We start from the raw sequence: 72,089 nt of genomic DNA on the forward strand, positions 1-72,089 counted from the left end.
GGGAGGATGCGATGGGGGGGCGGTAAAGGGGGGGGGCGATGGAGGGGGGTGGGCGACAGAGGGTCCGGGGAGGTGGAGGGGGTTGGGGCGATGGAGGGGGGGCTGGTGATGGAGGGGAGGGGTGGCGGCGGAGGATCGGGGAGGTGGAGGGGGGTCGGGGCGATGGAGGTGGGCTGGTAATGGAGGGGAGGGGTGGCGGCAGAGGATCGGGGAGGTGGAGGGGGGGATGGGGCAGTGGAGGGGAGGGGTGGTGATGGAGGGGAGGGGTGGGGGCGGAGGATCGGGGAGGTGGAGGGAGGGTGGGGTAGTAGAGGGGAGGGGTGGTGATGGAGGGGAGGGGTGGCGGCGGAGGATCGGGGAGGTGGAGGGGGGGTGGGGCAGTGGAGGGGAGGGGTGGTGATGGAGGGGAGGGGTGGCGGTGGAGGATCGGGGAGGTGGGGGGGGTGGGGCAGTGGAGGGGAGGGGTGGTGATGGAGGGGAGGGGTGGCGGTGGAGGATCGGGGAGGTGGGGGGGGTGGGGCAGTGGAGGGGAGGGGTGGTGATGGAGGGGAGGGGTGGTGGCGGAGGATCGGGGAGGTGGGGGGGGACAGCGGTGAACGTCCGGTAGAGGGAGGGGCAACAGAGGGTTGGCGGAAGGGGGTGCGGTGGATGGTTGGTGGAGGGTCTGGGCGGCGGGGTGGGGGGGGGGGGCGGAGTGGCTGGGAATGGTGGGTCCGGGAACGGCAGCATCATCGGGAAAAACCTACGTTGAATGCCTGCAAAAAGGTAAGGTAATTTTTTATTTTTTTATTCTTTTTCAGCGATTTAGTAGGTCAGGATTTTCTGAATGTTTTGTGAAATTTTATTTTTTGTTTTTTGTAATTTTTTTTGAGGTTTTCCCCCCTCCCTATGCCCAACTCACAGCGGTAATTGTGTTTTTTTTTAAATTCCGGATTTTGGAACATTTTCCGGATTCCGTCGACCCCTCCACGGATCAGCTCGATGTTCAGATTTCGGAACATTCCGAATTTTGGAACTCTGGATTTCGGACGCACAACCTGTAGTCATAACCTCTCAGTCCTGGTATCATCCTCATAAATCTTTTTTGCACCTTCACCATAGAATTATAGACTCAGAAGTCTACCACACACAGGAGGCCATTTGGTCCATCGTGTCCAGCCTAACCCCACTTTCCAGCTCTTGGTCCATAGCCCTGTAGGTTACGGCACTTCACGTGCACATCCAAGTACTTTTTAAATGTGGTGAGGGTTTCTGCCTCTACCACTCTTTCAGGCAGTGAGTTCCAGACCCCCATCATCCTCTGGGTGAAGAAATTTCTCCTCAAATTCCCTCTAAACCTCCTATCAATTACTTTTAATCTATGCTCCCTAGTTATTGACCTCCCTGCTAAGGGAAATACGTCCTTACTATCCGTTCTCTCTAGGCCGATAGTTTTATACACCTCAATAATGTCCCCCCCCACCTCAGCCTCCTCTTTTCCAAAGAAAACATCCCTAGCCTATCCAGTCTTTCCTTATAGCTAAAATTCTCCATCCTGGCAACATCCTGGTAAATCTCCTCTGTACCCGCTCCAGTGCAATCAGATCTTTCCTGTAATGTGGTGACCAGAACTGCACGCAGTACTCCAGCTGTGGGCTAACTGGGGTTTTATACAGTTCTAACATAATCTCCATGCTGTTAAATTCTATGCCTTGGCTAATAAAGGAATATATTCCGTATGTCTTTCTAGCCACCTTATCTACCTGGCCTGCTACCTTCAGGGATCTGTTTACATGCACTCCAAGGTCCCTTTGTTCCTCTACACTTCTCAGTGTCCTACCATTTATTGCGTATTCCCCTGCCTTGTTAGCCCTCCCCAAATGCATTACCTCACACTTCTGCGGATTGAATTCCATTTGCCACTGTTCTGCCCACCTGACCAGTTCATTGATATCTTCCTGCAATCTACAGCTTTCTTCTTCACTATCAACACACAGACAATTTTTGTATCTTCTGAAAACTTCTTAATCATACCCCCTACATTCACGTCTAAATCATTGATGTATACCACAAGAAGCAAGGGGCCTAAGACTGAACCCTGCGGAACCCCACTGGAAACAAAAACACCCATGGAGCATTACCCTTTGCTTCCTGTCACTGAGCCCATTTTGGATCCAACCTGTCACTTTACCCTGGATCCCCTGGGCTTTTACTTTTTTGACCAACCTGCGACATGGGACCTTGTCAAAAGCTTAGGTAAAATCCATCAACCACACTACCCTCATTGACCCTCCTCGTCAGTAGTGCCTCTATATCCTTTGATGGAGGGAATTCCATTACATGGTCTAAGGCTGCTGAAGATATCACCATGAATGGTGAGGTGAAGGGTGAGGGTTGCACAAGAAGCCAGATTCAGAGGATGGGAGAGTTCAAGGGGATTACAGGGCTGAAACATAGAAACATAGAAAATAGGAGCAGTAGTAGGCCATTCGGCCCTTCGAGTCTGCACCGCCATTCAATATGATCATGGCTGATCCTCTATCTCAACACTATGGGCCCAAGTTTCCACATGATTTGCGCCTGATTTTTAGGAGCAACTGGTGGAGAACGGACTATCTTAGAAATCGCAATTCTCCACATTTTTTTTTCTGCAGTTCGAGTCAGGTCGAACAGTTCTACTTTGGAACAGAATTTTTTCTTCAAAAGGGGGCGTGTCCGGCCACTGACGCCTGATTTCAAAGTTTCCACAGTGAAAACGTACTCCAAACTAACTTAGAATGGAGCAAGTGAAGATTTTTGTAGAACTGAAAAAACCTGTTCTACACATTAAAAAATCAGGCGCAGGTTACAAATTAGGCGTCCAGAACGAGGTGGGGGGGGGAGGGGGGGGGGGGGAAGGGAACTCATTAAATTCTACAATAAATCCTTATTTATACTTCTACAAATATTATACAAATAAATCCAACCTAAATAAACATTTATAAGCAAAGAAAAGATTAAATAAACCATCTTTCTACCTGTGTGAAAGTGCTTCAGGCACAGAGAATGCTGCAGTCAGCCTGAGGCGCCCGTTCTTCCCGCGGGGGTGGGGAGGAGAAGGCGCCTGTTCTTTCCCGCGGGGGTGGGGGGGGAAGGCGCCCGTTCTTCCCGCGGGGGAGGGAGGAGGTGCCCGTTCTTTCCCACGGGGGCGGGGGGAGGAGGCGCCCGTTCTTCCCGCGGGGGAGGGAGGAGGTGCCCGTTCTTTCCCGCGGGGGGGGAGAGAAGGCGCCCGTTCTTCCCGCGGGGGGGCGGAGGAGGAGGCGCCTGTTCTTTCCCGCGGGGGGGTGGGAGGAGGCGCCCGTTCTTTCCCGCGGGGGGGGGAGGAGGTGCCCGTTCTTTCCCGCGGGGGGGGAAAGGAGGCGCCCATTCTTCCCGTGGGGAAGGGGAGGAGGCGCCCGTTCTTTACCGGCGGGGGGGGTGGGGAGGCGCCAGTTCTTCCCGCGGGGGGAGGGGGGGGAAGGAGACAGTGAGAAGGCTGCAAGTGCTGATGTGCTGATGGCAATGTGCTTTTATTTAAAAAATGTTCAAAAATTAAACAGCTACAAAGAACTACAAAAATGGCCGAGTGCCAATGTTTCCTTCACACTGAGCATGCGCGAACGCTCCAACGCGCATGCGCAGCGTTGTCGGCAGGAAAAAAACTAATTTAAATTGTACCCGCCCCCTCCCACTTACAAAATCGGCGCGAGTGTAGGCTCCGCCCCCCTAGGCGCCGCGCCAGGCAGACAAGGAGCTGCAGGGCGCTCCAGAATCGCAATTTTTTTTTTAGGCGCGAAAAATGGGCGCCCAGCTCGGAGGGGCGCCGTTTTTTTATCGTGTGGAAACTTGGGCCCATTATTCCTGATTTTCCCCATACCACTTGATGTCTTTTGTTTCGAGAAATCTATCCAACTCCTCTTAAATATATTCAGTGACTTGGCCTCCACAGCCTGCTGTGGTAGAGAATTCCACAGGTTTACCACCCTCTGAGTGAAAACATTTTGCCTCATCTCGGTCCTAAATTTCCTATCCCATATCCTGAGACTGTGACCCCTTGTTCTAGACTTCCCAGCCAGGGGAAACATCCTCCCCACATCCAGTCTGTCCAACCCAGTCAGTATTTTATACGTTTCAATGAGATTCCCTCTCAGTCTTCTAAACTCTCGTGAATACAGGCCTAGTCGACCCAATCTCTCCTCATACGACAGTCCAGCCCTCCCAGGAACAAGTCTGGTGAACCTTCGCTGCACTCCCTCTATGGCAAGTATATCCTTTCTTAGGTAAGGAGACCAAGACTGCACACACTGCAAAACTGAGGAGGTTACTAAGATAGAGAGGGAGCAAGACCATGAGGGGATTTAAACTCGAGGATGAAAATGTGACCAGGTGCCAACGTAGGTTGACGAGCACAGAGCTTATTGGTGAGCAGGACTTGGCTTGGATTACGGTACGGGCAGCAGTGTTTTCGATAAGCTGAAGTTTACAGAGGGTGGGGGACGGGAGGGGGCCAGGAGAGTGTCGCAATGGTCAAGTTTGGAGGTGACAAAGGCAAGGATGAGGGTTTCAGCGGTAAATGGGCTCAGACAGGGATGGAGGTGGGTGATATTATAGAGGTGGGCGCAGGATATTTTTGTGATGGAGTGGATATGGGGTAGGAAGCTCAGTTCAGGGGTGGATAGGACACCGAGGTTGCAAAACAGTTTGGTTCAACCTGACACAGCCAGGGAGAGTGGTGTTGGGGGAGGTGGGGGGGCGGGTGGCTGGAGGGATGGAATCTGTGGCAAGGGTGCAAAGTGTATGGCGGGGTCTAGAGACAATTGTCTCTCACAGCATATTTGTGTACAAGAACTAGATTTTAACTAAATATTTCTCTTACAAATGGGAGTTACAGTAAACTGCTTCTAAATCTGTTTGGATGATAGAAACTGCCTCCTGTTGTATCAAATGTCACTTTAGACAACCAACATATGGGCCTTCTATATACATTTGAGTCTATTTGTATGCAACAGAATGTTTTTGCATTCTAAAAACAAGAAGTCAAGGACAGGAAATCGCAGTTGAATTCATTGGGGTAAAAACGCCTTTGATCGAAATGTTTTTAACAAAAGTACCTGTTATTCCCGGAGGAATGATCACTTGCTCTCCGAGGCAGAGATGCACAGCCCAGTGCAGAAGCCCACGTATTCCAGGGGCGTACGGACATACTGGGATCACGTGGGCCAGGACCACCAATCACTCCGAGCTCCCATTACTGTCAATGAGAATAGCCCGAAAATCAAATAAAACACACACGTAAATGAAAAAAGCACTTGACTTTTTAAAAATTAATAGAAATTGCATTAAATTAATGTTGTAGAGGAAAAAAACTGTTTCATACAAAAAATATTTTAATAGTGTTAAAAATAAACTTACCTTCATAGACAGGGTTTTAATTTAAAAATAAGTAATAACATTTATTTTTTCAACAATTAAAACTCTGAGGCTAATAAAAGCCTTATGCCTGCTTTTACCAGACGTAAGAGTTTGAACGACATTCACTGGGCAAGAGTTGAGCAAATAGCCCAAACTCTGCCGCGCAGATGTCCTTCTCCCGGGGATGCGTGCAATCTATCTGAAGACATTTTGACAGATCGGAAAAGCTGGTTCTCGACACATGCGCCCCACGTCCCAAGAACCGGCATTTGCAAGGCCTCTTCGGGTGCGTGAGCACATCGTACGTACCCAGCAAGGCTGCAATTTTCGGCACAATATTTTCCTTCTTCTGCAAGCGCTCTTTTATGCACAAGTGAACATGCAGTCAGGTAGTGCAAGATTCACGTGATAGGTATTTCATTGCTAAAAGCTTTTCCCACCACCATGAAGGATTGCTTCTGAAAACTGTGTTGGATTCTATATGATGGTAGCAGAGAGAAATAGATCAGAGACTTTCTAAATGGTGAGAACCTGTGGATGAGCAGAGAGATTGAAGGGTGCAAGTACAGAAACCGCTAAAAGCTAATGGACATGCACAAAAACATCAAAAGGTCTCATGAAATGTTGGTCTTTTGAGGATATGCAGGAAGCTCAAGAGACGTGATCGTATCGAAACAGAAGATAATGAGAGGGCCTGACATGGTGGATGCAGAGAGGATATTTCCACTCATGGGGGAAACTAAAACTAGGGGACATAGTCTTAGAATAAGAGGCCGGCCATTTAAAACTGAGATGAGGAGGAATTTCTTCTCTCAGAGGGTTGTAAATCTGTGGAATTCTCTGCCCCAGAGAGCTGTGGAGGCTGGGTCATTGAATATATTTAAGGCGGAGTGTAGTGTATATAAGCACCTTTATAATGACTCCACGAGGCAGGGTATGGTCTTAAACTGTGTAGACCTGCGGTCCTTTATTAGCAGCTCCTGAGTGCTGACAACAAGCTGTGTGTTCCTTTTTATACTGGGTTACCTGCCGTGTGCAGGCAACCCCTGGGTCTCCAGTAACAGCACCCTCTAGTGTAGCGGTAAGGTGTGTACAGTACAAGGGTACATTCAGTGTTGCATACAGTGTTACAGACATCACACAGTGAACAGTCATGCCTAGACAACACGGAGATAGACAGATTTTTGAGCGATAAGGGAGTGAAGGGTTATGGAGAGCGGGCAGGGAAGTGGAACTGAGTCCATGATCAGATCAGCCATGATATTAAATGGTGGAGCAGGCTCAAGGGGCCAAATGGCCAACTCCTGCTCCTATTTCTTATGTTCTTATGTTCAGGGGTGGATAGGACACCGAGGTTGCAAACAGTCTGGTTCAACCTGAGACAGCCAGGGAGAGTGGGGGAGGGGGCAATGGAATCTGTGGCTTGGGTGCAGAGTGTGTACTTTACTTTTACCAGCGTAAGAGTTTAAAAAAATGTTTACATTTCAAAAATATTTAATTACATTCAATTTCAATTAGTTTTAAATATGTGATGTGTTTTTTTTATTTATTGTGTTGTGTTTCTGTGTTTTGCAGGGGTATTCTCATTGGTGGTAATGGGAGCTCGGATTCCCGTTATTATCAATGAGGATACTAGATAGTGATTGGTGGCCCAGGCCCACGTGATTCCAGTAGATGCGTACGTATCTGGAAGACATGTTCCCGCGTGCTGCGCAGCCTCCGACCGTAATCCTACGTTCCCCTGGGACCACCAGGCATTTTCGTAGATTTTTTTCGTGTCGGAGACGTTTGTCCGAAGGAAGCCCCCGACCGCAATTTTCGGCCCGTTGTGGTAACTCCTCCACGTGGCTGGTGATTTGCAGTAGGCGCTTCACATAGTGAGGTAAGGTGGCCGCGATTGGGAAAGACGCTTATTACAGTGCAAGGTATTACTGCTTCCTGTTACCATGGTGTTCTGCAGAGGACAGTGAAATTCTTCCAGCGTTGAATAGCTGTGCAGAGGTTGTTGGAGGCGGGACTGACAAGACCATTTCCTCCGCTGGGTCTGGCTCGCACCTGCTCGGCACTTTGGGACAAGGCTTACCCCCCTTGCACACAAGTTCCAGCCAGGTGATAGAGTTGTAGGGACCGATTTTCAGCAAGGCCTCTGCCCGCCCAAGTGCCGCTCAAAGTGCCGCCGATGGCCGCCGAGGTACCGGACGGTACTTTGGGCTGGATATTTATGGCCGAGGTTCCCTAAAAGGTCGGCGGGCGGCAAATGGAAGACACAGTGGGAAAGAGCTCTCATTCTCCGCGTCAGAGGCGCTTGCCGCCCAAGTGCCGCCGAGGATGGAGTCGGGCCCACGGAGGGTCGAAGACCTGAAAAATAAAAACAACAGCAAAAAATTTAAAAACTATCCAAGGACCTTCAGGGGACCCCATCCAGGTAAGTCGCTGTTGAATAAAAGTATTGAAATGTTCACTTACCTTTTTTTCAGGTTCTTTATACTCACCGTCGGGGACAGACCAGCCTCCAGCCGTGGGTGAGGTTTTCTTTTTGACAGCAGAACAAGGGGCCGTCAATTGTGGCGTACGATGTGCGCACGGACCCAAGAGGCCCCGCACGTTCCTGGTTTAGAGGCGTGAAGCACATGCACCTGAACCCCACACTTGCAAGCTGTCACGATGTCTTTAGGCAGATCGCACAGCTCCCCGGGAGAAGGGCTTTTGCGGGCAGAGATTTGGGCTTTTTGCCTAACCCCTGACCAGCGAATGTCCTTCAAACTCTCGCGCCTGGGAAAAGCAGGCATAAGGCTGGATTTTATCAGCGTAAGAGTTTTAATAGATTAAAAAAAAATATTACTACTTATGTTTAAGAGATCAATTGCATTTTAACTAAATATTTCTCTTACAAATGGGAATTACAGTAAACTGCTTCTATATCTGTTTGGATGATGGAAACTGCCTCCTGTCTATGAAGGTAAGTTTATTTTTAACACTATTAAAACATTTTTAAAAAAATGTTAGCTCTCAAACATTTAATTTAATGCAATTTCGATTAATTTTTTAAAAGTGAGGTTTTTTTTCATTTACGTGTGTGTTTTATTTGATTTTCGGGCTATTCTCACTGACAGTAATGGGAGCTCGGAGTGATTGGTGGTCCTGGCCCATGTGATCCCAGTATGTCCGTATGCCCCTGGAATACGTGGGCTTCTGCACTGGGCTGTGCATCTCTGCCTTGGAGAGCAAGTGATCATTCCTCCGGGAATAACAGGTACTTTTGTTAAAAACATTTCGATCAAAGGCGTTTTTACCCCAATGAATTCAACTGCGATTTCCTGTCCTTGACTTCTTGTTTTTAGAATGCAAATCATTCTGTTGCATACAAATAGACTCAAATGTATATAGAAGGCCCATATGTTGGATGTCTAAAGTGACATTTGATACAACAGGAGGCAGTTTCCATCATCCAAACAGATTTAGAAGCAGTTTACTGTAACTCCCATTTGTAAGAGAAATATTTAGTTAAAATCTAGTTGTTCTTATACACAAATATGCTGTGAGAGACAATTGTCTCGACCCCGCCATACACTTTGCACCCTTGCCACAGATTCCATCCCCCCTCCCTACTTTCCACTCTCCCTGGCTGCCTCAGGTTGAACCAAACTGTTTGCAACCTCGGTGTCCTATCCACCCCTGAACTGAGCTTCCTACCCTCTATCCTCAAAAGATCAACATTTCATTCGACCTTTTGATGTTTTTGAGTTACAAATGGAACTGAACACAGTACAATCAGCAGCAAACATTCCCACTTCTGACCTTATGATAGAGGGAAAGTCATCGATGAAGCAAATGGAGACAGTTGGGCCTAGGACAATGCCCGGAGGAAGTCCTGCAGCCATGTCCTGGGGCTTGGATGATTGGCCTCCCATAACCACAAGAACATAAGAAATAGTTGCAGGAGTAGGCCACATGGCCCCTCCAAGCCTGCATCAACTCTACATCAACTCATTGACGTGGTCTACATGGATTTCCAAAAGGTGTTTGATAAAGTGCCACATAATAGGCTTGCCAGAAAAGTTGAAGCCCATGGAATAAAAGGGACAGTGGCAGCATGGATACGGAATTGGCTAAGTGTCAGGAAACAGAGAGTAGTGGTGAGCGGTTGTTTTTCGGACTGGAGGAAGGTATAGAGTGGTGTTCCCCAGGGGTCAGTCCCAGGACCACGACACTGGGCACCACACTTTAGGAAGGATGTGAAGGCCTTAGAGAGGGTGCAGAAAAGATTTACAAGAATGATTCCAGGGATGAGGGAACTGAGTTACGTGGATAGACTGGAGAAGCTTGGGTAGTTCTCCTTAGAGCAGAGAAGAGATTTATAGAGATGTTCAAATTCATGAGGGGTCTGGACAGCGCAGATAGAGAGAAACTGTTCCCATTGGTGGAAAGGTCGAGAACCAGAGGACACAGATTTAAGATGATTGACAAAGGACCAAAGGTGACATGGGGAAAAACTTTTTTACGCAGCGAGTGGTTAGGATCTGAAATGCACGGCCTGAAAGGGTGGTGGAGGCAGACTCAATCACTGCTTTCAAAAGAGAGTTGGATAAGTAGCTGAAAGAAAAATTTTGCAGGGCTACGGGGAAAGGGCGGGGGTGAGAGGGACTAGCTGAAGCTCTCTTGCAGAGAGCCGCCAGGGGCTCAACTCACCAAATGGCCGCCTTCCGTGCTGTAACCCTTCTGTGGGCTCAATTTTGCCCAAGTCCATTTTCTGGTGTATTGCCAGAGTTACGCCCGTTTTTCTAGACCAGAAATGCGGCAGAAATATTTTGCCAAAGTTTCCCCGATCTATAATTCGAATTTGGTGCCGCACAGCATGTCCTGTCGCCTCAGGGGGTGGAGCCTCCTGTCTGTGCTGAAAAAACGATGCCACACATTCTGCGCATGCGCAGGAAAAAAGTGACGTTTTTGACATTGTTGCAATGGATGCACATGCGCAGTACAGCTCCGGGTTGGCAATTGGACATTTTTAAAGAGCCAGTTGTCTGTGTGAGAAGGAGTGCTGTGTGAGAGCATTGGGAAAATCGGAGCTGGAGCAGTACAAGATGCAACGCGGTGCAAGGACCAAGAATTTCTTACAGGATGAAGTGGAGGCACTGGTTACTGTGATTGAGGACAGATGTCAGGAGCTGGACACCAGTAGAGGTCCCATAAAAGTTCCTCCCAAAGAAATGAAGAAACGCTGGAACCAAGTTGCAGAAGATTACTGTGCAATGGTGACCACCATGAGATCTGGAGGCCAGTGCAAAAAGAAGTGGCAGGACCTTGGTCAAGTAGTTAGTGTAAGTAATAATTTCATTTATTCAATGGAATTGCAATTGTAAATGTGACCAGCTGTATATGTCCCACCCAACAGAAAGACACTCTCTCTAAAAAGTTATGTTTTCATCTTTGTAGAGGAAAGTGGCACACAACAAACGAGAAAGAACCCGAACAGGAGGAGGCCCAGCAAATCTGCAGCCACTGACACCCTTGGAAGAGAGGGTCGCTGCTTTGATGGGTCCTGACTGGAGAAAAGCAACCACCACTGCACAAGCTGGCCCCACGCTCGAGGGAGAGGGTAAGTCCTGCAGATTCCACAGTCTGGCTTTGCTAACTGTTAAGCAAACTAAGCAAAAAGCGGGCTAGCCATGCTGTGGTTCATGGGGGTGTCTCCGTCAGCCTATGCTTCGGTTGATGCAATGTGCTATCATTCATCGTGGTCCTTCAAATGAGCCTGCTGCCTGCGCTGTGTGAGCCTACTCATGCCACCCACCCTGTCCCCTCCTCTGCTGCTAACTATTTGTCTGTGTTCTGTTATATTTTGCAGAGCTTGAGGACGACCCTGACGATGTAGAAGAAAATTCAGACGAGGACCAGCCTGAACAGAATAACATGTTTGAATCCAACCCTCCAACCAGGACGATACACACATCAATGCATAACATCACACTTCCCCCCCACCAGGACGCAGGACGACGACACACACATCAATACATAACACAAATCAAGAGCATGGGGGCAAAGGGGAGGGGGAGGGGATGGAACTGGATGAAGACCCCAGTGTTTTACTGACTTTGGAGGAGGTAACGCTCATTGTGGTGACAGTCCCTTCTGTGACTAGTGGTTTGAGTGCTGGTGGGACATTCCATGGTTTCCGAATGTCCGAGGCTTTGGGTCCCAGTGGTGTGGTGCAGCGAGGCACACCCAGGGCCCCACCTTCCGAGGCTGTGGGTCCCAGTGGTGTGGTGCAGCAGGGCACACCCAGGGCCCCACCGTCCCAAGCTGCGGGTCCCAGTGGTGGGGTGCAAGCCACACCCGTGGGAGGAGGGGAAGGATAGCTGGACCGCGCTATCCTAAGGTGCAGGATCTTACAGATGTGCTTCAGATGATGACAATGAGCGGGGAGAGCACTGACCTTACGCGATCACTCCTGGACACCATCAGTGGGGTGGGGTGACGAGGTAGCGGGATGGTCAGGAAAAGTAACAGCAATCTCACGAGAAATGGGAACGATGTCAGTGACCATGAGGGAGGGAATGTCACAGGCAGGTGATGCGCTGTCAGTGAACATCAGGGAGGGAATGTCAGAGATGGTGCAAACACTATTACTGAACATGAGGGAGGGGATGTCCCAGGTAATTGAGACAGTTTTGCTCAACATGAGGGAGGGAATGTTACAGGTCATTGAGACACTGTCAGGATGTATGAGGGATGGCATGTCGGAGTTAGCTGCTACAATAAGGGAACACGCCCATTGACAGAATCAACTGCCACTCCCACTCCAATCCCCACAGCAGCCTCTGAAGAGCCCCAGGCTGGGCCTCCACATTGCCACCTGCTGCCGCGCACCCCCACCCCCGCCCCCTCCCAAACAGATGCGCACTACCCAAGATCTTGGAAAGAATAAGCTTGGTACCAAGCCCAGAAACACTGCGCCACCGCCTGCGGGCAAGGGTGGAGTCACTAAGAACAAGTGCGGCAGGCGGTCTTAGAATAAGGTGGAGGAGAAAGGGGTGCAGCCTTTCTTTGCTGCTGCACTGCTGTTGTTTTTATTATTGTTACTGTTGTAACTGTTGTTCTCAAATTAAAGTTTTTGGTAAGTTCTGTAAATTTACGTTTAAAAGTTAATAAGTGATCTTAGGGTTTGTAAGTGATTGTAACTGAAAACTTTAAAGTTTGAGACAAGAATAATTTTATTAAAGTTAAGTACAAAGAACTGTTTGTTAAACTTTTGAAAAAAATATATTTTACATTAAATCTGAATCATTTCCATTATTTGTTCGATTATTAACACAACTTTTGAAGCCAACAAGAATCATTTCCATTATTTGTTCTATTAACTCAACACAACATTACAGAACAGGTCCAAACAGTAAATAGTAAACAGACATTGAAGCCCCCCACCCAGAGTACATTCTGTGACCTTGCTACTCTCAGTGCTTCCTCCAAGTGGTGTTCGACATGGTGGAGCACTGATTGATCAGCGGAGGGAGGGCGGTAGGTGGTAATCAGCAGGAGGTTTCATGAGACTTCATGGGGTCCGGAGTCAATGCTGAGGACTCCCAGGGCCACTCCCTCCCTCCCCGTATACCACTGTGCTGCTATCTCCGGAGGGTCTGTCCTGCAGGTGGGACAGGACATACCCAGGGATGGTGATGGAGGACTGAAGGACAATATCTGATGTGCTGGACAGAATCCTGGAGATATGATCACATGACCCTCCCGTCTCCGTCAGCCCCGTCCCCTCGCTCCTGCCATTGGTCACCTGACACGGCCATTATCACAGCACAATGCCGTCCTGTGCCCAATGGAAAGTGAACTGAATGGAGGATTCTTGACTGGCAGTATTTTCCCTCCTCGCTCCAATCCTGGGGCCTTGGCAGCCCCAGCGCTGAGTCCAGGAGCACGTGGTAATCTTACAGCTATAACCTACCCCAAATATTGGCCAATCATTGACCATAGAATGCCACTGAGAATGGCAGCATTTAGGAGAATACAATCACAGAAATTTACAGCACGGAAGGAGGCCATTTCGGCCCATTGTGTCCGCGTCGGCCGACCAAGAGCTATCCAGCCAAATCCCACTTTCCGACTCTAGGTCTGTAGCCCTGTAGGTACTTTTTAAATGTGGTGAGGGTTTCACCCATTCAGGCAGTGAGTTCCAGACAATGCCTCCCTCCCCCACACCCTGTGGGTTAAGAAATGTTTCCTCAACTCCCCTCAAAACCTTCTACCAATTACTTTAAATCTATGCTCCCTGGTTATTGATCCCTTTGCCAAGGGAAACAGGTCCTTCCTATCCACTCTATCCAGGCCCCTCATAATTTTATACACATCAATAAGGTCTCCCCTCAGCCTCCTCTGCTCCAAAGAAAACAAACCCAGCCTATCTTTACTCATAGCTTATATTCTCCAGTCCTGGCAACATCTTTGTCAGTCTCCTCTGTACCCTCTCTCGTACCACATCTTTCCTGTAATATGGTGATCAGAACTATATGCAGTACTCTAGCTGTGGACTAACTAGCGTTAAGGTCAGGATAATGTTCTCAGAACAGAAGAACCTATTAGAGTCCCTAAAAAAACATCAGATTGATAAACCTCTCAATGGCAAGACTTCATTTTTGGACTCATTATGGTAAGGGATATTGGTGCTGGGGAAGGAGGTCTTTCCATTTGAGGCAATCAGTATCAGCAGCAAGTGCTCACAGGTCAGCTATAACACAGCCAGATAGAAAGTGAAGCTCCCTCTATTGTGTCTCACGGAGGAGAGATTGAGCAGACCATGCCTATATTCTCCAGAGTTTAGAAGAATGAGAGGTGATTACATTGAAACATACAAAATTCTTATAGGGCTTGACAGGGTAGATGCAGGGAGGATGTTTCCCCTGGCTGGGGAGTCTAGTACCAGGGGTCACAGTCTCCGAATAAGGGGTCGGCCATTTAGGACTGAGATGAGGAGAAACTTCTTCACTCAGAGGGTGGTGAATCTTTGGAATTCTCTACCCCAGAGGGCTGTGGAGGCTCAGTCTTTGAGTATATTCAAGACAGAGATCGATAGATTTTTGAATATTAAAGGAATCAAGGGATCTGGGGATAGAGCAGAAAAGTGGTGTTGAGGTAGATCAACCATGATATCATTGAATGGCGGAGCAGGCTCGAGGGGCCGAATGGCCGACTCCTGCTCCTAATTCTTATGTTCTTATGTTATGTAACAACATGCCCCAGCCCCAACCTCAGACATGGACTCCCTACTGCAGCAGTGTGATGATACCTTCATTTTCACCACCCTGCAGCCTACGACACTGCCACTTATCATTATGGACACTTTGGCTCCATAGGCAGATCCCCGTTCAGAGCTGGATTTAGACTGCGCAAATCCATTTCACTTACAGCCAACAGCCGAGGCCATATGGTGTCAGTTGTGTGTCAGAGGTCACTCTGCCCTCGGAATCCGATGGTCAGCTGTGGGTCAGAGGGCGCTCTGCCCTCGAGCCCGATGGTCAGCTGTGGGTCAGAGGTCACTCTGCCTTCGGAGTCTGATGGTCAGCTGTGGGTCAGAGGGCGCTCTGCCCTCGGAGTCCGATGGTCAGCTGTGGGTCAGAGGGCGCTCTGCCCTCGGAGTCCGATGGTCAACTGTGGGTCAGTGGGAACTCTCTCTCCTTGGAGTCCGATGGTCAGCTGTGGATCAGTGGGAGTTCTCTCTCTGCCCTCGGAGTCCGATGGTCAGTTGTGGGTCAGAGGTCACTCTGCCCTCAGAGTCCGATGGTCAACTGTGGGTCAATGGGAGCTCTCTGCCCTCAGAGTCCGATGGCCAGCTGTGGGTCCATGGGAGCTCTCGCTGCCCTCAGAGTCCGATGGTCAGCTGTGGGTCAGAGGTCACTCTGCCCTCAGAGTCCGATAGTCAGCTGTGGGTCAGAGGTCACTCTGCCCTCAGAGTCCGATGGTCAGCTGTGGGTCAATGAGAGCTCTCGCTGCCCTCAGAGTCCGATGGTCAGCTGTGGGTCAGAGGTCATTTTGCCCTCGGAGACTGATGGTCAGCTGTGGGTCAGAGGGAGCACTCTCTGCCATTGGAGTCCAATGGTCAGCTGTGAGTCAGAGGTCACTCTACCCTTGGAGTTCAATGGTCAGCTGTGGGTCAGAGGTCACTCTGCCCTCAGAGTCCGATGGTCAGCTGTGTGTCAGAGGTCACTCTGCCCTCGGAATCCGATGGTCAGCTGTGGGTCAGAGGGCGCTCTGCCCTCGGAGCCCGATGGTCAGCTGTGAGTCAGAGGTCACTTAGCCTTCGGAGTCTGATGGTCAGCTGTGGGTCAGAGGGCGCTCTGCCCTCGGAGTCCGATGGTCAGCTGTGGGTCAGAGGGCGCTCTGCTCTCGGAGTCCGATGGTCAACTGTGGGTCAGTGGGAACTCTCTCTCCTTGGAGTCCGATGGTCAGCTGTGGATCAGTGGGAGTTCTCTCTCTGCCCTCGGAGTCCGATGGTTAGTTGTGGGTCAGAGGTCACTCTGCCCTCGGAGCCCGATGGTCAGCTGTGGGTCAGAGGTCACTTAGCCTTCGGAGTCTGATGGTCAGCTGTGGGTCAGAGGGCGCCCTGCCCTCGGAGTCCGATGGTCAGCTGTGGGTCAGAGGGCGCTCTGCCCTCGGAGCCCGATGGTCAGCTGTGAGTCAGAGGTCACTTAGCCTTCGGAGTCTGATGGTCAGCTGTGGGTCAGAGGTCACTTAGCCTTCGGAGTCTGATGGTCAGCTGTGGGTCAGAGGGCGCCCTGCCCTCGGAGTCCGATGGTCAGCTGTGGGTCAGAGGGCGCTCTGCCCTCGGAGCCCGATGGTCAGCTGTGAGTCAGAGGTCACTTAGCCTTCGGAGTCTGATGGTCAGCTGTGGGTCAGAGGGCGCTCTGCCCTCGGAGTCCGATGGTCAGCTGTGGGTCAGAGGGCGCTCTGCTCTCGGAGTCCGATGGTCAACTGTGGGTCAGTGGGAACTCTCTCTCCTTGGAGTCCGATGGTCAGCTGTGGATCAGTGGGAGTTCTCTCTCTGCCCTCGGAGTCCGATGGTCAGTTGTGGGTCAGAGGTCACTCTGCCCTCAGAGTCCGATGGTCAACTGTGGGTCAATGGGAGCTCTCTGCCCTCAGAGTCCGATGGCCAGCTGTGGGTCCATGGGAGCTCTCGCTGCCCTCAGAGTCCGATGGTCAGCTGTGGGTCAGAGGTCACTCTGCCCTCAGAGTCCGATGGTTAGCTGTGGGTCAGAGGTCATTCTGCCCTCGGAGACTGATGGTCAGCTGTGGGTCAGAGGGAGCACTCTCTGCCATTGGAGTCCAATGGTCAGCTGTGAGTCAGAGGTCACACTACCCTTGGAGTTCAATGGTCAGCTGTGGGTCAGAGGTCACTCTGCCCTCAGAGTCCGATGGTCAGCTGTGGGTCAGAGGTCACTCTGGACTCGGAATCCAATGGTCAGCTGTGGGTCAGAGGTCACTCTGCTCTTGGAGTCCGATGGTTGTAGGAGCAGACTTTTATCCCATCGGTAAGGGCTGGATTTGAACCTAGCTCCCTGGGTCAAGGGCCCAAATCCACTGCACCTCCACACTCCCAACTCTTGTGTCTTCATTTGTGCAGATTTTGCAGAGCTTAAAAAAAGGAATACTTTTGTTTTTGCCAGAGTCAGGCTTAGAGAAAACCAACTACCCAAAGCAAACATATAACTACAAATCTTTATTCAAACTATCTTTAATAGATAAAAGTTCAGGGCACTGCTCAAACAAATTTCACAAATATTGCAGGTGTCATAATTCTGTCATTATAAACTAGTGCGTGTGAGCAAGACCATAGGCGGTCAGTCAGCTTCATCATAAAACGATTCAGAAATTATTTTATCAATCTTTACTGTCACTATGCCAAATCTGATTTCCATATAGCTACAATATCTTTGGTAAATCATGACTTCTGTACTTTGATTGAAGTGTCTTGGTCTCAACATAGGAAACATTCCTTGACTAGTACAGCACAAGGGATTTAAGGTCATTGTGTAAAGGTACTATCTATTCCGGAATTTCACACCGATCCTGCCACCAGCAAGCTGTTAAATTCAGTGCTGTGCACTTGTTACGGGTGGAGTATTGGTCTTGCTGCCACATGATATTGCCATGCTGTGGCTCAGTGGGTAGCACTCTCGCTCTCTGAGTCAGAAGGTTGTGGGTTCAAGTCCCACAGCAGAGACTTGAGCACAATATCCAGGCAGTGCTGAGGGAGTGCTGCACTGTCGGAGGTGCCATCTTTATAACAAGATGTTGAACCAAGGCTCCATCTGCCCTCTCAAGTAGACATAAAATATCCCATGGCACTATTTTGGTGTTCCATCAACCAACAACAGATTATATCTGGTCATTATCTCACATATGTTTGTGGGAGCTTGCTGTGCGCAAATTGGCTGCTCCATTTCCCACATTACGAGCTAGTGAGTGCAGAAATAGGAGGATAGAGCAGATGAATACGTGGCTGCAGAGATGGTGCAGGCGGGAGGGCTCTAGATTCCTGAGACATTGGGATTGCTTCTGGGGGAGGTGGGACCTGTACAAACCGGACGGGTTGCATTTCAATGGAGCAGGGACTAATATCCTCACGGGAGGGTTTTCTACTGCTGTTGCGGAGGGTTTAAAGTAGCTTGGCAGGGGGATGGGAACCTGAAAATAGATTCAGTAGGGAGGGGAGTAAAGCTGGAATTAGAAAGCAAAAATAAAGAAAGTGAGTTTGAAGGAAAGAGGAAACAAGCAGGAAAAAAGGGTAAAAAACCAAATTTAAAGGCACTTTGTCTAAATGCACATAGCATTTGTAACAAAATAGATGACTTGACGGCACAAATTGAGACAAATGGGTATGATCTGATAGCCATCAGAGAGACGTGGTTGCAAGGTGACCAGGACTGGGAATTAAATATTCAGGGGTATTTGACAATCCGGCAGGACAGACAGAAAGGAAAAGGAGGTGGGGTAGCTCTATTGATAAAGGATGGAATCCCTGCAATAGTGAGAAACAATATATCTCAAAGGATCAGGATGTTGAAACAGTTTGGGTGGCGATAAGGAACAATAAGAGGAAAAAGTCACTGGTGAGCGTAGTATATAGGCCCCCTAATAGTAGCAACTCTGTTGGTCGGAGCATAAACGAGGAATTAGTGGGGGCTAATAAAAAGGAAACAGCAATAATCATTCTATCTTTTCCCGCATCACGTACGGCACCGCTCTGGCCTTGTGGTGTACTGGCCTGGCGTCCGGGTTTATGTGAATCACTACCTTGGCCCCCATGAAAGTGCCGATGCCGAGTTGAAATAATGAGTCAAATTTGTCCGGGACCAGTGAGCATCATACTCGCTCCAGAGAAGAAATTGCATTGACATCGCCCCATTTCCAGCTCATGACAGCAAGCCAACCCCTCCCCTAAACTCCTTCTCTAACCCACCCGCCAAACCCCTCTCCGAAACCCCTCCCCTAAACCCCTCCTAAACCCCTCCCCCTAAACCCCTCCACCTAAACCTCTGCCCCTGAACCCCTCCTAAACCACTCCCTTATACCCTTTCCCTAAACTCCCCCCAAACACTTCCCCTAAATGTCTCCCCTTACCCCCGGTAAACCCTTCCCCCTAAACTCTCCCCAAACTCCCCCCAACCCCCCCATAATCCACCCAAAACCATCCCCTAACCCCCCATAACCCTGCCCCATGACCCCCAAACACCTCCCATAAAGCCCTCCCCTAACCCCCTCAAACCCCCCTCTCATAAACCTCTCCCCTAAAGCCCTCCCCTAAACCCCTCCACCTAAACACCTCCCCTAACCCCCTGCTGAACAACTCCACTAAACCCCCAAACCCCCCTCCCCTAAACCCCTCCCATAAACCCCAAACCTCTCCCCTAAACCCTTCCCCCGAACCCCCTCCTAAACACCTCCCTTAAATCCCTCCCCAACCCCCTCCCAAAACCCCTTCCGTAAATCCCTCCCCCAAATCCATACAAAACCCTCCCCAAAACCTCCCCTAAACCCCTCCTAACCCGCACCCAAACCCCTCCCCATAAACCCATCCCCTAAACCCCTCTGCTAAACCCATCCAGCTAAACTCCCTCCCATAAACCTCTCCTCCCTATGCCCCCTCCCCATAAACCCCTCCCCTAAAGCCTTCCCCCTAAACTCCTACCCCAGACCCCTCCCGTAACCTCCCCAAATCCCTCCGCTAAACACCTCCCCCTAAACCCCTCCCCTAAATCCCTTCCCAACCACCTCAATCCCCCCTCTACCAATCCCCTAAACCCCACCCCCTAAAGCTCTCCCCTAAACCCGTCCCTAAAACCCTTCCCCCCAAACCCTTTCCCATAAACCCCCCCGAAACCCTTTCCCATAAACCCCTCCCCTAACTACCCCAATCCCTCCCCTAACCATCCCCAAATCCCCTCCCTCTAAACCCCTCCCCTAAACCCCTCCCCTAAACCCTTCCCCCTGAACCTCACCCCAAACCCCTGCCCTGAATCCTTCCCCCTAAACCCCTCCCCTAAACCCCTCAACTAACCACCCCAATCCCTCCCCTAACCATCCCCTAAACCGCTTCGTTAAATCCCACCTCCTAAACCTCTCCCCCTAAAACCGCTGCCCCTAAACCCCACACCCTCAACCCCTCCCTCTAAACCGCCTCCCCCTAAACCCCTCCCCAAAACTCCTTCCCTAAACCCCTCCCCTAACCCCCCAAACACACCTCCCCTAAACCCCTCCCCAAACACCTCGCTTAAATCACTCCGCCAACCCCCTCCCCATCGCCCTCCCATAAACCCCTCCCCTAAACCACTCAGCTAAACCCGTCCCCCTAAACCCATCCCCCTAAACACCTCCCCCTAAACCCCTGCCCATAAAAGCCTCCCCCATACCCCCTCCCCTTAAACCCTTCCCCTAAACCCTTCCCCCTAAACTCTTGCCCTAAACCCCTCCCCATCCCCTCCCCGAAAACCCCTCCCCTAAACCCCCTCCCCTAAACACCTCACCCTAAACCCCACCCCTAAACCACCTCCATCCTAAACCCCATCCCACTGAACCACTTCCCCTAAACCCCTTCCGCTAAACCCCTCTCCTAAACCTCTCCCTCCTGAACCTCTTCCCCCTGGACCCCTTCCCTCAACAGCAAAGGAACAACAGTCGGGATAAATGGGTCATTTACGGTTGGCAAACAGTAACTAATGGGGTGCCGCAGGGATCAGTGCTGGGACCCCAACTATTTACAATCTAAATGACTTGGATGAAGGGACCGAGTGTAATGTAGCCAAGTTTGCTGATGATACAAAGATGGGTGGGAAAGCAATTTCTGAGGGAGACACAAAAAACCTGCAAAGTGATATAGACAGGCTAAGTGAGTGGGCAAAAATTTGGCAGATGGCATATAATGTGGGAAAGTGTGAATTTATCCACTTTGGCAGAAAAAATAAAAAAACAAATTATTATTTAAATGGAGAAAAATTACAAAATGCTGCAGTACAGAGGGACCTGGGTTCCTTGTGCATGAAACACTAAAAGTTAGTATGCAGGTACAGCAAGTAATCAGGAAGGCAAATGGAATGTTGGCCTTTATTGCAAGGGGGATAGAGTATAAAAGCAGAGAAGTCCTGCTACAACTGTATAGGGTATTGGTGAGGCCACACCTGGAGTACTGCGTACAGTTTTGGTCTCCGTATTTAACAAAGGATATATTTGCATTGGAGGCAGTTCAGAGAAGGTTCACTAGGTTGATTCCGGAGATGAGGGGGTTGACTTATGAAGATAAGTTGAGTAGGTTGGGCCTATACTCATTGGAGTTCAGAAGAATGAGAGGTGATCTTATGAAACTGATAAGATAATGAGGGGGCTCGACAAGGTAGATGCAGAGAGGATGTTTCCACTCATAGGGGAATCTAGAACAAGGGGTCATAGTTTTAGAATAAGGGGTCACCCATTTAAAACTGAAATGAGGAGAAATTTCTTCTCTCAGAGGGTCATGAATCTGTGGAATTCTCTGCCCCAGAGAGCTGTGGAGGCTGGGTCATTGAGTATATTTAAAGTGGAGATAGACAGATTTTTGACCGATAAGCGAGTAAAAGATTATGGGGTGTGGGCAGGGAATCACAGAACCATAGAAGTTACAGCACAGAAGGAGGCCATTTTGGTCCATCGTGTCCGTGCCGGCCGACAAAGATCTATCCAGCCTAATCCCACTTTCCAGCTCTGGGTCCGTAGCCCTGTAGGTTACGGCACTTCGAGTGCACATCCAAGTACTTTTTAAATGTGGTGAGGGTTTCTGCCTCTACCACTCTTTCAGGCAGTGAGTTCCAGACCCCCAACCACTCTCTGGGTGAAGAAATTTCCCCTTAAATCCCTTCTAAACTTCCTACTAATTACATTAAATCTATGCCCCCTGGTTGTTGACCCCTCTGCTAAGGCAAATAGGCCCTTTCTATCCATTATATCTAGACCCCTCATAGCTTTATACACTGCAATCAGGTCTCCCCTCAGGCTCCTCTGTTCTAAGGAAAAGAAAATCCAGGTTGTCCAATCTGTCCTCATAGCTAAGATTCTCTAATCGCAGCAACCTCATAAATCTCCTCTGTACCCTCTACAGTACAATCACGTGCTTCCTGTAATGCGGTGACCAGAACTGCATGCAGTACTCCAGCCGAGGCCTAACCAGTGTTTTATACAGTTCAAGCATAACCTCCCTGCTCTTGTATTCTATGCCTCGGCTAATAAAGGCAAGCATTCCATAAGCCTTCTTAACCACCTTATCTAGCTGATCTGCTACCTTCAGGATCTGTGGACATGCACTCCCAAGGTCCCTTTGTTCCTCTACACTTCTCAGTGCCCGACCATTTAATGTGTATTCCCTTGCCTTGTTAGCCCTCCTCACACTTCTCTGGATTAAATTCCATTTACCACTGTTCTGCCCACCTGACCAATAGATTGATATCCTCTTGCAGTCCATTACTTTCTTCTTCATTATCAACCACACAGCGATTTTAGTGTCATCTGCAAACTTCTTATTCAAACCCCCTATATTTAAGTCTAGATCATTGATGTATACCACAAAAAGCAAGGGACCCAGTACTGAGCCCTGTGGAACCCCACTGGAAACATCCTTCCAGTCACAAAAACACCCATCAACCATTACCCTTTGCTTCCTTCCTCTGAGCCAATTTTGGATCCAACCTTCCACTTTCCCCCAGATCCCCTGGGCTTTTACTTTTGTGACCAGTCTCCCATGTGGGACCTTATCAAAAGCTTTGTTAAAATACATATACACTATATCATATGCTTTGCCCTCATCAACCCTCTTGGTTATCTCCTTGAAAAATTCAATCAAACTAGTCAGAGATGATATTCCCTTAACAAATCCATGCTGACTGTCCTTGATTAATCCATGTCTTTTTAAGTAAAGATTTATCCTGTCCTTCAGGATTTTTTCCAATAATTTTCCCACCACTGAGTTTAGGCTGACTGGCCTGTAATTAATCGGTCTATCCCTTTCTCCCTTTTTAAACAAAGGTACAACATTAGCAATCCTCCAGTCCTCTGGCACCACACCTGTAGCCAGAGAGGATTGAAAAATGATGGTCAGAGCCTCTGCTATTTCCTCTTTAGCTTTGCTTAACAGCCTCGGAAATGTTGTACACGGCTGTCTCACTCTGTTTCACTTCGTTGCTTTAAACGTCGAATTACACACACACTCAGTTGTAGTAAAGGTAGGATCGGGTCTTTTATTTAGACATTCATAAACAAACTCTGCTTGCAAAGCAGCTGTCCAAGCAGTGACACACCTTTTGAGATTCCAGTGTCACTGGTGTCCGTGTGTGTGTGTGTGACAAAAGGCAGTTCCATCCCTTTATATCTAAAAAGCCTTTGAACTTTTATTTCTTTGCATTTAGACAATCATGGCTAACTGCTTTCTGAATTACTTGATACAAAACAGATTATTTAAAATACAGATGTCATCAAGATACGCAAATACAGACAATGTCATGAATTAGTATTATAGTAACAAGGTACACTCAAATACTTAACATCGTTTAACATACAGATGATGCCATCAAATAGTAACAAGGTACTCAAATACTTAACATACAGACAATGACCAGCTACTCATTTCAATGGCTAAATGGCACCATATCGTCAGCAGCCTGTTATAATCCAAACTTCAATCTTCCAACTTTTAACCCTTTTGATCTCCAGACCGCGCTGAAGCAAAGAGTTCAGAAATGCAGGACTGTGCTCCTACATTCCCCCACTTCTTCTCCTCGCCTCTCTGCAGGACTTATCTGCGTAACATTTGCATGATCATTCGAGCTCTTTCAACAGCATTGTCCTGTTGTTGTCCTTGTTTTCGAACACGACATCCGCAGTAAATCAAAATGACCAGCTGAAATAGCACCAGCATAAGGACAGGGTGTATCATTGTGTTCACCTCGCCTGTTGTCATCGGGCTCCATCCCAACAATGATTCCCACCAGTTTACATGTCCAATCTGGTTCAAAGTTGTGCGAACGTTCTTGATTTCCGCAGTGTAATGATTAATGTCCACAACGACTGTTTGATTCAAACTTTGTAGCTGTTGAAGTTTGCATTCCATTTCCGCATTTCCTTCTTCCAAATAGCAGCACGATTAGGGTCAAAGTAGGGTTGCTGCAGACTCAAATTCTCAGGATGCCATTTTAAAGTCTGTTGGTCTGTGATCACCATATCCATTTTCACTTAAAAAAGTCAACTTTCAATTTTGGATGTTTTCGACTGAATTCCATGCTGTTTACATTCAGAAACTCGCAATCGGTGTCTTTGACCAAGTCAGTTGCCCTCTGAACAGGTTTTAACAATTTCCTCTGCTTTATGGGAGAGTTGTAACAACATAGAGTAAAGGATGATGGAAATGCTGAATAGTCAGTCGAGAGACCCAGTCCTTCTCTCAGTTCACCCTTCGGAACTGCTGTCATTTCCTCTCTCGATATTTGCAACAATCCAACTTCTATTTCGCATCCTGTAAGATCATATTTATAACTCCCACATTTGAGCTTTTCACTGAACATCTCCTCGGTTCTGAGACAGCCTGTTCCTGCAGAAACTTTAAATGCTCCTGGACTAACTTCTCCCACTGCTTTCATCTCTGACTGTTCAGTAACTGCTCTTCGTGTATCTGGGGTGTTGGGGTACTGTCTCTGAAGAGGGGAATCCCCTTCCTCCAGGAACACCTCAACCTTCATTTGTCCGGCGGACCCTGTGTCAATTACTCACTGCCCTTCCACACAAGCCTCGATAAGGGTATGGCCACCCCTATCCTGAAGTAAGGGTCCGAAAGAAACGACGTGTGTGGTTGAGGCTTGGCATCCCGATAGGAATCCTCCCTCACCGACGGAATCTACCCCCGACCTCACCAACTGAACCGAGGTATCTTCCTGTCTGTGACTTGAGCTTCTCTTTCCTGATCCTTCAGCTTTTCTTTTAACTTTTCTAATTCTTTAGCCAGTCTATCCCGGTCCTCTATCAACTGATGGGTCGGGATCCAGGCGCCACCTGGTCCTGCTCCTTTTATGTGACTCCTCGCGGGATTCATCCACTCAGGCCCTTCTGCCTTCCATCACTGTAACCCCTGTCTCACTTCCATAACTGAAATTCCTGCAGCTCTCTGATAAAAGCTTTCTACCCTTGCCAACTATTTATCAAAACTATCGTCCCCACCCCAGGCATCTACTTCCAGGACTACTGAAGGGGATAAGAGAGTCAAAATGATTTCTCTCTGTGTACCATCCCCATAATGACTGTTAGCAATCCAATTACTTCCCAAACTTTTACATAACTGGATTATATGTTCCCCCGCATCCCTGGGTCCTTCCCCTGGTAATAATGCAAGCCGCTTTATTAACTGTGGCCCTGAGTGAGCACCAAAGATTGCAGTTATTATTCTACTAAGCAGGGACCTGGAAGTTGTTTCAAAACCTACTACCTTTCCCCGGTGATTCCCTAAAGCTTGCAGAACCATGTGAACCCTCGGTTTCTCTGACATGTTCCCTGACTGCCACCATCCCAGAATATTACACCACCACTGGGCAAACTTATTAAGATCCTGAAGCGGTGCAGGTCCCACTTCACTGAGGATAGCTCTCATGTCCTGTAACTTTACCTCTCCTCGCTCATACCAGGAATCCCCAACACACAGAGAGATCATTTTGACTCTCTTACTCCCTTCAGTAGTTCTGGAAGTAGATGCCTGGGGTGGGGATGATAGTTTTGATAAATGGTTGGCAATGGTTGGTTAGAAAGCTTTTAAGGTAGTGTTCCCTTCACGAGCTCCATAGGGAGTAGAGGAATCATGCTCCTGCTCTCGCCTTGTCCACCCGAACGTGCTTCCCCCACTCTCCGCGTTACCGGAAGGTCGTGTGTAATGTTGTGGAGTGTGAAGCGTCGGAGGAACCGAAGAGGCATCTAACTGCTCCGCCTCTGTACCCAACGTTGCCACGCCAACCACACGGGTCGGAAGCTCCGAAGTCAGAGAAGACAAAGGAGCTGCGGATGGGAACGGTAGGCATTCTCCCTGTCCCTTAATTCCCTTTTCAACTCTCAGACCCGGGGAATCCTCCGAATACCACCAGCTTTATCAATTGCTGTCTCCACTGGGCAACCTAATACCCCCATCTGCTGCAGCTTACATATTCCTTTCTCTGGATCTTGATTACGGTTCTGTTCATCAACAAAATGCTGATCCAGCGTCAGGACAGTCCTGTCTGCCCCAAATGCCTGAAATCGCCAATTCTCTACTTCTTTACTCACTGCTGTTAGCTGCTCTGTGAGTTCTGATACTTCTCTCTCTCTAGCCTCAGCCTCTTCTAACTTCTGAATCCACAGCAATAGACACTGTAACACTAATGCTTTCCTCTTTTTTCACTTTTTAACCCAAACACTTTTACCTTTTTTAACTGGACACTCTCCACTAAGGACTGCCGTGTCTCTCTCCATCCTCCTGTCATTGTTTCCTGCCTTATCCCAGAAGGTCCCCCTTTCGACTCAATCCACTCATTAAGAAATGACCGGACCTCATCTGGAATATCCCCTGATCCCTCCCATTACTAACTGGAGATCCCTTTAAGTCACGACAACTAAGAGAATGCTCACCCCTCGAACTGATGTGTGGGAGACACTTCTTCGAACAACTCAGCAAACGAACTTTTGAAAATCACATCGGGATCTTCGAACAACTCAGCCAACTTTCTGCTTCATTTCAAGGTCTTTGAATAAGCCAATGAGCTTTTGAAAATCACCTCGGGGTCACCAAAATGTTGTAACCGGCTGTCTCGCTCTTTTCGCTTTGTTGCTTTAAACGTTGAATTACACACACACTCAGTTGTAGTAAAGGCAGGATTGGGTCTTTTATTTAGACATTCATACTAAACAAACTCTGCTTGCAAAGGCAGCTCTCCAAGCAGTGACACACCTTTCAAGATTCCAGTGTCACTGGTGTCCGTGTGTGTGTGTGTGACAAAAGCCAGTTCCATCCCTTTATACCTAAAAAAGCCTTTGAACTCTTATTTCTTTGCATTTGGACAATCATGGCTAACTGCTTTCTGAATTACTTTGCACAAAACAGATTATTTCACATACAGATGTCATCAAATAGTAACAAGGTACTCAAATACTTAACGCACAGACAATAACCGGCTACTCATTTCAATGGCTAAAAGGCACCGTATCGTCAGCAGCCTGACTTCCAACTTTTAAACCTTTCGATCTCCAGACCGCGCTGAAGCAAAGATTTTCAGAAATGCGGGACTGCGCTCACACAGGATACATTTCATCCGGGCCTGGGGATTCATCCCCTTCCAAAGCTGTAAGCCCCTTAATACTTCCTCTCTCACTATGTTTATTTAATCTAACATTTTACATTCCTCTGCCCTGATTGCAATGTCTGCATCGCCCCTCTCTTTTGTGAAAACAGACGCAAAGTATTCATTAAGAACCATAGCCACGTCTTCTGCCCCCACACACAAATTACCCTCATGGTCTCTAATAGGCCCCACTCTTTCTTTAGTTATCCTCTTGCTCTTGGAAGTGGAGCTGAGCCCATGATCAGATCAGCCATGATCCTATTGAATGGCGGAGCAGACTTGAGGGGCCATAATGGCCGACTCCTGTTCCTACTTCTTATGTTCTTATAACAGAGCCATGGAGATCATGGCTAGCTTCACGGTTAACAGTTGGCTACAGTTCTAAAATAAACCTGTTATGTAACTGTCACTCTCTAGTTTCACCTTGATCAATATGGCATGATCCTAACAAAATAAACATGGTGACTGGGGAGAGACTGGGGAAGAGATTGGGGGAGAGTGTGGGGGAGAGACTGGGGAGAGTGTGGGGACTGGGGGAGAGTGTGGGGGAGAGACTGGGGGAGAGTGTGGGGACTGGGGGAGAGTGTGGGGGAGAGACTGGGGGAGAGTGTGGGGACTGGGGGAGAGACTGGGGAAAGACTGGGGGAGAGATTGGGGGAGAGACTGGGGGAGAGTGTGGGGACTGGGGGAGAGTGTGGGGGAGAGACTGGGGGAGAGTGTGGGGACTGGGGGAGAGACTGGGGAAAGACTGGGGGAGAGATTGGGGGAGAGTGTGGGGGAGAGACTGGGGAAAGACTGGGGGAGAGATTGGGGGACAGTGTGGTGACTGGGGAGAGACTGGGGGAGAGTGTAGTTACAGGGGGAGAATGTGGTGACTGGGGAAGAGCACTGGCTGCCGGATGGGGTTTGTGATCACCATGTTTGGCGGAGTAGGGTGGGGAACGGAGGTGGGGAGCGGGTGCTCGGTTGGAGCGGGTTTGGGAAGTGGGGGTGGGGAACAGGGGTGAGGAGCAGGGGTGGGGGTGGGGAGCGAGAGTGGGGAGCGATTGTGGGGGTGGGCAGCGAGACAGGGCAGCGAGGGTGGGGAGAGGGGGGTGAGGAGTGGGGGGTGGGGAGAGGGGGGTGGGGAGTGGGGGTCGAGAGCGGGGGGTGGGGAGAGAGGGGCGGGGAGTGGGAGTGGGGAGCAGGGGTGGGGAGAGAGGGGCGTGGAGTGGGAAGCGGGGGGTGGGGAGAGAGGGGCGGGAAAGTGGGGAGCGGGGTTGGGGAGCGGGAGTGGGAGTGGGGAGCGGGGGGGTGGGGAGCGGGGGGTGGGGAGGAGAGGTGGGGAATGGGGGGTGGGAGCGGGGGTGGGGAGGAGTGGTGGGGAATGCTGGTGGGGAGGAAGGGGTGGGGAACGGGGAGTGGGGAGGAGGGGTGGGGAATGGGGGTGGGAGCAGGGGTGGAGAGGAGGGGTGGGGAGCGGGGGGTGGGGAACGGGGGGTGGGGAGGAGGATTGGGGAACGGGGGTGGGGAGGAGGGGTGGGGAACGGGGGGTGGGAGCGGGGGTGGGGAGGAGGGGTGGGGAATGGGGGGTGGGGAGAAGGGGTGGGGAATGCTGGTGGGGAGGAGGGGGTGCGGAACGGGGAGTGGGGAGGAGGGGTGGGGAATGGGGGGTGGGAGCGGGGGTGGGGAGCGGGGGTGGGGAGCGGGGGTGGGGAGCGTGGGGTGGGAGCGGGGGGTGGGGAACGGAGGGTAGGGAGGAATGGGTGGGGAGCGGGGGGTGGGGAGCGGGGGGTGGGGAACGGAGGGTAGGGAGGAGGGGTGGGGAGCGGGGGGTAGGGAGCGGGGGGTGGGGAGGAGGGGTGGGGAATGGGGGTTGGGAGCGGGGGTGGGGAGAAGGGGTGGGGAATGCTGGTGGGGAGGAGGCTTGCGGAATGGGGAGTGGGGAGGAGGGGTGGGGAATGGGGGGTGGGAGCGGGGGTGGGGAGGAGGGGTGGGGAACGGTGGGTAGGGAGGAGGGGTGGGGAGCGGGGGTGGGGAACGGGGGATGGGGAGGAGGGGTGGGGAATTGTGGTGGGGAGGAGGGGTGGGGAACGGGGGGTGGGAGTGGGGGTGGGGAGGAGGGGTGGGGAGCGGGGGTGGGGAGCGGGGGTGGGGAGCGGGGTTGGGGAACGGGGGTGGGGAGCGGGGGTGGGGAGGAGGAGTGGGGAATGCTGGTTGGGAGGAGGGGGTGGGGAGCGGGGAGTGGGGATGAGGGGTGGGAATGGGGGGTGGGAGCGGGGTTGGGGAGCGGGAGTGGGAGTGGGGAGCAGGGGTGGGGAGCGGGGGTGGGGAGCGGGGGGTGGGGAATGGGGGGTGGGAGCGGGGGTGGGGAGGAGGAGTGGGGAATGCTGGTTGGGAGGAGGGGGTGGGGAGCGGGGAGTGGGGATGAGGGGTGGGAATGGGGGGTGGGAGCGGGGGTGGGGAGGAGGGGTGGGGAGCAGGGGTGGGGAGCGGGGGGTGGGGAGCGGGGTTGGGGAGCGGGGGTGGGGAGCGGGGGTGGGGAACGGGGGTGGGGAACGGGGGGTGGGGAGGAGGGGTGGTGAATGGTGGTGGGGAGGAGGGGGTGGGGAATGGAGGGTGGGGAGGAGGGGTGGGGAACAGGGGGTGGGAGTGGGGGTGGGGAGGAGGGGTGGGGAGGAGGGGTTGGGAGTGGGGGTGGGGAGTGAGGGTGGGGAGTGGGGGGTGGGGAGCGGGGGTGGGGAGCGGGGGGTGGGGAGCGGGTGTGGGGAGCGGGGGGTGGGGAGGAGGCATGGGGAATGGGGGGTGGGAGCGGGTTGGGGAGAAGGGGTGGGGAATGCTGGTGGGGAGGAGGGGGTGGGGAACGGGGAGTGGGGAGGAGGGGTGGGGAGCGGGGGGTGGGGAGCGGGGGGTGGGGATGAGGGGTGGGGAACGGGGGGTGGGGAGGAGGGGTGGGGAGCGGGTGTGGGGAGCGGGGGTGGGGAACGGGGGGAGGGGAGGAGAGGTGGGGAATGGTGGTGGGGAGGGGGGGTGAGGAGGAGGGGTGGGGAATGGTGGTGGGGAGGAGGTGGTGGGGAACGGGGGGTGGGGAGGAGGGGTGGGGAACGGGGGGTGGGAGCGGGGCTGGGGAGGAGGGGTGGGGAGCGGGTGTGGGGAGCGGGGGGTGGGGAGCGGCTGGTGTGAAGCGGGGGGTGGGGAGCGGGGTGGGGAGGAGGGGTGAGGAGTGGGGGTGGGGAGCGGGTGTGGGGAGCGGGGGGTGGGGAGCGGGTGGTGTGAAGCGGGGGGTGGGGAGCGGGTGGTGTGAAGCGGGTGGTGGGGAGCGGGGTGGGGAGGAGGGGTGAGGAGTGGGGGTGGGGAGCGGGGGTGGGGAACGGGGGGTGGGGAGGAGGGGTGGGGAGTGGGAGTGGGGAGCGGGAGTGGGGAACGGGGGTGAGGAGCGAGGGGTTGTTTGGAGCGGGGGGTGGGAGCGGGGTGAGGAGCAGGTGGTTGTTTGGAGCGGGGGGGGAGTGGGGAGATGTTGGTGGGGATGGGCTGGTGCGGACACAGGTGGATTATTTCCACGGGGGCCGGAGGAGGAACATGCTACTTACAAGTGAGTTTTCCAGGGCCTGTTCGGCAATAGTGATAGTAAAAGCCATCGCAGATTGCCCAGCACAGGCGGCAACTAGTCCCAAAATGGCAATTGGGGTCCTGTCTATGTCATCAGTCCCCGATTTGTATATTAAAAGGGACCTTTCGCCTGAAACATCCGGCACCTCCCCCCCCCCGCCCCCCGGATAACCTGGGCCCCGAGCTCAGGTACTCCCTCCCTAAACCTTTCCGCCTCTCTACCTCACTTTGCTCCTTCAAGACACTCCTTAAAACCTACCTCTTTGACCAAGCTTTTGGTCACCTGCGCTAATTTTTATTTATGCGGCTCGATGTCAAATTATTATGACATAATACTCCTGTGAAGCACCATGCCGGGGTGTGATGCTGCAGGCATGGGTTACCCTCCCCAAGGTGGCACTATTGTGTGACCCTTCGTACTGAGCATCGGCAGGCTATTCAACCGTGGAAGGTACCATGTTCCAGTCGCAACTAGCTTCCCCCAGTGGGAACATCATCATCATCATAGGCAGTCCCTCGAAGCGAGGATGACTTGTTTCCACGCCAAAAAGGGATGAGTTCACAGACGTTAAAGGCTCGATATAAACGTAAGTTGTTGTTGTTGCTCCACCCTTCCTGATTCTTCATCGCTTAACATTCTTGGTCTCACTGTCTCCTCAATTCACAACTAGAATCTCCTCCATTACTGAAGCATCCGCCAAGAGGTTTGTTCTTCTCCTTCAGGCTAAATGCCCAACAACTCTTAAATCTCACTAAATCTCAAGGCTGGGCACAAATTGAATTTGACAAAAAAAATGTATGTTTTCAATTCATTAATACTTTTCAAATTGCTCAAATTTGGGCCATTTCTCGTCGAGATGAGTTTTAACCAAAGGTGGCTCTATTCACTGGAGATGGAAGCATTTGTGGGAACATTACCTGACCCACGTACCGTTGTTAGTCTGCTCATCGATGGGACCACGGATTCCGCCCCCATTCATCAAACAGATAGAAACGTGGCTCCAAAAGCGATCGTCTGGTTTTCGGATATTTTCGTAGATCTGAAACCATTAGAGAGAGAGAGAGAGAGAGAGGTGAGCGGTGTAGGTACTGACACTCACTGAGACTATTCCTACTCCCCACGTCTGTAGGACATTCTTTCCCACCATTGCGCTCTCCACATGTACATTGTTACAGCCATCTCCCGGCTAGTGACATCCCAACATACATGACTCAATCATCATTGTCAAACCTGTACAAATAATTTGCGTTTTATTCTAAATTGATATAATTAGGGTATATGAGAAATGGAGGTGTTGCAATGGATAGTCCCGCAGTGCATCTTGCCCACAGTACAAAATGGCCTCCAATTCTTAGAATCATAGAATGGTTACAGCACGCAAGGAGGCCATTCGGCCCGTCGAGCCCGTGCCGGCTCTCTGCAAGAGCACTTCAGCTAGTCCCACTCCCCTGCCCTTTCCCCGTAGCCTTGTTTCCTACAGGTAATTATCCAACTCCCCTTTGAAAGTGGTGATTGAATCTGCATCCACCACCCTTTCAGGCCGTGCATTCTAGATATGACCACTCGCTGCGTATAAAAGGTTTCTCCTGCGTCGCCTTTGGTTCTTCTGCCAATCACCTTAAATCTGTGTCCTCGGCTTCTCGACCCTCCACCATTGGGAACAGTTTCTCTCGATCTACTCTGCCCAGACCCATGATTTTGCAGTAAAATTGCAATTTCGCACACAGCTAGACAGGGTAGGGCAACTGCCCTGATCTTCTTCGAGATAATGTCAGGGGATTCCAGTGTGCTAGTGCATGTCACCTTCCTTCACCTCAAACTCATTCTTTCAGCTATTTCAGTGAAGTTATTAACCCAACATAGAGGGACCACTGTTATAGAATCATAGAATCGTAGAGATTTACAGCACAGAAGGAGGCCATTTCGGCCCATAGTGTCCGTGCTGGCCGACAAAGAGCTATCCAGCTTAATCCCACTTTCCAGCTCTTGATAGGTTACAGCACTTCAAGTGCACATCCAAGTAATTTTTAAATGTGCTGAGGCTTTCAGGGAGTGAGTTCCAGACCCCCACCACCCTCTGGGTGAATGCATTTTCTCTTAAATGCCCTCTAAACCCCCTACCAATTACTTTAAACCTATGCCCCTGGTTGTTGACCCCTCTGCTAAGGCAAATATCCACCATATCTAGGCCCTTCATAATTTTATACACCTCAATGAGGTCTCCCCTCAGCCTCCTCTGTTCCAAGGAAAACAAACCCAGCCTATCCAATCTGTCCTCATAGCTTAGGTTCTCCATTCCCGGCAACATCCTCATAAATCTCCTCTGTTCCCTCTACAGTGCAATCACATCCCTCTTGTAATACAGTGACCAGAACTGCACGCAGTACTCCAGCTGTGGACTAAGCAGTGATTTATACAGTTCAAGCATAATCTCCCCTGCTCTTGTATTCCATGCCTTGGCTAATAAAGGCAAGCATTCCATATGCCTTCTTAGCCACCTTATTTACCTGGCCTGCTACCTTTAGGGATCTGTGGACATGCACTCCAAGGTGCCTTTATTCCTCTACACTTCTCAGTGCCCGACCATTTAATGTGTATTCCCTTTCCTTGTTATCCCTCCCCAAATGCATTACCTCACACTTCTCCAGATTGAATTCCATTTGCCACTGTTCTGCCCACCTGACCAGTTCATTGATATCTTCCTGCAGTCCACAGCTTTCTTCTTCATTATCAACCGCACAGCCGATCTTAGTATCATCTGCAAACTTCTTAATCATATCCCCTATATTCAAGTCTAGATCATTGATGTATATCACAAAAAGCAAGGGACCTAATACTGAGCCCTGTAGTACCCCACTGGATACAGCCTTCCAGTCAAAAACACCCATCAACCATTACCCTTTGCTTCCTGCCTCTGAGTCAATTTTGAATCCAACTTGCCACTTTCCCTGGATCCCATGGGCTATGACTTTTGTGATCAGTCTGCCATGTGGGACCTTATCAAAAGCTTTGCTCAAATCCAAATGCTCTGCCCTTTTTGACCTTCCTTGTTACCTCCTCAAAAAATTCAATCAAGTTAGTCAGACACGATCTTCCCTTAACAAATCCATGCTGACTGTCCTTGATTAATCCGTGTCTTTCTCAATGAAAATTTATCCTGTCCATCAGAATTTTTTCCAATAATTTACCTACCACTGAGGTTAGGCTGACTGACCTGTAATTACTTGGTCGAACCCTTTCTCCTTTCTTAACAAAGGTACCACAATAGCAGTCCTCTGGCACCACACCTGAAGCCGGAGAGGATTGGAAAATGATGGTCAAGACCTGTGCTGTTTCCTCTTTTACTTCGCTTAACAACCTGGGATACAGTTCATCTGGGCCTGGGGACTTTTCTACTTTCAAAGCTGCAAAACCCCTTAATACCTCCTCCCTCATTATGTTTATTTCATCTAATATTTCACACTCCTCCCCGATAGCAGTGTCTGAATCATCCCTCTCCTTTGTGAAAACAGATACGAAGTATTCATTAAGAACCATACCCACATCTTCCACCTCCACATAGAGATTACCCTCATGGTCTCTGTCATGTATATATGCTTGGGTTTACTCATCCAAGGCAGTCCCTCGGAGTCGAGGAGGACTTGCTTCCACTCACTAAGTGAGTTCTTTGATGGCTGAACAGTCCGATACGAGAGCCACAAACCCTGTTACAGGTGGGATAGTCATTCGTCGAGGGAAGGGGTCGGTGGGGCTGGTTTGCCGCGTGCTCCTTCCGCTGCCTGCGCTTGGCCTCTTCGTGTTCTTTGCGTTGAGACTCGAAGAGCTCAATGCCCTCTGGGATGGACTTTCTCCACCTCAGGCGGTCTGCGGCCAGGGTCTCCCAGGTGTCAGTGGTGATGTTGCACTTTACCAGGGAGGCTTTGAGGGTGTCCTTATAACATTTCCACTGTCCTCCTTTGGCTCGTTTACCATGAAGGAGCTCCGCTTAAAGCATTTGCTTAGGGAGTCTCGTATCTGGCATGCGAACTATGTGGCCTGCCCAGCGAAGCTGATCGAGTGTGGTCAGTGCTTCAATACTGGGGATGTTAGCCTGGTCGAGGACACTGATGTTGGTGCGCCTGTCCTCCCAGGGGATTTGCAGGATCTTGCGGAGACATCGTTGGTGATCTATCTCCAGTGACTTGAGGTGCCTTCTATACATCTTCCATGCCTCAGATCCATACAGGAGGGCAGGTATTACTACAGCCCTGTAGACCATGAGTTTGGTGGTAGATCTGAGGGCCTGGTCTTCAAACACTCCTTTCCTCAGACGGCCGAAGGCTGCGCTGACACACTGGAGGCGATGCTGAATCTCCGCATCAATGTCTGCCTTTGTTGATAAGAGGCTCCCGAGGTATGGGAAATGGTCCACGTTGTCGAGGGCCGCGCCGTGGATCTTGATGATTGGAGGGCAGTGCTGTGCGGCGGGGACAGGCTGGTGAAGGACCTTTATCTTACAGGTTCAGCTTTCAAATGCCTCAGTGAATACATTGACTATATCCTGGAGTTCAGCCTCTGAATGTGCACAGACGCAGGCGTCGTCCGCATACTGCAGCTCAACGTCAGAGGTTGGGGTGATCTTGGACCTGACCTGGAGGCGGCGTAGGTTAAACAGCTTCCCACTGGTTCTGTAGTTTAATTCCACTCCAGCGGGGAGCTTGTTGATTGTGAGGTGGAGCATGGTGGTGAGGAAGATTGAGAAGAGGGTTGGAGCGATAACGCAGCCCTGTTTGACCCCAGTCCGGACGTGGATTGGGTCTGTAATGGATCCGTTGGTAAGGATCACGGTCAGTATGTCATCATGAAGCAGGTGAAGGATGTTGACAAACTTTTGGGGGCATCCGAAACAGAGGAGGACGCTCCACAAACCCTTACGGTTGACAGTGAAAAAGGCCTTTGTAAGATCGAAAATGGCCATGTATAAGGGCTGGCGCCGCTCCCTGCATTTTCCCTGCAACTGGCGTGCTGCAAAGCCACCAGGCGGCGCCACTGTCGGAGGTCATTGGGCTGTGCACATGTGTGTGCAGGCCAGGTATAAAAGGCCAGCTATCTTGTAATGTGATCACTTCGGGCCCTAATAAAGTAGAGCCAGGTTTGTACCTGTTCGGGGTTTATAGTATTCAGTCTTTTGAATTATTGCATTCACAACATTTGGTGACGAGGTAACAAGAACCTTCAGATGCAAAAATGAGCACAATTGGAATTCTGGAGCGATTCGTGGAGGGAGAAGATTGGGCGGACTTTGTAACCCGCTTGAACCAGTAATTCGTGGCCAACAAAATGGAGAAAGAGGCAGACGCAGTTCAGCGCTGGGCGGTCCTCCTCATGGTTTGTGGTCCAAAAATCTATGGACTCATAAAGAATCTCCTCTCGCCCTTAAGTCCAACGGACAAAGACTATGAAACATTGTGTGCTCTGGTATGTGACCATCTCAAACCAGATGAAGGCATCATCATCTCAAGATATCAATTCTATACGGACGTTCGTTCTGAGGGCCAGGAAGTAGCGGAATTCGTTGCCGACCTAAGACGTCTAGCTGGACCGTATAAGTTTGAAACTGCATTGGCAGACATGCTGCGGGATTTCTTTGTAATCGGCATCAACCACGAGGTGATCCTGCATAAGCTACTGGCAGCGGAGACGCTGGAGTTGAGCAAGGCCATCACGATTGCCCAATCATGCATGACGATAGACAAAATCTTAAAGCAGATATCATTGAAAAATCGGAACTCGGCAAGTACTGTAAACAAGATAGTATCGTCATTTGGCAGAGCCGCATATGGCAGGGCCTACCTGACTGCGCACACGAAACCTGTGGCTGCTCAAAGTCCGCCAACAGGAATGAATCGATATCACCGTGTTGGCGTTGTGGGGGAAATCATCAGCATCATCAGTGTCGGTTTAAACAGTATATTTGTAAAGGCTGTTCGAGAGTGGGGCATCTCAAGCGCATATGTCCACAACTGAGCAAGCGTGCTGTGGCACACCACATGGAGGCAGTCCAGCGCGGATCCAGATATGCTATCCGAGATACGAGAGGAGGAAGTGTATGGACTGTATTCGTTCCTAACAGAGAGCCAACCGATAATGATTAATGTAAAACTTAATGGTGAGCTGGTATCGATGGAATTGGACACGGGTGCGAGTCAATCAATAATGAGCCAGAGGACATTCGACAGGCTGTGGGATACTAAGGCTGTGAGGTCTAAGCTGAGTCCAGTCAATGCCAAGTTGCGTATGTACGCTAAAGAACTCATAACAGTGATTGGCAGTGCAGTAATCAAGGTGTCATATGATGGTGCGGTTCACAATTTACCGTTATGGATTGTTCCAGGCAATGGTCCAACGCTGTTCGGCAGGAACTGGTTAGCAAAAATTAAATGGAACTGGAATGAGATCAAAGCATTGTCGTTGGAGGAGGATACTCCGTGTGCTCAAGTGCTGAGCAAGTTCCCCTCGCTGTTTGTACCAGGCATCGGCAATTTCATGGGAGCCAAGGTGCAGATCCACATGGACTCAGATGTAAGACCCGTCCATCATAAAGCTCGGGCAGTTTCGTACATGATGAGGGAGAAGGTTGAAATCGAACTGGACAGACTCCAGCGTGAAGGGATCATATCACCGGTCGAATTTAACGAATGGGCCAGCCCCATTGTTCCCGTGTTGAAAAGTGATGGCACTGTCAGGATTTGTGGAGACTACAAGGTTCCGATCAACCGAGTTTCAAAACAGGATCAATGCCCGTTACCGAAGGCTGATGACCTGTTTGCAATGCTAGCCAGGGGGAAATCGTTCACAAAACTGGATCTGACGTCGGCCTACATGACACAGGAGCTGGTTGACACATCAAAGAAACTTACGTGCATCAACACTCATAAAGGACTGTTTATCTACAACAGGTGCACTTTTGGAATTGGCTCGGCTGCAGCCATATTTCAGAGGAACATGGAGGGTCTACTGAAGTCCGTCCTCAGAATCGTCGTGTTCCAAGATGACATTCTGGTCACAGGTCGTGACTCCGCTTTTGAGAAAGCTACTAATCTGCTTTGCTCCAACAAACTGCTGGTATATTATGATCCGTGTAAGCGCCTTATGGAGTTGGTTGCGTGCTCCAACAAGCTAATGAGTCGGGCAAATTACAACCTGTTGCATATGCTTCAAAAAGTTTGTCAAAGGCAGAAAGAGCCTACAGCATGGTATAGAAAGAAGCACTAGCCTGTGTGTATTGGGTTAAAAAGATGCATCAGTACCTGTTTGGTCTTCGGTTCGAACTGAAAACAGATCACAAGTCACTCATTGTTTTCCGAAAACAAAGGTATCAATACCAATGCATCGTCCCGCATCCAGAGGTAGGCGCTAACATTATCTGCCTATGATTATGTCTTTCGCCATAGACTTGGCACTGAGAATTGTGCCGATGCATTGAACCATCTGCCGTTGCCAACACCGGAGGTGGAAACGCCACAACCGGCAGACCTACTGTTAGTTATGGATGCTTTTGAAAGTGAAGGAACCCCTGTCACGGCCCAACAAGTTAAGACCTGGATCAGCCAGGACCCGATATTATCGGTTGTGAAACATTGTATCCTTAGTGGTGATTGGCCCGCCATACTCAAGCAAATGTGTGAGGGGACCAAACCTTACATTGTCGCAAAGACGAACTATCCATTCAATCAGATTGTATACTGTGGGGTAATCGTGTTGTTATGCCAAGAAAGGCAGAGAGAAATTTGTGCATGATCTACATAGCACGTATCCCGGTATTGTCATGATGAAAGCCATTGCCAGGTCTCATGTATGGCGGCCTGGAATTGACTCTGATCTGGAATCATGTGTGCATCAGTGCAACACTTGCATGCGGCTTAGTAAAGCACCAGCGGAATCGCTGCTGAGTCTGTGGTCGTGGTCATCTAAACCATGGTCCAGGATCCACATCGACTTTGCAGATCCCTTCCTGGGAAAGTTGTTCTTAGTTGTGGTGGATGCTTATTCCAAGTGGATAGGGTGTACAATCATGTCATCCAGCACATCCACAGCTACCATTGGGAGCCTCTGTGTCATGCTTGCTACGCATGGTCTGCCTGACATCGTTGTAAGTGACAACGGATCTTGCTTCACCAGTATGGAGTTTCAAGAGTTCATGAAACTCAATGGTATCAAACATGTGAAGTCAGCACCATTCAAACCTGCATCCAATGGACAAGCAGAGCATGCAGTCCAAACCATCAAGCAGAGTATGAACCATGAAACTCAAGGTTCACTGCAAACTCACTTGTCATGCTTATTGCTTAGTTACAGGACAAGACCCCATACGCTTACCGGGGTCTCCCCTGCTGAACTATTGATGAAGAGAGGTCTCAAGACCAGGCTCTCTCTTGTCCATCCCGACTTGAATAATCGTGTTGAATACAGACGTCAAAGTCAGCAAGGGTATCATGATCGCGCAGCTGTGTCACGCGACATTTCTAGCAATGATCCTGCGTATGTACTGAATTATGATCAAGGTCCCAGATGGATCGCCGGTACTGTTATGGCCAAGGAGGGTAACAGAGTATTTATTGTTATGCTTAAGAATGGGCAGACATGCAGGAAACAAGTCGATCAGATAAAGCTGCGGCACACGGATGAACAGGAACAGTCTGAGGAAGACACAGTGACCAACCAATCTACCCTCAGTCATCAGAGGACTCCGCTGTCATCAATGAATCTGGACTTTCAATCCCTGACATGGTCATTGCCACTCCCATCAGATCAGCTACCCAGCCCCAAGTCATAACAGACTCAGAACACTCGCCCAAGGCTGGAGTTGAACTGAGACGATCAACTCGGGAGCGGAAAGCCCCGGACCATCTCAGTTTGTAAAAAGACCGTTACTAATATCTTAAAGGGGGATATTGTCATGTATGGGTTTACTAGCCACCAGGTGGCGCCACTGTCAGAGGTCATTACTCTGTGCGTGCAGCCCAGGTATAAAAGGTCAGCCATCTTTTAATGTGATCACTTCGGGCCCTAATAAAGTAGAGCCAGGTTTGTACCTGTTCGGAGATTACAGTATTCAGTCTATTGAGTTATTGCATGCACAACAGTCTCTAATAGGCCCTACCCTTTCTTTAGTTATCCTCTTGCTCTTAATATATTTATAAAACATCTTTGGGTGTTCCTTGATTTTACTTGCCAAGAAGTTTTCATGCGCTCTCTCTTTGCTTTCCTAATTTCCTTTTTCATTTCACCCCTGGACTTTCTATACTCCTCTAGAGTTTCTGCAATATTTAGCCCTCAGTATCTGTCATAAGCTTCCCTTTTTTTTACCCAACCCTGCATGTCCCTAGACAACCTGGGGGCTCTCAATTTGTTGGTCCCACCCTTTTTCTTTAAGGGAACATACTTGCTCTGAATCCCCAGGATCTCCCCCTTGAATGCCTCCCACTGCTCTGACACTGATTTATTTTCAAGCGGCTGTTTCCTGTCCACCACGGCTAAATCACATCTCAGCTTAGCAAAGTTGGCTTTTCCACAATTTAGAACTTTTATTCCTGGTCTATCCTTGTCCTTTTCCATAACTACCGGTAGTGGGTAAAATGATGGAATCAATTATTAAGGATGTCATAGCAGCGCATTTGGAAAGAGGTGACATGATAGGTCCAAGTCAGCATGGATTTGTGAAAGGGAAATCATGCTTGACAAATCTTCTGGAATTTTTTGAGGATGTTTCCAGTAGAGTGGACAAGGGAGAACCAGTTGATGTGGTGTATTTGGACTTTCAGAAGGCTTTCGACAAGGTCCCACACAAGAGATTAATGTGCAAAGTTAAAGCACATGGGATTGGGGGTAGTGTGCTGACGTGGATTGAGAATTGGTTGGCAGACAGGAAGCAAAGAGTAGGAGTAAATGGGTACTTTTCAGAATGGCAGGCAGTGACTAGTGGGGTACCGCAAGGTTCTGTGCTGGGGCCCCAGCTGTTTACATTGTACATTAATGATTTAGACGAGGGGATTAAATGTAGTATCTCCAAGTTTGCGGATGACACTAAGTTGAGTGGCAGTGTGAGCTGCAAGGAGGATGCTATGAGGCTGCAGAGTGACTTGGATAGGTTAGGTGAGTGGGCAAATGCACCGCAGATGAAGTATAATGTGGATAAATGTGAGGTTATCCACTTTGGTTGTAAAAACAGAGAAACAGATTATTATCTGAATGGTGACAGATTAGGAAAAGGGGAGGTGCAACGAGACCTGGGTGTCATGGTACATCAGTCATTGAAGGTTAGCATGCAGGTACAGCAGGCGGTTAAGAAAGCAAATGGCATGTTGGCCTTCATAGCGAGGGGATTTGAGTACAGGGACAGGGAGGTGTTACTACAGTTGTACAGGGCCTTTGTGAGGCCAAACATGGAGTATTGTGTACAGTTTTGGTCTCCTAACTTGAGGAAGGACATTCTTGCTGTTGAGGGAGTGCAGCGAAGGTTCACCAGACTGATTCCCAGGATGGCGGGACTGACATATCAAGAAAGACTGGATCAACTGGGCTTGTATTCACTGGATGTTCAGAAGAATGAGAGGGGATCTCATAGAAACGTTTAAAATTATGACGGGTTTAGACAGATTAGATGCAGGAAGAATGTTCCCAATGTTAGGGAAGTCCAGAACGGGGTCACAGTCTAAGGATAAGAAGAATGTCATTTAGGACTGAGATGAGGAGAAACTTCTTCACCCAGAGAGTGGTGAACCTGTGGAATTCTCTACCACAGAAAGTTGTTGAGGCCAATTTACTAAATATATTCAAAAAGGAGTTAGATGTAGTCCTTACTACTAGGGGGATCAAGGGGTATGGCGAGAAAGCAGGAATGGGGTACTGAAGTTGCATGTTCAGCCATGAACTCATTGAATGGCGGTGCAGGCTCGAAGGGCCGAATGGCCTGCTCCTGCACCTATTTTCTATGTTTCTATGTTACCTTACATCGAACTGAATTATGATCACTAGCACCAAAATGCTCTCCCACTGATATCGCTTCCACCTGCCCAGCTTCATTCCCTAAAACTAAATCCAGAACCGCCACTGGGTTTGTTACATACTGGTTAATACCAGCAGCATAAAACTATCATCAGAGTTCAGGGCAGGGCCTAGAAGATCAAATTTGGGAGTGCGATGCACACCTAATGTTATCTCTGGAGCAGCAAACGCTTCCTTGAGGCTCCTCCTCACCATCATCACCTGGTCACCTGGCGAAGAGGAAATACTGGCCATGTTTCCTGCTCGTGATTAGCTTCCGTGGAGTGTGGATGGATGTGGCCGTATGTGGATGAAACAAAAAGAAAGAAAGACTTGGATTTATACAGCACCTTTCATGATCACCGGACGTCCCAAAGCGCTTTACAGCCAATGAAGTACTTTTCGAGAGTAGTCACTGCTGTATTGCGCATAGCAAGCTCCCACAAACAGCAATGTGATAATGACCAGATCACAGAATCATAGAAAAATTACGACGCAGAAGGTGGCCACTCGGCCCATCGTGTTCGCGCCGGACGACCAAGAGCTACCCAGCCTAATCCCACCTTCCAGCTCTTGGTCCGTAGCTCCGTGGATTACGACACTTGCACATCCAAGTACTTTTTAAATATGATGAGGGTTTCTGACTCTACCATCCTTTCAGGCAGTGAGTTCCACACCCCCACCACACTCTGGGGGAATATTTTTTTCCTCAATTCCCCTCTAATCCTTCTACCAACTATTTTACGTCTATATCCCCTGGTTATTGACCTCTCTGCTAAGGAAAACAAACGGATCATTTGTTTTTTTAGTGATGTTGATTGAGGAGAAATATTGGCTAGGACACCAGAGATAACTCACCTGCTCTTCTTCGAAATAATGCTATGGGATCTTTTACATCCATCTGAGAGAGCAGACGGAGCCTCGGTTTGACATCTCATCTGACAGCTCAGCACTGCATAGGAGTACCAGCCTGGATTTATATGCTCAAGTTCTTGGAGTGGGAATTGAGCCCATAACCTACTGACTCAGAGGCGAGAGTGCTACCCACTGAGCCACGACTGACTGCTGATGAGGGAAGTGACAGTGTCGGCCTCTAGTTGTTACACTCAGTCCTTTCTTCAAAGTAATTAATACAGATTGTAAATAGTTGGGATCCCAGCACTAATCCCTGTGGCACCCCACTAGTTACTGATTGCCAACCTGAGAATGAACCATTTATCCCAACTCTCTGTTTTCTATTAGTTAGTCAATCCTCTATCCATGCTAATATATTACCCCCAACCCCAGGAACTTGTATCTTGTGCAGTAGCCTTTTATGTGACACCTTGCCAAATGCCTTCTGGAAGTCCAAATGCACCACACCCACTGGCTCCCCATTATCCACCCTGTTTGTTACATCCTCAAAGAATTCCAGCAAATTTGTCAAACATGACTTCCCCTTCATAAATCCATGCTGACTCTGCTTGACTGAATTATGCTTTTCCAAAGGTCCTTCTACTGCTTCTTTAATAATGGACTCCAACATTTTCCCAACCACAGATGTTCGGCTAACTGGTCTATAGTTTCCTGCTTTTTGTCTACCTCCTTTTTTAAATAGGGGCGTTACATTTTCAGTTTTCTAATCTGCTGGGATTGTTAAACCTTTGCTAATAAACCAACTTATTCTTAATAGCAATGTGTTACTATGAATTCTTAAGCAAAGAACCCATGAAGCAAATACATGACAGGTAGGAAAGTGGAGGAAGAGAGAGAGTCTAAATATGAGGCTGATAAATCATTGGTCTGTATCACTCAGCAATGCACTACTCAGATTAGCTGAACGAGTGAGAGAATATCACGAGTGAGGGAAGCCCTCCTGTACCTCAGTGATAGTCACACACGGCTGGGTTTGTGCCCATGAAGTGAATGCACTGAGGGTCACCGCACAAGTGTTTCTTACCATAGTTTCACAGGCTAAATTGCCCATGTTTTCTCCTCCGGGTATTGACCCCTTGCCGGGGTGTGATGCTGCAGGCATGGGTTACCCTCCCCAAGGTGGCACTATTGTGTGACCCTTCGTACTGAGCATCGGCAGGCTATTCAACCATGGAAGGTACCATGTTCCAGCCGCAACTAGCTTCCCCCAGTGGGAACATCATCATCATCATAGGCAGTCCCTCGAAGCGAGGATGACTTGCTTCCACGCCAAAAAGGGATGAGTTCACAGGTGTTTCAATGTTCCAGATCCTGAACTAATGTTCCAGATCCTGAACTAATATTCCAGGTCCCAAACTGCATCCTGAAGAGTGGAAGATGCCTGTGGGTGGATTTTTTTAACGTGTGGTGGCCGTTGCACACCAGCCACCACACGGGCTTGACAGAGCTAGGTCTTAGTCCAGTGGCAAGGGTTACCCAAGACGACTGAAGACCAGCTCTGCTGCACGGACCTAGTGCGCACACATATCGCAATGTGGGCTGGCCCGTGCTGCCCCTGGGCCCTCGCCTCTTCTGGGCCCCAAACTCGCGCCTCTCCTGGGCCCAGGTCACTTCCCTCCACATTTTCTCGCCGCTCCTTCGCCCCGACCTTGCCGCTCCTGCTGTGTCTGCCCACACTGCAATCAGCGACCTGGCTTCGCAGCCATCGCCCTCCTGCAGCAGCACGTGCTGCTCCCTGCAGTGGTACACCACCGCACGCTGCTCCCTCCAGTGGCCCCGGCCTGCTGATGGTCTTGCAGGCCGGGACCATGCCGATTTCCAGGAACATGCCAGGAACAGCGAACTCAATGCATGCCATGGATTGTACCATCATATTCCATGTGGAGGTGAATTTCCATCCCACAGGGGGTGGGAACTCTTTCGATTGTCCGCCGTAATTTCGGTCAGAAGATCCAAGGACACTCCGGAGAAAAAGCATGAATGGTGTGGATGCGGTTTTTCTTGGACTTCCGGCTGAGGATATACTGGATAATTGGGAGAAACGCCATAGAAATGCACCCCTTAAAGCGGAGCTCCTCGTTGGGTGAAATCCCTGAGCTACATTCCACTGGCTGTATTCTGATGCCGTCAACAGTAACTGTCGTGGTGCTCAATGTTTGCTGTAAATTGCTCCTTGCTCTCAATAAATGGGTTATAAAGAGCTGCCAGGGTGATTTTACACTCCAAGCAGGAAGCTGTGTTTTCAGGGAGTGCGGTTCAGAGAGACTGCTATAGTGCTGTAACCCTGATTCCCCAACGGTATTCCCTGTGAGCCCAGGTCTGTGCTGGGAGCAAAAATCACCCCATCTCCCATCTTTCAGCTGAGACGTTAAACCGAGGCCCCATCTGCCCTCTCATGTGGATGTAAAAGATCCCATGGCACTATTTCGAAGAAGAGCAGGGGAGTTACCCTGGTGTCCTCGCCAATATTTATCCCTCAATCAACATAACAAATACTAGATTATCTGGTCATTATCACGTTGCTGTTTGTGGGAGCTTGCTGTGTGCAAATTGGCTGCTGTATTTCTCACATTACAACAGTGACTATACTCCAAAAGTACTTCATTGGCTGTAAAGCACTTTGAGATGTCTGGTGGTGGTGAAAGGTGCTATATAAATCCAAGTCTTCGTTCTTTCATTTTTTCTTTCTCAACTCAACTAGTCAGACTAAACTCTTTGTGATAATCACTCTCATTGGCAGCGATTTCGTCTACTGAGGCATGTTTGGTGAGGCTGGAGTCGGTAGCAGAGCCCGAACCCACTGCTGGTCCCGCCTGCTCTTTTGTTGTGATTTGACGATGAAGGGGCTTGTTAAGCCCACCCACTGCATGTCCAACCAATTAGAGGAAGTGGGTCTAGTGACGTCATCAGCCGATTTCCTTAACGAAGCCATAGGCAAATTTATTTTGACATTTGTACTGTCAGTGTTCTACAGCATTGAGGTTCAATTACACTCATCCTCATTCCAGTGCAATCATACCAACTAACAACACACAAGGGTAGGCACGTGCGTGTTTTATGCAATCTTCATGTAAAGTTTCTGTTAATGTGTTGTCAAATATTTAAATCTTTTATTTTCAACACTTTGCTTTCTTGGACAGATTTGTGTGCACCATTGCAAGTGGCTTAGTGAGTTGTTGTGAATGGTGAGGCATAACGGTACCCCCCAGAATGACAATGAGTGTGAATGTAATGGCTTGGACATTGTAAGGACGCTTACAATGGTGTTGGTGTGGGGTGGTGCCAACCTGGCGCATCATGTGGCAACCAGGGTGTACAGCATCAAGTGAAGTCAATCTGGCCATGGTGAGGCCATCCCTGGGCTCCCGGGCAGCAATGTGGTTGGGTGCTGGTGCCCCGTGTCCTGTGCAGCATCAGGTGATTGCGGAGAAGGTTGGTGTTGTTGTTGGTGCTACTGGTGTGCCCGGTGCTGCTGGTGTTGGGGCTGATCGTGGTGGGATTGTGAGGACCAAGGTGAGAGAGTTTCAAGGACACCAATGCTGATGTATTACATGGCAGGTGAACTTGAGATGACAGAAGCGATCTGTCAGTGGTGAGAGAGGTTGTTCCAATGAGGTGACACTGGATTGAGAGTTTGCTTCAAACATTTGCCGCCTGCATAAAGTTCAATCTGTGTTCCAAATGCAGTAAGCAGTAGCTTCTAAACTTGGAAAGTAAACGTCAATGAAATGGGAGCTTTCATAGACAATTTGCGGCTGTCTGTTAGTAAATCATCCCATTCTGACACAACAGCCAACCTCCATACCTGACGTGATTCCCCAGTGGCGGGAAACCCGTTGGCGAACGCTTGAAATCTAAAGCTGAGCTAAAATAGTTTTTAAGTGCCTGTTAAGTCCTCTCAGTGCCACTAAAATTCCAGCCTTAGTGTGTGAGATTGGGATCTCTCATCAGAGGCTCATAAGAACATAATAAATAGGAGTCGTCCATTCAGCCCCTCGAGCCTGATCCGCCATTCAATAAGATCATTGCTGAACTGATCTTGGCCTCAACTCCACTTCCTGCCCACTCCCCATAACCCTTGACTCCCTTATCATTCAAAAACCTGTCTATCGCCGCCTTAAATATATTCAATGACCCAGCCTCCACAGCTCTCTGGGTGCCAATGCAGCTAATGCAGCGGCATTGGGGCCCTCGCCTGAAGGGGGCCCTTGAAATTTAGGATTTTTTTTTCCAAACTTTTCATGTTATAGGGTTTTCTGTCCTATTTCGGTTCAATTCCGCCGATATATTTCCTTACCTTAAAAACTAATTATTTATTTGAAAAATTCGGTTCAATTTCGCTTCTGTTCAATTCAATTCAAACATTCACTAACCTCTAAAACGAATTATTTAATCATTGTTTTCGATTCAATTTTGCTAAAATTTTAAATAACTATGTAATTCGAATAGTAATATGATATATAATAAGTAACGTTTTAATTAATGTGGCTTCTGTTTAAAGACATCCTAATATATCTTTTCATGTTGCGGTAATATCCACCACAATCCCCTGATGTTATAGCACTGAGGTCTTCGTCCATCTTGGTGAAGAGGGACTCTTCACTATCTGATACCCTTTGATGATTTATCAACTATTGCTGTTGTTAAGTATCTTTTTATAATACTTCTCACCGTACTGCAAGATAATGCCTCGTATGCTGTAATTTCAGAAACGTTCTTTCCGTCGTTATGATTTTTTATTATTGTTTCTCATCGTTCATTAGCTTTTTTTGCGTAATTTTGACGAGTTGTTGGAGTTAAATGTTGATTTCTTTCAGTGTTCATTTTTAAAGTAAGTGAAATTGAACCGAACAAAAGCGAAATTGAAACAAATTTTTCAATGAAATAATTAGTTTTTAAGATAAGGAAGTATTTCGGCGAAATTGAACCAAACAAAAGCGAAATAGGACCGAAAACCCTGTAATATTTTTAAAATGTAAAACTATTTTCTTTCAGGTGGCAAATTTAATGCAAGAGTTGTTGATTAATAAAAGTCTATGCTCTATACTTTATTTATAAAAATACAATTTCGAACATCTGTATTTAAATTATATCTAAATAAAGTTATTTTATATTTTGAAAACTCACAGTGATGCTGACTTTTGTGAAAACCATTTGCTCTCTTGTGAAAATCAACCGACAACAGCTGTAAATTGTTCTTATTAGAATATATTATTCTTATTACCATGGAGAACAAAAGTGCCAGTGGCACGGCGAAAAGAAAAGAGAATCAGTAGAAGCTTTGAAAAAGGAAATGAATAAAATTCCAAAATTGTCAAGTTTCTTCACTGCCAGTAGTACCAGTACGAGCTTTAATACTGCACAAAAGTATCGACAGTAACATCGATAGAATCCACAACCTGCACAGACATAACATCCTCGTCTTTATCAAAACATCATACAGAAACAGAAAATACAGATTTACAAGATCAAAGAAAAAAAAACAGACAAATCGCATCTATCTCTGTGCATCACTAATGTCGAAAAACGAAACTTGGACGTAGAATTAGAAAATTGAATGAATAAAGAAAATCCAACTGATCTTGCTAATTACCCAGAAAACCTAACAACGGATATGAAGAGATTCGTGCTGGACCATGCATCTTGCAGACCTAAAGGCCCGTTTCCAAAAAATGACCAAAAAAGGTCATTTTCAGAAACATATTATGCAACAATGAATAAGTTGGGACTTACAATGGAGAGGCTGTGTTTACGTTATTCCCCCAAATTGCAGTTTACTGGGAACCTTGTTGGCTGTTTTCACCGACTTTGGAAAATTCTAGATGGACAAAAGGAATTAGCGATTGGCAAAATTTATCCCAGAAAATTAAAGTTCACGAAGCAAGTTCTTCGCACGCAGAAGCTTGTTACATCAAAGAAATTTGGAAGGCAAACAAATGCTTGGATAAAGATTTAGAAAAGCAAATCAGACAAGAGCATAAATTTTTGGCGTAAAGTTTTGGAGTGGCTCATCAAAATAACGCTGAAATTAGCAAAAAATGCGATTGCTTTCAGAGGACATCGAGAGAGTTTTGTCTGATGGAAAATTATTGGCAGAATATGACGATACTATGAGACAAGTATTGAGTTTGCCATCTGGTTCGACAAAATATCAGAGTCCACAAATTTGGAATGAATGAATACAGTGCTTGAGTGACCATCTAAAACAACGACTGCTTGATGAAATTAAAGAAGCTCCGTTTTTCTCCATAATTGCGGATACGATACAAGATATATCAAAGAAAGATCAGCTAAGTATAATATACAGATATGCCAAAATATCAAAGAATAACGACACCGAAAATAAGCTGTCAAGACTAGAAATCAAAGAGACTTTTCTTGGCTTCATTCAATTGACTGGTCAATCAGCTGTGTGCAACATATTACAAACGATTTAGAACTCTCAAAATGTCGAGGTCAGGGATATGACAGTGCTAGCACAATGAGCGGTGTTTATTCTGGGGTACAAACTCGTATAAAAAATTTGGAACCGATTGCGTTATATATTCATTGTGCCGCTCACAACATCAACTTGGTAGTGAATGATGCAGTTAATGACGTCGAAAAAATAACCGATTATTTCTCAGCCGTCCAAAGTATTTATGTATTTTTTGGGCATGGTATCAATCGCTGGGATCTGCTATCTTCGTTTACTGGCGAATCAGACATAACACTGAAAAATTGAATCAACGATGGGCTGGTCGTTTATCATCGTTGATAGCCATAAAACAACGCTATTTGGATGTTTTGAAAGCGCTAAACAAAATCATCTTGGAAAGTACAAAACAAGATGAAAAAACAGAAGCAGTAAGGATAAAGAACAATATGGAGAATTTTGATTTCTTCATGATTACCGTATAATTGGAAAAGATTCTTTCGTGCATAAATTTGACGTCCACATTGTTACAACAAAAGGATTTGGACATCGCTTAGGCAGCGGTACAACTACAAACGACCTACATTGTGGGGAAACAGCTTCTAAATGAATTCGAAGTGACTTTAGAGCAGGCGAAAGAAGTTGCTAAAAAATGGGATACCCCAACTGAATTCAAAAGTAAGAGGAACCGAATACACTGGAAATTTTACGCCGAGCTTACGCAAGACCACTGATTTGAAAATGCACAAGAAAATGTTAAATGTCTTCTAGCGAACAGTTGACATTGTCGTTAGTCAGCTCTAGAACAGATTTGAAGGATTGAAAACTATCGCTGACTTATTTCTATTTCTAACTCCGAAAATATTACTGAACATGTCCGATGAAGAAATGAAGAAAAACGCACAAAGTGCAAAAGCAATATTCTAATGATTTATCGGAATCCTTAACCCTCCAACTATTGCTTTTTGTCAAAATGCTGAGACCAGAAATTGAAAAGATCAACTCAATCAGAGAATTAGCTAAACTAGCAATAATTAACTTCAATGTCATGAGCACTAGTTACTCTGAAGTTTGTTCGCTACTGATTCTTTTTTTGACAATTCCTGTTACAGTGGTATCAGCAGAACGAACATTTTCGAAGATGAAGATAATGAAATACTACCTTCAAAATTCTATGGGTCAAGAACGATTGTCACACCTAGCTCTCTTAAGTATAGAAGCAGAAAAAGCGGAACGTATGGACGTTTCAAAAGTTATTGATGACTTCGCCACTGTGAAATCTCGGAAGAAGATTTTTTGAAGTATTTTTCCTCAATTATATTTTTATGTATGCATATGTGTTAAAGTAAGTTCTGTTTAATTCATATTTATTTTATCACATGTTCAAGAACATTATATTAAAGACAGATCATTTATTTTGGATTTTCTTATTTTTTCTTTATATAAGTTGGGGTAGAGATAGAGGGGCCCTTGATCTATGTTTGCATTGGGGCCTACATCCTCTAGTTACGCCACTGCTTGTAGGAGTCACCAGGATAAAGGGAGTGTTTGGTCATGGGCATCCTGCTGGGGACCCCTTGGTCTTCAGGAGGAATGGAGGGAGGAGGTGAGGCCAGGCAGAGCAGCACCAGCTGTTGCAGGAGAGTGGGACAGGAGGGCGGGGGGGGGCTCCTGCCCCCACTGTGGGTACAGGACATCCCTCCTCCTCTGGGCCTCCTCCACCAGGACCTTCAGTGCCGTGTCCGAGACCCTGGGCACCCGCTCCCTCGGTCCCTGAGCCAGCCTGCACAGTGCTGCTGTGTGTCAGCCAGAGCGCTCCATACCTTCAGTGGAAGTGAGTGCGAGGAGCCCACATATACTGCTCCACGAGAATTGCTGGAGTGCTAAACGTACAGGTCTCCGTTTCAGCCCCTCCAGGCACAGTTAATTCATGGCAATCAGCACAAAATTACGGGCTAAAAACAAAGTTTTAAACAGGCGGGTCTTATTAGCATGGCACCCACTGAGAGCCTGTTTTCACCCTTTCCCCCAAATAATCCACTAAATACTTACACTAACCACTAAAAACACGGACCAATAAATTAAACACTTCTCTGTAACGGGCCGGTGCCACTCCACATGCTGCTGACTGTGACGTCACTTTCTGAGTTCTTCCCACTGTTTGTCTAGAATCTGCCGCTCTGCCTCTCCCGATAGATCTGCATTTCTATAGCGCCTTTCACAACCTCAGGACGTCCCGAAATGCTTTACAGCCAATGAAGAACTTTTTGAACTGCTGTAACGTAGGAAACGTGGCAGCCAATTTGTGCGTAGCAAACTCCCACACAAAGAGTAATGAAATAAAAGACCAGGACCTGGAAATTCGGGTGCTTTGCGTTGCCGGTTACCGCCATGAAACGCTCAAAATAATGGCGGCAGGCGCTCTTCCATCAGCTGTTGGCGGGTCCCGCGGCGGCCGCCATTTTCGGCAGGTCGGTAACGCAGCCGTTAGTTGCTATCGGTGAAAGTATTTTAATGAGTGGGAGCGTGGCGTCAATGGGCGTGCAATGGTGAGTTGCTGGCGGCTCATCCATTTTGGAGTTCTCTGCTCGCACTGCCGCCCGGGTTAAACCGCGCAGTGAGTGCTGCCGTTAAACGGTCTTCCAGCAGCGTTAACGGCCGTGAGGTGCCTGGCAGGACTGACGAGGATGGAGGCCGGAACTTCAAACGCCTCCTTTGCCAAGTTTCTTCTTCTAAACTTTCATTGTTAATGGGAGATGGCGTGGTTACATTTTCTGACAGCTTTCCTGGAAGCCTACAGTGTTTGTGGGTCAGGAAGAAAGAAAGACTTGCATTTAGATCGCGACCACCAGATGTCTCAAAGTGCTTTACAGCCAATGAAGTACTTTTGGAGTGTAACCACAGTTGTAGTGTGGGAAACGCGGCAGATAATTTGTGCACAGCAAGCTTCCACAAACAGCAGTGAGATAATAACAGCAAATCAATGGCTGAATTCCATTGCAACGATTCAGGGTGATCTGTGATAAGATCTCTATTATCTGCATTCATGTCATCAACAAATACAAAATCGACAAACATCGGGCTGCAGCTCATATTTCTGGCAACTGTTGGGGTTGCTCCGTACTCCCCCATTCCCCTACACTGTGAGCGGGAAACCGAGGCCACCTTCGGCCTCCTGCTGAGATTAGCGCAGCAAAGAGCGCGTTACACCGGAAAATCACCGCCACGCTGACGGTAATGAGCAGGCAGCACCAAACGCCGGTACTGCCTGCATTCCCTCCAGGGGCCGGCAGCCTTGTTACCGGCAGGTTTCCGGCATTCCATAATTCCTAGGCCCAGGTAATCTATTTTGTTGATTGAGGGATAAATATTAGTCAGAGCACTGGGGAGAACTTCCCCTGCTCTTTTTTGAACAGTGCCATGGGATATTTTACATTCACCTGACAGAGCAGACGGGACCTCAGTTTAACATCTCACCCGAAAGACGGCAGCGCTGACAGTGCAGCACTCCCATTGCTCAGCCCATCACTGTGCCTGAGTGCAGGGCTGATCGCATCAGTCCCCCACTCCTTGCTGGTCCAGGTAGTGTTATGTATTAATGCTTGGGGGTCACCAGACACCAGAGGGTGCTGCGGTCGGAGGTCATCGGGCTGTATGCATGTGCTTGGTCATCTGTATATAAGCTAGGTGTCTTTGTCATGCTGGTACACTTGGGCTGGAATAAAAACAGCTCAGGTTGCACCTGGGTGAGTTTAGAGTAACCAGACTCTTGAGTAATTACAATTGTCGACGAGGTAAGTTAAGAACCTTCACATGCACAATGAGCACGGTTAGAATCTTGGAGAGATTTGTGGAGGGCGAGGATTGAGTGGATTTTGTCGACTACCTGGATTAGTGTTTTGTGGCCAATGGCATGGAGGCAGAGGCCTAGGCAGCTATGCACAGGGCAGTTCTCTTCATCATTTGTGGTCCGAAAATTTATGGCCTCATGAAGAATCTTCTCTCGCCTATACGTCTGGTGGAAAAAGGGTACGAGGAATTGTGTACGTTGGTGGGTAACCATCTGAAGCCAAAAGAGTGCCGTGGACACAGTATTATGTGTGCACCCCGGCTCCGGCACACGAAGAGGTCAGTACCTGTCATAGCATGCTCCCACTTTATGACATACGGTGGGACCGCTGTGAAACGAACGTGTGCACCTCCTTGAATAACTCCAATGTTCTCCACCCTGTATACCGGTGCGGGTCAGGCTGTCCCACCCATGACCAGCATCCTCAGTACTATCCCCATGATGGTGTGATTAGAACGCCCGCAATCTACTGGGACAGGGTAGGCTTCAGAAGCTAGACGGAGCTGACATGGGCTTAGTGAATTACTGTACGGGTGAAGGGCTGCGAGATCTTGTTGCCGATCCAGGAGAGGACTAAACCTTGTTTTAAATCCTCCAGGTTGTTGCGGCCCTCGCAACAGCTCAGCAATAATCTCCTTTAAATGGACCGTCATAGTCTGGTCCTCGTATTGCTCTGAGCCCACCACTGTGTTTTCCTCTTTTAGGATCTTTCTTAGTTGGTTCTTTATTTGTGTTTGCAGTTCTATATCATCCAGGCTATTTATCACAGAGGATCCTGTATTATATGCAGTAAAAATGTCATTCAAGGTTCCCTTTCTTGGTCTCCCCGTGCCCATGGTGTCCCTAGCGTGAAGGGTGTATAAATCTGTTTTGTCTACGTTGCCAAAGTCTAACTCGTAAAATTTCTTGAACATTGCTCTGAGTAGGGCCTGGTACAGCTGTTCTGTTTCCTTCGGGCACCAGTCAGGTAAGTGCACCTCGGTGAGGTTTAAGATAACTGAAGCTACTGCATAGTGTACCCCCTGGTATAACACCTTTTCGGTCGGTACCAATACTAATCCGTTCCCTGGTCCCTTGGTGGTGTTGGACACCTTTCTATTATTGTGTGTATTGGCGGGGCCGTGGGCAGGGGTTTCTTAATGCGTGCTACAAGTTCGGTGGCGTTAATTGGAAGTGGGGAGTGTGGGACCGTACACCCGTGTAGGCTAGAATCCCACCCCATCCCTTCCCCGTCATCTTGCCATTGCCTGGCGAAGGCAATTGATATGCATGCGGCACAGATCTCCTCTGATCCTCACATGCAGACGTAAATTCCCTGTTCAAACTCCCACCACTTGTTCCAACACACCTTCACTCCTCCCCGTGTTCCCGTGATGGTCCGGTACGTATCGTTACCGAGTCGTTCTCAGTCAGATTCCTGGTCCCCACGATCCTGCTCAGCTTCCTGAGCCACCACCATCTACCCAGGGGAATCTGTCCTTTACAAGTCAAACACATACGTTTTCCCTCCGTAACACTGACCCGCGCAGCAACGACCCGTATCCTGGGGCATGGAACGGAAGCCTCTCCATAGGTAAACCCCTCCTGGCTGGAGTAGTGAGTGGAATTAGACCCCATCCACCCCGGCACCTTCCCTCGTGGGTATAAACGGCAAGCTCTTCCACACCCAGTGTGCCACCCCCTGCAGTTACGATCAGCGCTCTCTTTCCCGAACACTCATAAATGATGGATTCTTCCACGTCTCCTCGGTCACCGATGCTCACCCCCATCAGGGTGAGCAGGAGCAGGACCCTTTTCATGGTCGATCTCCTTCCTGTAGGGTCACATAAAACAGATAGCCCAGTCCTGAGAAAAGCTCTCCGGCTTGACAAAAGATGATCGAGTTCCAATTAACTCATTTCTTTTTCGGAAGCTTAATAAAGTCTTTAACCAACTGGGCTGTTTTCATCCCAGTTTCTGCCTCGGAACTGGTGTCTGTTTTTAACTTCTGTCTCTTGGTCATTTACGCAGTGTCTCCTTTACTGACTATAAAGGTGGGGTCTTTTCCTTTCCCCCAAAACACCACCAGGTACATGTCACCAGTGCTTCCTTTAATAGCTGTACAGGTGGATTCTTATTCTTACTCCGGGATGTGTACTTACACACCTTCCCAACTACTTCCAGGTCTCGGGCACTAGTTGGGCACCAGCTGCCGGCCAAAACTCTTTCATAACAGATCCTATTTCATATTTGGTTCACTACGTCTCTACGCGTGGTTTTCTTGAGGTCGTGGTGACCTGAGATCATTCTTCATGAGGTCGTGGTGACCTGAAATCATTACACTCCTAATCCTACACTAAGCTATACTCTTAAACATTCTTAAATCTCATATCAAACTATTTATGTACATCCGCCACCCGTCTTCGGGTGGCCAGGTTAATCCCTGTTCTTCTCTTTCCTTATTCAGCCTCTGGGCTGCCTGTGTGACCGGCGGTAAAACGGCCTGTACCGCAGGACCCGGAGGTGTGTCTGAGTCCCACATTATCGGGGGAACTGCCCCTCTGGTGCTACAGCACACCGCCCCTTTAGGGTTGGCTGTAAAATTAATTTCGTTCACTGAGGGTTCTGCATGGCTCATTTCATTCACTGAGGGTTCTGCATGGCTCATTTCATTCACTGAGGGTTCTGCATGGTTCATTTCATTCACTGAGGGTTCTGCATGGTTCATTTCATTCACTGAGGGTTCTGCATGGTTCATTTCATTCACTGAGGGTTCTGCATGGTTCATTTCATTCACTGAGGGTTCTGCATGGTTCATTTCATTTACTGAGGGTTCTGCATGGCTCATTTCATTCACTGAGGGTTCTGCATGGTTCATTTCATTCACTGAGGGTTCTGCATGGCTCATTTCATTCACTGAGGGTTCTGCATGGCTCATTTCATTCACTGAGGGTTCTGCATGGCCGAGGGCTGCAGACTGGGGACTCTCAGTTGGTGGCTGGTCCACCACTACCTCTCCCGGGAGTCCCTCTCCGCCCAAGGCTATTGGCTGGGGGCCCATGCTCGCAGACTGATCCCTGTTCTTAGGTGCTCTTTTGCGGCTGGTCAACCTCCCAGGGCTGAACCACTGAAATTGGGATGCTGGTGACCACGGTGTCTTAGGCCGTGGTGTGCGGGGAGTCCTTCTTAAGGCTCTGACTACTGGGGGTGCGTCCGAGTCCAAAATGATTGGGGGATAGCTCCTCCAGTAACACAGTTCACCGCCACTCGAGGTACAGTCTGTGAGTCTGCCACGTCCCCTGTAGGATCTCCATAGTAGGGGGCTGCTGGCTGAGGATCCCTGTCCTTAGAACGGTTCCCTGTTCCTGGCTGCCCCTTGCGCTTAGCAGCTATCCCGGAGTTAAACAGTTTACACTGGTTTATGTGGAACCACTTTGTGCGGCGGGGCATCTTTACGACATAGACCATGGGGCTTGCCTTGTCGACAATGTGGTACGGCCCCATGTACAGTGCCTCAAAGACCCCTACTCGAGCATAGTTCCGTACCATAACCTCCCACTCGTGGTGTTTGCGGGGCTCTAGCAGCAGTCGGTTGCTCCGATGCTGTTTTCCCATGTTGTTAGCAGCCTGCCAGTGAATCTGTTTAAGGTGTTCTAACAGATTCCTAAAAAAGCTATCCCGGCTCGCTTCCCTGAGCTGACCTTCCGTGAGTACCGGGGCTAACACATGGGCGGGGGTTCGCATGGCTCTGCCGGTCATGAGCTCGTACGGGGAGTACCCCGTGCTCTTTGACTGGCTGGCCCGGATCCCCATGAGGACCAATGGTAGGATCTCTACCCACTTCTTTGGTGAGTCCCCCGTTTCTTTTCGTAACCTTTCTTTGATAATGCGGTTTAAACGCTCCACAGGCCCAGATGACTGCGGGTTGTGGGCGACATGCCATTTCCCTTTGATGCCGAGTACCTTAAGGGTCTCCTGCATCACCTGCCCGGTAAAGTGACTTCCTTGGTCGGACTCCACGTGTTGTGGTAGTCCCCATCGGGATAACACTTCTCTTACCAGGATCCTAGCTGTTCTCAGGGCAGTGGCTGTTCGACATAGGAAGGCTTCCACCCATTTGGTGAACATGTCCACCAATACGAGGCAGTACTTGTAGCCTCCCTGGGCAGTGGGTAGGGGCGCGATGTAATCGATCTGGATCGACTGCCAGGATCTCTCTACCCTCCTGATATGTCCCATAGACACCTTTCTTTTCTGGGGGTTGGGGTTGTTGGCCGCGCACACCAGACAGTTAGCACAGAACTTGCAAACGTCTTCCCTGAGTCCTGGCCACCACCCTGCCTGTTCCACTCGTTGCCAAGTGGTCTCAGGTCCGGGATGTCCTGCTCCTGGACCATCGTGGGCCAGCTGGAGGAATTCTCTCCGGTGTTGTTGCGGTACTACTCATTGCTCCCCTCTGAACAGCATGCCTTCTTTAATGGCAATAGCTGCGGTGCCATATGGGCCGTCTACATTTTCCCCTTTAGCTAGCGTGTTCAGGACAGTTTTGAGGACGGGGTCTTGGGTCTGAACCGTTTTCAGGTCCGGGGGCAATGCTACCCCTGCCCTCCCTGTCGTCCCAATCCCGCCCCTAACCACTGCAATGGGGCCCGGGTTGTACGGATCCCAGAGCTTGCCCATGCGAGCACCTTGCTTGGCCAACATGTCAGCCTGCTGGTTTCCCTCGCTATGGGGTTCAGTGGTTGAATGTGCCTTCACTTTTTGTATATAGACCTTCCCTTCCTCCCGTACGGCTTTCATGATCTTTTCCAGTAGGGGCTTGATTGCCAGGGGTCTCCCGTCTGCAGATGTGTATCCACGGCGGGACCAGATAGCCAGGTACTCCATTCATGAATTGCATGTGAACATACTGTCCGAGCAAATCGTGTATGGTGTAGGGAATTCCTCGGGGTGTGTTACCACTTACACCACCGCAGACAGTTCAGCGTGCTGGGCGCTCATAGTACTGGGGAGTTTAATCGCCAGTTCAATGCCTGACTCGGGATCATAAACTCCGCAACCTGTGAGTCGTTCACCCGCAGATATCGTGCTTGGACCATCTACATCGATTTCTCGGTCTGTGGAGTGTAACCCGGCCCAAAAGCCTACGTTAACTTCCCATACCCCTTCTACAGAACACCGGTGGGCTGTCCCTGGATAGATCATGTTAGCTGCGAGTCTTGGCCCGCAGAGACCCTTTACACTTAGGTCCATTTGAGAGAGGAGCAGGGTCCAGCAAGCAATGTGGAAACTGCTCACTGTCCTGTCCTTGATTCTCCCGTCCAGGAGCATTTGGGTGGGTGTATGTTGGGTAAGGAGCGTGATAGGGGACCCCCCTGTGAAGATCAGTGATCTTTTCACAACCCAGTGAGTGGCTAGGAGGTGCCGCTCACAGTTGGAGTATCCCTTCTCCACGTCCGTGAGTATCCTGGAGGAGTAGACCACTGGTCTCAGCCGGCCGTGCCGCTCTTGGAGCAGTACTGCGCTCAGGCTGTCCCCACTGGCTGCTACCTCCAGGAAAAACTCTTTACCCCCATCGATGGCCCCTAGAGCTGGCACGGTCTGCAGGTCTTTCTTCAGCTGAATAAATGCTGCCTCACAACCTTTGTCCCATTCCCACTCCACTCCCTTGTGTAGGAGTCAGAGCAGAGGGGCTGCAATGGCTGCATAATCCTCAATTAAATCTCTGCAGGACCCGGTTAGCCCTAGAAAAGATCTTACTCCTGTCACTGTGTTGGGGGCTGGTAACTTCTGCACTGCTTCCCTTCTGGCTTTGTCAATGGCTCTTTCCCCAGCGCGCACAGTCAGTCCTAAGAAATTCACTTTCTTCTGGCCGATCTGTGCCTTCTTGGGGTTTACTTTAAATCCTTCTTCTTTCAGCAGCTCCAGCAGTTCAGCCAGCAGTGGGCCATGCTCCTCCCCCTCATCGGTGAACAGGAACAGGTCATCCACATACTGTACTAATTGCTGGGGTCTGCTGAAACTCTTTAAACAGTTGGCCATACACTGATGGAAAATACTGGGGCTGTTGTGGAAGCCCTGAGGGAGACAGTTCCAAGTGTATTGCTGTCCTTTAAAGGTAAAAGCAAACTTGCACTGATCTTCTCTTCGTAAAGGTATGGACCAGAACCCGTTGGAAATATCCAGCACCGTGAAGGTGATCACAGAGGCTGGGATACTTCCAATGAGGTCACGACGGCAGCAACAGTGGGTGCACAGGCGGGGATGTTACGGTTGAGTACTCGATAGTCCACCGTGGCTCTCCAGGAGTTGTCCGGTTTCTTAATCGGCCACATTGGAGAGTTCACATGGGTAGTTATTGGTCTCAATACCCCCTGTTTAACTAGAGAACCCAAGGCTGTTTCCATGTCTGCCTCCGCCTCCCTGGGGAAGTTGTACTGTTTTTGTGGTCGAGTCATGGGGTCCCCATCTACGCTAACCTCGACCCCGTTTACCCTTACACAGTCGTGTTTGTGAGTGGCAAAAGCTGCAAGGTTTTCCCTCACATACTCTTGGTGCTCTTCTGTCCCCCTGCCATTCCGGTGGGTTAGGGTCAGTTGCCTGACCACCCCCTCCTCGATGGCATGGGGATCTCTCTGGTCAAACCAGGCCTCAGCCTTTGCTTTGATCCGTGGTGAACTGCTTGCCACTAGGCTTCAGAGCCAGCGGGCTCTCTCGTCCCGGGTCAGGTTATCCCGGTTGAGGTCCCCACCACAGGCGCTCTGGTACACAGGCCACAGTCTGTCTGCGAAAGCCTGTGGGGTTTCCCCTGTGAGCTGCACTGTCTTCTCCAGAGATTCCCGTCATTACAGCCCATGGCTTCCAAAATGTCCTCCTGGACGGCGGCGTATGTACTCTGCCCCCTTTTGCTCTCGGCAGATAGGAACTGGTACAGCTTGCCATCCAGTGAGAGGAGCAGCATTTTTCCTAACTCGGCATCATCACACCCGTTAATATCCCCTGCCTGTTCTACTTCCATAAAGTGAACCGAGGGGTCTCCCTTTGGGGTGAGCTTTCCCCGATGGCTTATCATAGTCCTAAGCTGTTGGGTAGTGTGGGGAACCACAAATTGACTTTCCAGGGGCCCTTGACCCCCAGCACCGGTGGGCGGGCCGAACTTCTGTTGCCGGACCGGGCACATCGGCCCCGGCTTTGGCTCTTCCTGCTCTGGCTCGTCCACCCCTCCCTGCTGCCAAACCAAGCTGAACCTCGGCACCACAGGTTATCCCTGTTATCCCTATCCGCCCCGCAACTCGTTCGCCCCTCCTGCTGCCGATCCGGTGTAGTCACCGGTGCCACAGGTGGTGGTGGAACAATTTCCTCCTTCTCTTCCAGGTTTACCCGGGCCGCACCCAGGCTTATTAGGTATACCATGCCTTTGGCCTTGGACAGAGCAAAGGTTAAACTTTTGATTTGTTGCTGGCAGGGACCGTGGTCTCCCGACTCAAACCCATTGATGCTGGCTACTGTGTAAGCCGCCTATACGTCTCTTAATCTCTCCTCCTGCTCTTTCACTTGGAGGATAAGGCGAGTACTTTCCTCCCGCAGTACCTTTTCATTATTCTTAGCCTCTGTGACCTGACACTGAAAATAGTCCTGGCTGTTCTTGAACCTCTCCATTAGCTGCACCTTTCCGTGCTTCAGCTTGCGGAGTTCTCCCCATAATCTTTCTCCTGCCATAGCCCTTTCATGTGATGTTTCTGCACATTCCCACAGTTCTGCCTGCAGGGACTCGATATTCTTGTCTAGGAGCTGGACCTGTTGCTGTAAGCAGGCCAACCAAATTGCCTTTTCTACTGATTCCTTATGGTCTTTGCTTGCAGTCCACTGGGTCGCAGCGTCTCCCAGACCAAGCATCCATTCCTTAGTGACATTCACTTTCTTATACACATAAGAGGAAATCCTCTCTTCCATCTTAGTTCTTTCCTCCAAAACAGTACTCTCTGCATCACATCCTTTGTACCAAAGTCCTGCTGCGGTCGCCATTCTGTAGGGGGTGGTCTCGGTGGCAGTTTCACTTCTGGCCTTCTGAGCGGTTCGAATCACTCCCACTCCCTGGGTTCTAGACTTTAGATTTATTTGGGGATGTAACAACGTGCAAGAGACAACTGGTTTTAGTGCAAGAAACTTCAATTTTATTAAGGAAAAGAAAGTACAATGTCAAAACTTACAATCACTAGAATAAGGAACACTTTATCACACGTTCAAAAGGGGTTACAGAAAATAATACACCTCCCACCTCCCAATGTCTAACTCTGACTAGGTTGAACTCTAGGGCAAACAGTGATAACACTCACCAATCCTCTTATAATCAGTTAGCGGTGATTCGCAGTTTCGGGGTTCGCTGGACTCTGTAGGTTCTGCTTGCCGTACCGCGAATGTCGTGGAAGACGTCTTACTGCGTAGTCTTCAGTTGGGTGGTGTCCGCTGATGCGGTAGGGCGCATATTGGATTTTATGGGGTGAGTACCCACTTTCTTCTGGCAGCAGTAGGTTTTAAAGTTCTTTTAGGTGCTGTTTCACCTGTTGGTAGCTAGGAACAGATTGTAGAGTAGAAACTTTCGAATCTTCGGTTTCTTCTTGAGGAATTTTGTTCTTAGAATTTGTCGATCGCGGTGGTTCGAGGTTACCACGTTGGTTGTGGTCACGCTGTCACAATGATGATGTCCGAAGTTACTAGGAACTGCTTTTCTCTGCCTTGATGATATTCTTCCTCCTTCTTCAGTAGCAGAGCAGTGTGACCCAGGAGTGTCGTCGAGGCTGAAGATGTTGATGTTCAGAGAGCTGCATAGAAGGCTGTGTAGCAAGCTCTCTGGAAGACTGCCTTAACCCATAAAACAGGACCTCAGTTATACTTTGGGAGCCCTTCTAATCTCCGCGCCAAATCAGCCCCGATTCTTTGTCTTAATTTTGGCGGGCTTGATAGTTCTTTGTCATATTTTGGTGGGCTCCCCTGGTTTTTGCAGTCCTTTTCCCTTGCGGACCCACCATGACTTTTAAAATCCCAAACTTAGTAAAACTCATAGTTTCTTCCACATGCATTTTAGGATCCCAAACTTTCTGGTTGATAGTCCCAAATTGAATTTCCTTTTCAATGAGTTCAAACACTGGGGGGTCTTTCCATGAATTTTGCAATCTTACAGTGCTCAAGAATGGGCAAACATGCAGGAAACACCTTGACCGGGTTAAACTGCGGCACGCGGATGAACTGGAACCGAGTGAGGAAGATGCAGTCAGTGACCAACCAACCATTGTTCACTCATCAGAGGAGTCTGCTGACATTACTGACTCTGAACCTTCAGTCTCTGATGTGGTCATGACCACTCCTATCAGATCAGCTACTCAGCCCTCAGTCTCAACAGAACGTTCGCCCAGAGCCAAAGTTGAACTGAGACGATTAACTCATGAGAGTAAAGCCCAGACCATCTTAATTTGTAAAAAGACTGTTGATAAGATTTTAAAAGGGGGATGTTGTTGTGTATTAATGCTTGGGGGTCACCAGACACCAGAGGGCGCCGCGGTCGGAGGTCATCGAGCTGTATGCATGTGGCATGTGTGCTTGGTCACGTGTATATAAGCTGGGTGTCTTTGTCACGCTGGCATTCTTGGGCTGGAATAAAGATGGATCAGGTTGCACCTGAGTGAGTTTACAGTAACCAGACTCCTGAGTCATTTCAGGTAGGTCCAACGTGGGCCTTTCCCTTTAAGGGAGGGAAGGGCCCCTCGGACGCGGCAGGGCTGCACGGCCCAGTGTGCAACGCTGCTGCAGCACCGCCCCATTAGCACTCAAAGAAGGAAGTGCAGTGCTTGATTTAGCTCTCCATTTCCTTCCGGGAACGCTGAACCACATTTTTTGAGAGGGGGGAATCTTTAGCGCTCGTCTTCGAAATAATGCCATGGGATCTTTTACGTCCACCTGAGAGAGCAGATGGGGCCTCGGTTTAATGTCTCATCTGAAATACGGCACCTCGGACAGTGCAGCACTCCCTCAGCACTGCACTGGAGTGTCAATCTAGATTTATGTGCTCAAGTCCCTGGAGTGGGACTTGAACCCACAACCTTCTGACTCAGAGGCGAGAGTGCTACTGACCACAGCTGACACTTAAAATGAAATAAAAGACCAGGGCCTGGAAATTCGGGTGGTTTGCGCCATCGGTTATCACCATGAAATGGCAAAAAAATGGCGGCAGGCGCGCTTCTGCCATCTGGTGGCGGGTCCCACCGCAGCCGCCATCTTCGGCAGGTCGGCAACGCTGCCATTAGCTGCTATCGGTGAAAGTATTTTAATGAGTGGGAGCGTAGAATCAATCGGCGTGCAACGGTGAGTTGCCGGCGGCTCATCCATTTTGGGGTTCTCTGCTTGCACTGCCGCCCGGGTTCAACCGCGCAGTGAGTGCTGCCGTTAATGGCACTGACGAGGATGGAGGCCGGAACTTCAAATGCCTCCTTTGCCAAGTTTCTTCTTCTAAACTTTCATTGTTAATGGGGGGTGGAGGGATTGCATTTTCTGGCAGCTTTCCGGGAGGCCGACAGTGTTTGTGGGACAGCAAGAAAGAAAGACCTGCATTTATATAGCGCCTTTCATGACCAACAGATGTCTCAAAGCACTTTACAGCCAAGGAAGTATTTTTGGAGTGTAGTCATTGTTGTAATGTGGGAAATACGACAGCAAATGTGTGCACAGCAAGATTCCACAAACAGCAGTGTGATAATGACCAGATAATCTGTTTTTGTGATGTTGATTGAGGGATAAATATTGGCTAGGACATCGGGGATAACTCCCCTGCTCTTCTTCAAAATAGCACCATGGGATCTTTTACGACCACGTGAGAGAGCAGGAGGGGCCTCGGTTTAGAACATAAGAAATAGGAGCAGGAATATGCCATACGGCCCCTCGAGCCTGCTCCACCATTCAATAAGATCATGGCTGATTTGATCATGGACTCAGCTCCACTTCCCTGCCCGCCCCCTTATCCCCTTATCGTTTAAGAAACTGTCTATTTCTGTCTTAAATTTATTCAATGTCCCATCTTCCACAGCTCTCCGAGGCAGCGAATTCCACAGATTTACAATCCTCTGAGAGAAGAAATGTTTCCTCATCTCTGTTTTAAATGGGCGCCCCCTTATTCTAAGATTATGCCCTCTAGATCTAGTCTCCCCCCATCAGTGGAAACATCCTCTCTGCATCCACCTTGTCAAGCTCCCTCATAATCTTATACGTTTCGATAAGATCAACTCTCATTCTTCTGAATTCCAGTGAGTAGAGCTCCAAACTACTCAACCTTTCCTCATAAGTCAAATCCCTCATCCCCAGAATCAACCTAGTAAACTGCCTCCAAAGCAAGTATATGCTTTCGTAAATATGGAAACCAACACTGCACGCAGTATTCCAGGTGTGGCCTCACCAAAACCTTATATAGCTGTAGTAAGACTTCCCTGCTTTTATACTCCAGCCCCTTTGCAATACCATTGGCCTTCCTGATCACTTGCTGTACCTGCATACTATCGTTTTGTGTTTCATGCACAAGTACCCCCAGGTCCCACTGTACTGCAGCACTTTGCAATTTTTCACCATTTAAATAACTTACTCTTTGATTTTTTTCTGCCAAAATGCATGACCTCACACTTTCCAACATTATATTCCATCTGCCAAATTTTTGCCCACTCACTTAGCCTGTCTATGTCCTTTTGCAGATTTTTTGTGTCCTCCTCACACATTGCTTTTCCTCCCATCTTTGTATCATCAGCAAATTTGGCGACGTTATACTCAGTCCCTTCTTCCAAGTCGTTAATATAGATTGTAAATAGTTGGGGTCCCAGCACTGATCCCTACGGCACCCCACTAGTTACTGGTTGCCAACGCGAGAATGAAGCAGGGTAGCTCAGATGAATACGTGGCTTGAGGAGTGGTGCACAAGGGAGGGATTCAAATTCCTGGGACATTCGAAGCGGTTCTGGGGGAGGTGGGACCAGTACAAACTGAATAGTCTGCACCTGGGCAGGACCGGAACCAATGTCCTAGTGGGTGTGTTTGGGAGTGCTGTTGGGGAGGAGTTAAACTAATATGGCAGGGGGATGGGAACCTATGCAGGGAGACAGAGGGAAGAAGAATGGGGGCAGAAGCAAAAGATAGAAAGAAGAAAAGTAAAAGTGGAGGGCAGAGAAACCCAAGGCAAAAAGCAAAAAGGGCCACATTACACCAAAATTCTAAAGGGGCAAAGAGTGTTAGAAAGATAAGCCTGAAGGCTGTGCGCCTCAATGCGAGGAGTACTCGGAATAAGGTGGATGAATTAGCTGCGCAGATAGCAGTTAACGGGTATGATGTAATTGGCATCACGGAGACATGACTCCAGGGTGACCAAGGCTGGGAACTTAACATCCAGGGGTATTCAATATTTAGGAAGGATAGGCAGAAAGGAAAAGGAGGCGGGGTGGCATTGCTGGTTAAAGAGGGAATTCATGCAATAGTAAGAAAGGACATTAGCCTGGATGATGTGGAATCGGTATGGGTGGAGCTATGGAATACCAAGGGGCAGAAAATGCTAGTGGGAGTTGCGTACAGGCCACCAAACAGTATTAGTAAGGTTGGGAACAGCATCAAACTAGAAATTAGCGATGCATGCAATAAAGGTACAGCAGTTATCATGAGTGACTTTAATCTACATATTGATTGGGCTAATCAAACTGGTAGCATTGTGGTGGAGGAGGATTTCCTGGAGTGTATTAGAGATGGCTTTCTGGACCAATATGTCGAGGAGCCAACTAGAGGGCTGGCCATCCTAGACTGGGTGATGTGTAATGAGAAAGGACTAATTAGCAATCTTGTTGTGTGAGGCCCCTTGGGGAAGAGTGACCATAACGTGATAGAATTATTTATTAAGATGGAGAGTGACACAGTTAATTCAGAAACTAGGGTCCTGAACTTAAGGAAAGGTAACTTCGATGGTTTGAGGTGTGAATTCGCTAGAATAGACTGGCGAATGATCCTTAAAGGGTTGACGGTCGATAGGCAATGGCAAACATTTAAAGATCACATGGATGAACTTCAGCGTTTGTACATCCCTGTCTGGAGTAAAAATAAAACGGGGAAGGTGGCTCAACCGTGGCTAACAAGGGAAATTAAGGATAGTGTTAAATCCAAGGAAGAGGCATATAAATTGGCCAGAAAAAACAAGAAACCTGAGGACTGGGAGAAATTTAGAATTCAGCAGAGGAGGAAATAGGGTTTAATTAAGAGGGGGAAAATAGAGTACGAGAAGAAGCTTGCAGGGAACATAAAAACTAACTGCAAAAACTTCTATAGATATGTGAAGAGAAAAAGATTAGTGAAGACAAACGTAGGTCCCTTGCAGTCGGATTCAGGTGAATTTATAATGGGGAACAAAGAAATGGGAGGCCAATTGAACAAATACTTTGGTTCTGTCTTCACGAAGGAAGACACAAATAACCTTCCAGAAGTACTAGGGGACCGAGGGTCTAACAAGAAGGAGGAACTGAAGGATATCCTTATTAGGCGGGAAATTATGTTAGGGAAATTGATTGGATTGATGGCCGATAAATCCCTGGGGCCTGATAGTCTGCATCCCAGGGTACTTAAGGAAGTGGCCACAGAAATAGTGGATGCATTGGTGATCATTTTCCAACAATCTATCGACTTGCGATCAGTTCCTATGGACTGGAGGGGAGCTAATGTAACACTACTGTTTAAAAAAGGAGGGAGAGAGAAAGCGGGTAATTATGGACCGGTTAGCCTGACATCAGTAGTGGGGAAAATGTTGGAATCAATTATTAAGGATGAAATAGCAGCGCATTTGGAAAGCAGTGACAGGATTGGACCAAGTCAGCATGGATTTATGAAGGGTAAATCTTGCTTGACAAATCTTCTGGAATTGTTTGAGGATGTAACTAGTAGAGTGGACAAGGGAGAACCAGTGGATGTAGTGTATTTGGACTTTCAAAAGGCTTTTGACAAGTTCCTACACAAGAGATCGGTGTGCAAAATCAAAGCACATGGTATTGGGGGTAATGTACTGACGTGGATAGAGAACTGGTTGGCAGATAGGAAGCAGAGATAACCGGGTCCTTTTCAGAATGGCAGGCAGTGACTAGTGGGGTGCCGCATGGCTCAGTGCTGGGACCCCAGCTCTTTACAATATACATTAATGATTTGGATGAAGGAATTGAGTGTAATATCTCCAAGTTTGCAGATGACACTAAACTGGGTGGCGGTGTGAGCTGTGAGGGGGATGCTAGGAGGCTGCAGGGTGACTTGGACAGGTTAAGTGAGTAGGCAAATGCATGGCAGATGCAGTACAATGTGGATAAATGTAAGGTTATCCACTTTCGGAGCAAAAACACGAAGACAGAATATTATCTGAATGGCGGCAGATTAGGAAAAGGGGAGGTGCAACGAGACCTGGGTGTCATGGTTCATCAGTCATTGAAAGTTGACATACATATACAGCAGGCGATGAAGAAGGCAAATGGTATGTTGGCCTTCATAGATAGGGGATTTGAGTGTAGGAGCAGGGAGGTCTTACTGCAGTTGTACAGGGCCTTGGTGAGGCCTCACCTGGAATATTGTGTTCAGTTTTGGTCTCCTAATATTAGGAAGGACGTTCTTGCTATTGAGGGAGTGCAGCGAAGGTTCACCAGACTGATTCCTGGGATGGCAGGACTCACATATGAGGAGTGACTGGATCAACTGGGCCTTTACACATTGGAGTTTAGAAGGATGAGGGGGGATCTCAAGGAAACAGATAAGATTCTGACGGGACAGGTTAGATGCGGGAAGAATGTTCCCAATGTTGGGGAAGTCCAGAACCAGGGGACACAGTCTTAGGATAAGGGGTAGGCCATTTAGGAGAAACTTCTTCACTCAGAAAGTTGTTAACATGTGGAATTCCCTGCTGCAGAGAGTTGTTGATGCCAGTTCATTGGATATATTCAAGAGGGAGTTAGATATGGCCCTTATGGCTAAGGGGATCAAGGAGTATGGAGAGAAAGCAAGAAAGGGGTACTGAGGGAATGAACAGCCATGATCTTATTGAATGGTGGTGCTGGCTCGAGGGGCAGAATGGCCTACTGCTGCACCTATTTTCTATGTTTCTATGTTTCTATGAACCATTTATCCCGACTCTCTGTTCTCTGTTAGTTAGCCAATCCTCTATCCATGCTAATATTTTACCCCGTAAACTTTTATCTTGTGCTGTAACTTTTTATGTGGCACCTTGTCAAATGCCTTATGGAAGTTCAAATACACCACATCCACTGGTTCCCCTTTATCCACCCTTTTCGTTACATCCTCAAAGAATTCCAGCAAATTTGTCAAACACGACTTCCTCTTCATAAATCCATGCTGTAAGGGTGGAACGGGAACAGAATCTCTGACACAAGTTCCTGGAATGGGACTTGAACCCATAACCTTCTGACTCAGAGGCGAGAGTGACACCCACTGAGCCCCGGCTGACAATGGGTAAGCAATTTCCACTGATACGTCGGATGATCGAGTGAATCCTTCCCCCCTGCACCGCCCGCCCGCCCCCGAGGAAATCTCCAGTGACTCGCTTGTCTGGTTTCAACATGCTGGGAGGCAGTTCAGAGAAGGTTCACTGGGTTGATTCCAAGGATGAGGGGGTTGACTTATGAGGATCGGTTGAGGAGATTGGGCCTCTACTCATTGGAATTCAGAAGAATGAGAGGTGATCTTATCGAAACGTATAAGATTATGAGGAGGCTTGACAAGGTGGATGCAGAGAGGATGTTTTCACTGATAGGGGAGACTAGAACTAGAGGGCATAATCTTAGGCTAAGGGGCCATCCATTTAAAACTGAGATGAGGAGGAATTTCTTCTCTCTGAGGGTTGTAATTTTGTGGAATTTGCAGCCTCAGAGAACTGTGGAAGCTGGGACATTGAATAAATTTAAGCCAGAGATAGACAGTTTCTCAACCGATAATGGAATAAGGGGTTATGGGGAGCGGGCGGGGAAGTGGAGCTGAGTCAATGATCGGAACAGCCATGATCGTATTGAATGGCGGAGCAGGCTCGGGGGGCCGTATAGCCTACTCCTGCTCCTATTTCTTATGTTCTTATGTTCTTAATAAGCACGAGCAAAGGATTGCTAACCCCGGTGATGACCCACAGTTGTGCTCCCAGATCGATCACCGAGCGTGCTGAAAGAGAACACGTTGCCCGGCCATGCCGGTAACAGGAAGAGGTCTGGTGGCTGTCTCTCTACTGGACACCACGGGGCCGGGTTCTCCTCTCCTACCCCACCTGAAGTTGAGCAAGTTTGTCGCTGCAAATGGTGTGGCAGGGCCTGCTGTCACCCTCTGCTTGGGAGATTTCGCTCGGAGCGGGAATGCTGCAGCAGACCTTACCGCTCAGTTTTGCTCCCTGCTGCAAGCCACTTGGCCTCGTCCTGATTCCTTCCCATCAGCCCCTGTCGCTTCCTCTCCTGGGACTGGCTGGTGGATGGTGGGGGTAGGCCTCTGATGTGCCCCCCACCGCCCCCCCCCTCCATTTTGGGTCAAAAAATTAACTTATTTAAGTCATGGTCTCAGACGAGGCCTCAAACAAGGTTTCTCTTCCCTTCTTCGGGTCTCCTCTGCCCCTTTATAAACCTGGCCAGCATGTGGCTCCCTCTTGGTAGCAAGAATGCCCCCCGCTGAAAATCAAATCACCTCTGATCCAGGAAAATGGGCAGGGCTGGAGCGTGGTCTGACTAGCAAACAGAATCATCGAAATTTACAGCACGGAAGGGGGCCATTTCGGCCTATCGTGTCCGCGCCGGCCGACCAAGAGCCATCCAGCCTAATCCCACTTTCCAGCTCTTGGTCCGTAGCTCTGTAGGTTACGGCACTTCAAGTGCACATCCAAGTATTTTTTAATTGTGGTGAGGGTTTCTGCCTCTACCACCCTTTCAGGCAGTGAGTTCCACAACCTCACCACCCTCTGGGTGCAGAAAATTCTCCTCAAATCCCCTCCAAACCTCCTACCAATTATTTTAAATCTATGCCCTCTGGTTGTTGACCCTTCAGCTAAGGGAGCTCGGTCCTTCCTATCAACTCTATCCAGGCCCCTCATAATTTTATACACCTCAATAAGGTCTGCCCCTCAGCCTCCTCTGTTTGGAGGGCCCCTCGGAAGGCCCATCACCAACTACAAGGTAAATACAGCCCCATGACCAGCGCATCAACCCTCCCTGTGTGAGTAACAGGAGGGATATCAGAAAGACAACTGAACCTCGGAACAAATATTTTGTATCAGTCTTTACGATGGAGGACACTAACAATATCCCAACAGTGGATAGTCAAGGGGCTATAGTGGGGGAGGAACTTAACACAATCACAATCACTAAGCAGGTGGTACTCAGTAAGATAATGGGACTAAAGGCAGATAAATCCCCTGGACCTGATGGCTTGCATCCTAGGGTCTTAAGAGAAGTAGCGGCAGGGACAGTGGATGCATTGGTTGTAATTTACCAAATTTCCTTGGATTCTGGGGAGGTCCCAGCAGATTGGAAAACTGCAAATGTAACGCTCCAATTTAAAAAAGGAGTCAGGCAAAAAGCAGGAAACTATAGACCAGTTAGCCTAACATCTGTGGTTGGGAAAATGTTGGAGTCCATTATTAAAGAAGCAGTAGCAGGACATTTGGAAAAGCATAATTCGGTCAGGCAGAGTCAGCATGGATTTATGAAGGGCAAGTCATGTTTGATAAATTTGCTGGAATTCTTTGAGGATGTAATGAACAGGGTGGATAAAGGGGAACCAGTGGATGTGGTGTATTTGGACTTCCAGAAGGCATTGACAAGGTGCCACATAAAAGGTTACTGCACAAGATAAAAGTTCCCGGAGTTGGGAGTAATATATTAGCATGGATAAAGGATTGGCTAACTGCCAGAAAACAGAGAGTCGGGATAAATGGTTCATTCTCGGGCTGGCAATCAGTAAATAGTGAGATGCCGCAGGGATCAGTGCTGAGACCCCAACTATTTACAATCTATATTAACGACTTGGAAGAAAGGACCAAGTGTAATGTAGCCAAGTTTGCTGACGATACAAAGATGGGAGGAAAAGCAATGTGTGAGGAGGACACAAAAAATCTGCAAAAGGCCATAGTCAGGCTAAATTTTGGCAGAAGGAGTACAATTTTGGAAAGTGTGAGGTCATGCACTTTAGCAGAAAAAATCAAAGATCAAGTTATTATTTAAATGGAGAAAAATTGCTAAGTGCTGCAGTACAGTGGGACCTGGGGGTACTTGTGCATGAAACAAAAAAGGTTAGTATGCAGGTACAGCAAGTGATTAGGAAGGTCAATGGAATCTTGGCCTTTATTGCAAAGGGGATGGAGTATAAAAGTAGGGAAGTCTTGCTATAGTTATACAGGGTATTGGTGAGGCAACACCTGGAATACTGCGTGCAGTTTTGGTTTCTATATTTACGAAAGGATATACCTGCTTTGGAGACAGTTCAAAGAAGATTCACAAGGTTGATTCCAGGGATGAGGGGGTTAATTTATGAGGAAAGATTGGGTAGGTTTGGCCTCTACTCATTGGAATTCAGAAGAATGAGAGATGATCTTAACAAAATGTATAAGATTATGAGGGGGCTTGACAAGGTGGATGCAGAGAGGATGTTTCTACTGATAGGAGAAACTAGAACTCGGGGACATAATCTTAGAATAAGGGGCCACACATTTAAAACTGAGACGAGGAGGAATTTCTTCTCTCAGAGGGTTGTGAATCTGTGGAATTCATTGCCTGAGAGAGTTGTGGAAGCTGGGACATTGAATAAATTTAAGACAGTGATAGACAGTTTTTTAACTGATAAGGGAATAAGGGGTTATAGGGAGCGGGCGGGGAAGTGGAGCTGAGTCCATGATCGGATCAGCCATGATCGTATTAAATGGCGGAGCTGGCTCGAGGGGCTGTATAGCCTTCTCCTGCTCCTATTTCTTATGTTCTTATGTTCTTATGAACCAGTCAGCCACAG

This window comes from Pristiophorus japonicus, chromosome 9, assembly GCF_044704955.1.
Source record: "Pristiophorus japonicus isolate sPriJap1 chromosome 9, sPriJap1.hap1, whole genome shotgun sequence".
Taxonomy (NCBI): Eukaryota; Metazoa; Chordata; class Chondrichthyes; family Pristiophoridae; genus Pristiophorus; species Pristiophorus japonicus.